At 45.4% G+C, this 71,345-nt stretch overlaps 3 protein-coding genes, 1 non-coding gene and 1 pseudogene across 7 annotated transcripts; all 5 read right to left on the bottom strand.

Moving 5' to 3' along the window:
- Window positions 1-18,094: 18,094 nt before the first annotated feature.
- Window positions 18,095-31,039, bottom strand: LOC124698006 (disease resistance protein RPM1-like). 3 transcript variants are annotated; one of them, XM_047230538.1, is made up of 5 exons: window positions 30,973-31,039; window positions 28,888-28,962; window positions 25,978-28,804; window positions 25,625-25,713; window positions 18,095-18,258 (listed from the first exon to the last, which is right to left on the bottom strand). In XM_047230538.1, the coding sequence occupies exons 3-4, from the start codon at window positions 28,730-28,732 to the stop codon at window positions 25,646-25,648; spliced, it is 2,823 nt and encodes a 940-aa protein (XP_047086494.1). In that variant the 5' UTR covers window positions 28,733-28,804; window positions 28,888-28,962; window positions 30,973-31,039; the 3' UTR covers window positions 18,095-18,258; window positions 25,625-25,645. The 3 variants fall into 3 exon arrangements, with proteins under 3 accessions (XP_047086494.1, XP_047086500.1, XP_047086488.1); XM_047230544.1 differs by having other exon boundaries at window positions 18,095-18,248; window positions 25,646-25,713; XM_047230532.1 differs by lacking the exons at window positions 18,095-18,258; window positions 25,625-25,713 and having other exon boundaries at window positions 25,792-28,804.
- Window positions 31,040-33,006: 1,967 nt separating this feature from the next.
- TRNAE-CUC lies at window positions 33,007-33,079 on the bottom strand. Its single transcript has one exon. It is a non-coding gene; the product is annotated as a tRNA-Glu (tRNA).
- Window positions 33,080-33,388: 309 nt separating this feature from the next.
- On the bottom strand, window positions 33,389-37,619 carry LOC124684198 (annotated as a pseudogene).
- A 5,322-nt stretch (window positions 37,620-42,941) lies between these two features.
- LOC124697993 (serrate RNA effector molecule) lies at window positions 42,942-49,332 on the bottom strand. The gene is made up of 12 exons (XM_047230524.1): window positions 48,938-49,332; window positions 48,750-48,823; window positions 48,202-48,253; window positions 46,001-46,075; window positions 45,834-45,908; window positions 45,688-45,735; window positions 45,416-45,484; window positions 44,536-45,339; window positions 44,393-44,441; window positions 43,777-44,018; window positions 43,499-43,693; window positions 42,942-43,210 (listed from the first exon to the last, which is right to left on the bottom strand). The coding sequence occupies exons 1-12, from the start codon at window positions 49,297-49,299 to the stop codon at window positions 43,150-43,152; spliced, it is 2,106 nt and encodes a 701-aa protein (XP_047086480.1). The 5' UTR covers window positions 49,300-49,332; the 3' UTR covers window positions 42,942-43,149.
- A 1,419-nt stretch (window positions 49,333-50,751) lies between these two features.
- On the bottom strand, window positions 50,752-57,223 carry LOC124697978 (GATA transcription factor 20-like). 2 transcript variants are annotated; one of them, XM_047230509.1, is made up of 7 exons: window positions 56,654-57,223; window positions 56,462-56,545; window positions 56,253-56,365; window positions 54,449-54,577; window positions 53,250-53,355; window positions 52,142-52,213; window positions 50,752-51,239 (listed from the first exon to the last, which is right to left on the bottom strand). In XM_047230509.1, exons 1-7 carry the CDS (start codon window positions 57,206-57,208, stop codon window positions 51,159-51,161), a joined length of 1,140 nt encoding a protein of 379 aa, XP_047086465.1. In that variant the 5' UTR covers window positions 57,209-57,223; the 3' UTR covers window positions 50,752-51,158. The 2 variants fall into 2 exon arrangements, with proteins under 2 accessions (XP_047086465.1, XP_047086470.1); XM_047230514.1 differs by having other exon boundaries at window positions 50,752-51,236.
- Between the last annotated feature and the right edge of the window lie 14,122 nt (window positions 57,224-71,345).

Below are 71,345 nucleotides of genomic sequence, written 5' to 3'. Positions count from 1 at the left end.
CTTCAAAGTTATATAAAAGAACGGTCGAAAAGAGCATATGAACATATTTTAAAATGAAAAGAGACTGCTCGATAGGAAATCAGCATAGTTAGGTATTTTTAGCAAAATAAACTCATCCTGGATCTTTCTCGTAGTTACAATAAATTAGTAAATCAATAAATAGAGATTAATGGAATTTGAAGAATCGAATTGAGTCTATCGGAATGTTAGTGCGGATCGATGACGCATAGAATTTGAAGAATCGAATTTTGATAGTTCCGATGCAATTCCATTGGCTAAGGTTGTGATGGTCGTGCAATTTTGGGGTAGAATTTGGGCATTTTTTGGTTCGTGGTAGTCTTTACTTTCTGCCGTAGCCAATGTTCAAGAAATCGTTAATCTTAACTTATCGGTCGGCCTTAAAATGAAGATTAATCGCTTATCAGCCGATTAATCGATTTTATCGGTCAGCCATTTATCGGTTTATTTTTTTGTAAATCCTAATTTTTGACACTACATTTTCTATAATATGCTATGCATAAAATAATAGTTAAGTATTGCACATAAGTATTACCTTGATTCCTTGCATTTGAATCAATAATACTGGCAATTTGAGCTAATGCGCAATTCTACAAAACCATAGGATGAAAATATTAACTGCCATACCAAATATCATTGAAATTTCTCTGACAATCAGCCGAAATATCGGTCGTGAGAGTGAAAATCGGTAAAATATCGGATCTCATACAGAAAATCGGCCAAAATATCGGTGGAGCGATAAACTGGCCGATATGCCAAAATCTTATCAGTTACCACCCGATTCACGATAAATCGGCATCTCGGATGATTTTTAGAACAGTGGCCGTAGCAACGCATATTAATTTGACCCTGTACCTCACGTTTATTGTTGGGTGTCAAATAAATACGAAGACGAGACGGGACCATATCTTGCCAAAAATAGGAGGAAGTTCAAGTCAGTGTCAAGTACTCCAACCACTTCTTAATCCTAGCTGTAGTTATTCATATAGCCACAAATCTTGAGTTTGCGCTGGCCTGTGTGTATGGGGATCCTCATCATCGCCACACTGGCCTGTGTGTATGAGGATCCTCATCATCGCCACACGAGAATGATACGTGATCAGATATCCACTTTTGTGTATGATAACATAGGGAAACCAGTAATTTGCTCAGGCGATCTCAACAACATCATGTGTGACATGGATACTACCTCTGTTAATGTAAACCACTATAGTATGCGTACTTTTAATGGTTATGGTCTCTTTGATTTTGGTTTTAGTGGTCCTGCTTATACTTGGACGAACAAGCGTTTCTCGTCAACTCCTGTGTTCGAGAGGCTGGATCGGTGTCTTGCTAATGCTGAATGGTGTAATGTGTTTCCCAACACCAATGTTTTTAATCTTCTGATTATTCTTAGTGATCATGCGCCTATTCTTGTTTCAACTGAATCCCAATTTCATAGACCAAAACTCAATTTCAAATTTGAAAATTGGTGGACCATGGAAGAAGACTTTCAAAATGTTGCAAAAACTGCTTGGCGTTCTTCTGATAATAAACCTTTCCATACTAGGACAACTAATCTTGCAGGTACCCTTAAGAAATGGTGCAAAAAGAAAAGGCCAGTACAACAACAGCTAGATACACTTGAAGATCAGATCAATACCATCCAGAAGCAACCAATTCAGGATCAAGACCACTCCTTGGAGGCAAAACTTATTGCTCAATATGAGGAAAACATGATAAAGCTCACGGAGTTTTACAGGCAACGAGCAAAGAAACATTGGGTTGTGCACGGAGACAAAAACACCTCTTATTTTCACACTACCGACCTCAAGCGTCGACGCAGAAACCGCATTGTTTCAATTAAGGATGCACATGGCAACAACCTATTTGACTCAGATGACATTGCTCAGGAATTTGTTCGTTACTTTAAAACAATTTTTCACTCGTCATGTCCTAACAATGGCAGGCCATTTTTTAGCACTTCTTGTCCACGTGATACAGAGGATTTCACCAATTCTATTCCAGACAAGCAGGAGATTTGGGAGATCCTCAAAGCAATGAAGAAACAGGCATCTCTAGGCCCTGATGGGTTCAATGTCGCCTTCTACACCTCAACTTGGAGCTGGATTGGAGATGACGTGACCAACATGGTAAGAAACTTCTACATCACAGGTATCCTCCCTCCTCGCCTCAACGACACAAACATTGCTCTTATTCCAAAAAAGTTGGTATGTCATCTGCCTTCTGACTTTAGACCAATTAGTCTCTATAATGTCATCTATAAAATAATTGCTAAGTTCTTGGCTAATAGATTGAAGGAACAGTTGCCTGATTATATTCATCCTTCTCAGCAAGCCTTCATAGAAGGAAGACGCATTAATAACAATATCATTGTAGCCCAAGAAATTGCTCACTCGTTCTCTCTTCTTGGAATGTGCTTGATTTCATGCTCAAAATTGATTTAGCTAAAGCTTTTGACAAAATTGAGTGGCATTTCATAGCATCGGCTCTTGAACGTAAAGGGCTTCATGCCCATTTCATAAATCTTGTCCATGCTTGCATATCTTCGCCGACTTTCTCAGTTATTATTAATGGATAATCTTTTGCTCGCTTTAAAAGTAGCAGAGGCATTAGACAAGGTTGTCCCTTGTCTCCGTCGCTTTTTGTCTTTGCAGTGAACAAACTTTCTTTGGCACTACAAGATGCACTTCAGGCCAATCACCTATCAGGTATCTCTCTTGGACCGAACTGCCCTCCAATACATTCTTTGATGTTTGCAGATGATTTGCTAGTCTGTGGCAAAGCTAACATGCAGGAAGCATCTACCATATCTCACATTTTAAATCAATTATGCCAACACTCAGGGCAGGTTCCGAACAGGTCAAAATCCGGAATAATGTTTAGTAAAAAGACTGGTTTGCAGGTTAAGCAGGATATCAAGCTAATCTTTCTAGTCCCAGATATTGATACTAACACCATTCATTTGGGACATCCGCTCATTCTTCCTGCAAAAGACAGATCAGTAGCCTACAATTTTGTTTATGACAAATTTAAATCGAAGTTGAGTGCTTATAAAGCCAACAGGCTCTCGCATGCTGCAAGACTACCGCTTATTAAATCTGTCTTTTCGTCTATACTCGTCTACTATATGTCAAATATTCTCTTTTCCAAAGAGTTTCTAACAAAGCTCACAGCTATTATTAGAAACTTTTGGTGGACAGGAGTCAAGGAAGAACCGACTACTAAAAGTCTGTCTAAGAGCATGGGCTGACATTTGCATAGAAAAAAAGATTGGTGGCCTAGGTGTTAGTAACTTGCAGGCTATTAATCAAGGACTAATTCTTTCGGCGGCCTGGAGGTTAGCGCAAGAACCCCACAATCATCTTGCCCTCATCCTCAAATCAAAGTACCACCGCGACACATCCATTTGGAGGGCAAAGCAAAACATACCAAAATCTGCCTTCTGGACAGCAATTTTTAAGGTAAGACCTCTTTTAGTTTCAGCCTCTTTTTACGAAATAGTCGATGGCAGTAGCTCCATTTGGAATTCCCCATGGTTTTCTCAATGGCAAAGTATTTATGACAATTTGATTATCCAAGAACCTCCTTCTGCTTACCCGGATGTTGTTAAGGACCTTTGGGTCCCCAACCAGAAAACTTGGAATGTTCAACTTGTCAATTATTTGTTCACTCCACAAACTGCTAATGCTATTCTGCAAACTCCTATTATTAATGCTCCTGGGCAGGATGTTCTTGTTGGAAACTAACCCCTGTAGGTGATTGTTCTTCGAAAAGTGCCTACAAACAATGCTTCAATAATCTTGTGTTGCCTACAAACCAACGACCAAAAGTTGTGCCTCCACATATTGTTGATCTTCTTAATCAGGTATGGCAAGAAAAACACATGGTGCCAAGGGTCCAAAATTTCGCTTGGAGGCTGCTTCGTTGAGCTCTACCCACTGGTAAGAGAGCAAGTAAATTTTCCAAACACATTGATGAAGAGTGCCCAGATGCGGCAGCGTAGAGGATGAAATGCATATGCTATTCTTCTGCCCTTTCTCAAAAGCTGCCTGGTTCTCATCTCCTTGGTTCATCAGAACGGAGGCCATTGCAGCACATAATCAGTCAGTTGCCCAAATGATTCAGGCTTTACTCTCTTTGGTGCATCCCCATATCAGCCTCACAAGTTTATATACCTTTCTGTGGTGCTTATGGAAAGTAAGAAACGATGCTCTTTTTCGCAGGAAATTATGCAAACCTTCACAGGTATTTCCTGCTGCTAATGCAATTATGCAGGGAGCTAAGCTCGAGAATATGGTGTCCTCTGAAGATCATCGCTCTACCTGCTCTGCAGTACAGCATCTGCCGACACAACAAGACCCATCTTCTGTTGCAGGCACTACCATTTTTTGCGATGCTGCTTGGAAAATCGAAAAGAACATGGAGTCAACACCGGCAGGCATAGGCATCATCATCACAACTGATTGCAATCAACACTACAAGCAGTTGCATGTTTCAGCCCTATCTCCACCAGCATCATCTCCTCTACAAGCTGAAGCTTTTGGCTTGCTTCCGGCGACCATGTTGGCTGAAAGGCTTAGCATACAAGAACCAACTTATTTCACAGATTGCTTGGCCTTGGCATCGGAGGTAGCGGCTACATCCATCTTCAACACCAAATGTCATTGGATCATCAGGCCCCTTCTTGCAGCTATTCAAGAATCATCAGCTTTCCAGAACAACAAAATCGCTCATGTCAATAGGTGCTACAATGTAAAGGCTCACCATCAGGCTCAGCTAGCTCTCAAAATTCAGTCTAGACCTCTAGCTATTAGATGCTTATCTTGAAACTCAGGTCAATGTCCTGGGAAAGATGTTCTCCCGCTGTTAGGTGTGAGTCCCTTTTCACTTCTCTCTGTAAAGTGCTGCTAAATGAATAAAATCCTTTCATGTTCAAAAAAAAAAAAACTGTACGTGATTTGAGCGATGTGTCCAGGATCCTTTCCCAAGCTGTGCTACGTGCACCTGACTAGAAAGAATCGAATCACATAAATGCAAAGATTAGCCAGGACGATATGTTTGCAAAAATAGCGAAATAATTTAGTGCGTCACTTATTAATTTGCACCTGTACCTCCCGTTTTTTGTTGGGTATATATATGTACACAACACCCCAACGAAGATACCTGCCACTGTTTCTCAGAAAACCTACTTTGCTATAGACGAGGATCATACAAGCCCGCATAGTAAATTTCTCCATGGACAAGTATGGGAACCATCTCCATACAGTAGTCATACTCTCTGTGCTTCTTCTCGCCTGCTTCGCTAGCCATGTGCAGTGTAAGTCGTCTCCCGATGAACATATTTGTTCAGTTGACTTGCTTTTCCAACACTAATCTTACATGATCGAGCAGTTAACGCTCAAGCTATGCATGATTTTATTTGTTGAGAAGTGCATTCAGCTTTTCGGAGTGATTGTGTATGCTGTTCGTTTGATTGTTGTATATTACGGGAGCGATGTTTTGGAACATGGGAGCATATGCTCCCTATATTTTAAAATGCATCTTACACATATTTTAAATTTTAAAAAAATTGAAACAAAAAATTCGCACGTACATCTTCATGTGCTACACGCTCACAAAGTCGTTTCATAAAAAATAAACTTATCATGTGACGTGTGTAAAAAAGACAAAATTCAGTGCTGAAAACAATGCTTTTCACAGGATAAGTTTTCTCTTTTTTACATAGACCACAAAAAATATTATTTTTTCGTGAAACTTAACGCATACACATATATTATGGAGATGTACATGTAGAATTTTTTTTCAAAATTTTTCCACACTTCAAAATATATTTTCTTGGTAGAGGGAGCATACGCACCCGGGAGCCGAATTGAATTTCCTGTATATTACTTCTTAGTTTATAAACAAACACTAATATTTATACTAATTAACTTTCTGTTCCACAGCCAAAGACATGGACAGGGCTAAGATCAATTTACCTAGCGGACTGTGTGTCCGTGGTCACGCGTGCGAGGATGACCCGAGTTGCTACTACTGTTGTACAATAGACCAACAGTGCTATGCAACAGTCCAGATTTGCAAGGATAAATGTGCCAAGACTTCTTCGGCAGCAATGACTCGTGCACCATCACCTACTATCTAATGTACCGATGAATAATGTAAATAATAAATGGCACAAAATCCTTTTATTGCTATGGTGTCATATTAAATAAAAGGACCAGGCTACTCGGCGGCGCCGCACGTCCAGTCGTTCCGTGCGGCGGATATTGAACCTGCTAATTACCGTCTGAAAAAGCGCGTATACGAGGCTCATTTGTAAAAAGCTGGGCTAAGTATAGCAAACGTGCACGCCAGAAACATGTTGGCAGGCAGTGGCAGGTTGGATCGGATGCACATGGAGTGAAAGCTTATTGATAGTCAACAAATTTAGTGCAATCCATGCAAACGAAACGAATAAAAGACCGCAAAAGCTGCCAGTGCTTGCATGTCGCGGTGCATGCATATCATCATGTACCATACTGATTCTCAAAACAACTAGAGTACTAGTACACGTTTTAGAATCATTATCAAATTAATTAGGCCTAACTTCCACATTTAAAAGAAGAAGTACCAGATTACTACTACTCTGAAGTGATAATTAGGACTTGAAAGACATGCTCAATTGCACTAACTGCCAGATTAACTAGATATCAATTGCCAGGTTAGTTACGCATAGCTGCCAAGTTGAATTGTTAAATGTTAACTGTGACCATATTAATCGTGTACAAACTGCCAGATTGGCTAAGCATAATTACCCGAGTAATTAAGCCTAATTACCGGAATAATTAGCTCTTGCACGAACACTCTAATGGCCGCCGAATTCCACCTCCATCATTCCGCCGAGATTCATCCCTTTTGACGGCCAGGTTAGGGCATGTACAATGGTGATATCTTAGCAGTGCCACGTAGGATAAATGCTGAGGTGGAGGAAAGAGAAAGATAAAAAAAGACTTTGCCTTCTCTTAGCTAAGAGATGATCTCTTAGCTAAATCTCTCTCACCACAAATTTAGGATATCTCGTTGCTAAAGATAAGACCAAAAAATAACCCATTGTACATCATGTTTTTTGTTATATCTAGATTATGTGGCAGGATTAAGATAAGACACTCTTATCAACCATTGCACATGCCCTTATGCCACATTCGTGCGGCCATGTGCTCCAACCTCGCACGGAGCTGTGGCGGCGACTTGCCTCCACGCGCTCGACGGCGATGGCGTCGTCCAGGCGTCCAGCGCTGCTCCACGCTCGGCGATGGCCTCCAACGCTTCTCCGTGCTTAGCAGCGGTGAAGGCCTCCCGCGCGGCTCCGTGCTCGATGGCGACGACGACCTCCCCTCTGTGTCGTGCGGTGACGTCAGCCTCCCGGTCGCCTCCGTGCTCGGCGGTGACGACGACCTCCCCGTTGCGTCGTGCGGCGACGGTGGCCTCCCGCGCGGCTCCATGTTCGACGGCGACGACGACCTCTCCGCTGCGTCGTTCAGCGACGGCGGCATCCCGGTCGCCTCCGGGGTCGGCGTCGACGACGACCTACCCTCTTCGTCCTGCGGGGCGAAGGCGGCCTCCCGCGCGGCTCTATGCTCGACAGCGACGGCGGCCGCCGGCCTGCTTCCCTCTTGATGCTGCTTCCCGTCGTGGTTCCACCGAGAAGCGATTAGCGATGCGTGGTGGAGAGCAGTTGGGATAAGGTGGGGGAATATGCGATTCCTCCCTATATGAAACGATGCGTTTTTTCCTAATATAACCGCCGCACGGAAAGTCTCAGGATGTCTTCTGTTCAGATTTTCCTTAAGAGGTCATTTGGTATCCATTATTTGAGTCTGAAATCCTGGAATTTATTTTAAAATTTCATAGGTGGGCTGTTTGGTTGCCACAGAATTGGGCCATCATTTTATTTGGGAAATCCAGCAAAATGATGCCATGTGTAATCACAATTCCGAGCTGAAACCTGTCATTCACAATTCCTGTGGCAACCAAACAAATTCAATATTAAATTCTACTGTCATTTACAATTCCTGTGGCAACCAAACAAGTGTCCATTTCTGGAATTACAATGTAAATGAAATGAATACATGTATTCATTTCAAAATGCTACGAATGAAATGAAAACCTGGCTTCCAAACGACTTCTAATAAAAAAATTCATCCTCTGGTGTTTGTATATGTGTGTCCGTCAAATGGCACAAAATCCTTTTGTTACCAGTTGATTTTATTCATATTTGTAGCACATAGAGAATTTCACTAGTTACATAGTATAATATAATTAAGAGTTTGTTGCTTAAAATTTATGGTCAAAGTTCATCTTGAAATACGTGTGCGTCCTATTACATGAAACGGAGGTAGTACATCTCCTGCCTAAAGCTTATGGTAAGTTGGGAAACATGTACCTATCATAGGAGGCTGCGTATAGATTAAGGAAAACGCTCGCTTCCCTCCGGGGGATTGCTTGCTTCCCGTCTTCTGCCTCGACAACGCGACACGTTGATACGTCTCCAACGTATCGATAATTTCTTGTGTTCCATGCCACATTATTGATGTTATCTACATGTTTTATGCATACTTTATGTCATATTCGTGCATTTTCTGGAACTAACCTACTAACAAGATGCCGAAGTGCCAGTTGCTGTTTTCTGCTGTTTTTGGTTTCGTAAATCCTAGTAAAGAAATATTCTCGGAATTGGACGAAATAAAAGCCTAGAGGCCTATTTTCTCACGAAGCTTCCGAAGACCGAAGACGAGACGAAGAGGGGCCACGGGGTGGCCAAACCCTAGGCGGCGCGGCCCCACCCCCGGCCGCGCCGGCCTATGGTGTGGGCCCCCCGTGCCGCCTCTCGACTTGCCCTTCCGCCTACTTAAAGCCTCCGTGACGGAACCCCCGCACCGAGAGCCACGATACGGAAAACCTTACCGAGACGCCGTCGCCGCCGATCCCATCTCGGGGATCCCGGAGATCGCCTCCGGCACCCTCGCCGGAGAGGGGAATCATCTCCCGGAGGACTCTACACCGCCATGGTCGCCTCCGGAGTGATGAGTGAGTAGTCTACCCCTGGACTATGGGTCCATAGCAGTAGCTAGATGGTTGTCTTCTCCCCATTGTGCTATCATTGTCGGATCTTGTGAGCTGCCTATCATGATCAAGATCATCTATCCGTAATTCTATATGTTGCGTTTGTTGGGATCCGATGAATAGAGAATACTTGTTATGTTGATTATCAAAGTTATGCTTATGTGTTGTTTATGATCTTGCATGCTCTCCGTTTCTAGTAGAGGCTCTGGCCAAGTTTTTACTTTTAACTCCAAGAGGGAGTACTTATGCTCGATAGTGGGTTCATGCCCGCATTGACACCCGGGACGAGTGACGTAAAGTTCTAAGGTTGTGTTGTGCCGTTGCCACTAGGGATAAAACATTGATGCTATGTCTAAGGATGTAGTTGTTGATTACATTACGCACCATACTTAATGCAATTGTCTCGTTGCTTTGCAACTTAATACCGGAGGGGGTTCGGATGATAACCTCGAAGGTGGACTTTTTAGGCATAGATGCAGTTGGATGGCGGTCTATGTACTTTGTCGTAATGCCCAATTAAATCTCACTATACTCATCATGATATGTATGTGCATTGTCATGCTCTCTTTATTTGTCAATTTCCCAACAGTAATTTGTTCACCCAACATGTTGTTCGTCTTATGGGAGAGACACCTCTAGTGAACTGTGGACCCCGGTCCAATTCTCTTTACCGAAATACAATCTACCGCAATACTTGTTTTTACTGTTTTCTCTCGCAAACAATCATCTTCCACACAATACGGTTAATCCTTTGTTACAGCAAGCCGGTGAGATTGACAACCTCACTCGTTTCGTTGGGGCAAAGTACTTTGGTTGTGTTGTGCAGGTTCCACGTTGGCGCCGAATCTCCGGTGTTGCGCCGCACTACATCCCGCCGCCATCAACCTTCAACGTGCTTCTTGGCTCCTCCTCGGTTCGATAAACCTTGGTTTCTTTCTCGAGGGAAAACTTGCTGCTATGCGCATCATACCTTCCTCTTGGGGTTGCCCAACGAACGTGTGAAATACACGCCATCAAGCTCTTTTTCCGGCGCCGTTGCCGGGGAGATCAAGACACGCTCGCAAGGGGAGTCTCCACTTCTCAATCTCTTTACTTTGTTTTTGTCTTGCTTTATTTTATTTACTACTTTGTTTGCTGCACTAAATCAAAACACAAAAAAAATTAGTTGCTAGTTTTACTTTATTTACTATCTTGTTTGCTATATTGAAAACACAAAAAAATTAGTTTACTTGCATTTACTTTATCTAGTTTGCTTTATTTACTATTGCTAAAATGGCCAACCCTGAAAATACTAAGTTGTGTGACTTCACTAGCACAAATAATAATGATTTCTTATGCACACCTATTGCTCCACCTCGCTACTACAAGCAGAATTCTTTGAAATTAAACCTCGCTTTATCGAATCTTGTCATGAAAGATCAATTTTCTGGAATTAGTTCTGATGATGCTGCTGCCCATCTTAATAATTTTGTTGAACTACGCGAAATGCAAAAATATAAAGATGTAGATGGTGATATTATTAAACTAAAATTGTTCCCTTTCTCATTAAGAGGAAGAGCTAAAGATTGGCTGCTATCTCTCGCCTAAGAATAGTATTGATTCATGGACTAAATGCAAGGATGCTTTTATTGGTAGATATTATCCCCCGCTAAAATTATATCTTTGAGGAGTAGCATAATGAATTTTAAACAATTAGATACTGAACATGTTGCTCAAGCTTGGGAAAGAATGAAATCTCCGGTTAAAAATTGCCCAACCCATGGATCGACTACTTGGATGATCATCCAAACCTTCTATGCAGGACTAAATTTTTCTTCGCGGAATTTATTGGATTCAGCTGCTGGAGGTACCTTTATGTCCATCACTCTTGGTGAAGCAACAAGGCTTCTTGATAATATGATGATCAACTACTCTGAATGGCACACGGAAAGAGCTCCACAAGGTAAGAAGGTAAATTCCGTTGAAGAATCCTCTTCCTTGAATGATAAGGTTGATGCTATTATGTCTATGCTTGTGAATGATAGGACTAATATTGATCCTAATAATGTTCCGTTAGCTTCATTGGTTGCACAAGAAGAACATGTTGATGTAAACTTCATTAAAAATAATAATTTCAACAACAATGCTTACCGGAACAATTCTAGTAACAACTATAGGCCATATCCTTATAATAATGGCAACGGATATGGTAATTCTTATGGAAATTCTTACAACAATAATAGGAATTCACCCCTGGACTTGAAGCCATGCTTAAAGAATTTATTAGTACACAAACTGCCTTTAACAAATCTGTTGAGGAAAAGCTCAATAAAATTGATATTCTTGTTTCTAGAGTTGATAGTCTTGCCTCCGATGTTGATCTTTTGAAATCAAAAGTTATGCCTAATAGGGATATTGAAAATAAAATTGTTACTACAGCAAATGCCATCCAAGTTAGAATTAATGAGAATATAAGATTAATGGCTGAACTGCGTGCTAGGTGGGATAGAGAAGAAAATGAAAAACTAGCTAAAGAGAAGAATATAGCTAAAGTTTGGACTATTACCACCACTAGTAATGCTAATGCGACACATGTTGCTGCACCTCCTACTCATACTAATAAAAGAATTGGTGTTAGCAATGTCTCCACTTCTAATGCAAAGCGCGAAAAACTGCTCGAAACCGCTAAAACCGCCGAAACCGCTCGTGATAAAGCTGCTGAAATTTTCTCCAACATTGGGGATGATGATCCCATTGCTTTAGATTATAATGGTTTGAATTTTGATGATTGCCACATCTCTGAAGTTATAAAGTTCTTGCAAAAACTTGCTAAAAGTCCTAATGCTAGTGCTATAAATTTGGCTTTCACGCATCATATTACAAATGCTCTCATAAAAGCTAGAGAAGAGAAACTAGAGCGCGAAGCCTCTATTCCTAAAAAGCTAGAAGATGGTTGGGAGCCCATCATTAAGATGAAGGTTAAAGATTTTGATTGTAATGCTTTATGTGATCTTGGTGCAAGTATTTCGTTATGCCGAAGAAAATTTATAATATGCTTGACTTGCCACCGCTGAAAAATTGTTATTTGGATGTTAATCTTGCTGATCATTCTACAAAGAAATCTTTGGGTAAAGTTGATAATGTTCGCATTACCGTTAACAATAATCTTGTTCCCGTTGATTTTGTTGTCTTGGATATTGAATGCAATGCATCTTGTCCCATTATATTGGGAAGACCTTTTCTTCGAACTGTTGGTGCTATTATTGATATGAGGGAAGGTAATATAAAATATCAATTTCCTCTCAAGAAAGGTATGGAACACTTCCCTAGAAAGAGAATAAAGGTACCTTATGATTCTATTATTAGAACAAATTATGATGTTGATGCTTCATCTCTCGATGTTACTTGATATACACTTTCTGCGCCTAGCTGAAAGGCGTTAAAGAAAAGCGCTTATGGGAGACAACCCATGTTTTTACCTACAGTACTTTGTTTTTATTTTGTGTCTTGGAAGTTGTTTACTACTGTAGCAACCTCTCCTTATCTTAGTTTTGAGTTTTGTTGTGCCAAGTTAAGCCGTTGATAGAAAAGTAAGTACTAAATTTGGATTACTGCGCAGTTCCAGATTTCTTTGCTGTCACGAATCTGAGCCCACTGCCCTGCAGGAAGCTCAGAAAATTATGCCAATTTACGTGCATGATCCTCAGATATGTACGCAAATTTCATTCAATTTGAGCATTTTCATTTGAGCAAGTCTGGTGCCATTTTAAAATTCGTCAATACGAACTGTTCTGTTTTGACAGATTCTGCCTTTTATTTCGCATTGCCTCTTTCGCTATGTTGGATGAATTTCTTTGATCCACTAATGTCCAGTAGCATTATGCAATGTCCAGAAGTGTTAAGAATGATTGTGTCACCTCTGAATATGTCAATTTATATTATGCACTAACCCTCTAATGAGTTGTTTCGAGTTTGGTGTGGAGGAAGTTTTCAAGGATCAAGAGAGGAGTATGATGCAACATGATCAAGGAGAGTGAAAGCTCTAAGCTTGGGGATGCACCCGGTGGTTCACCCCTGCATATATCAAGAAGACTCAAGCGTCTAAGCTTGGGGATGCCCAAGGCATCCCCTTCTTCATCAACAAATTATCAGGTTCCTCCCCTGAAACTACATTTTTATTCGGCCACATCTTATGTGCTTTTTCTTGGAGCGTCGGTTTGTTTTTGTTTTTGTTTTGTTTGAATAAAATGGATCCTAGCATTCACTTTATGGGAGAGATACACGCTCCGCTGTAGCATATGGACAAATATGTCCTTGGTTTCTACTCATAGTATTCATGGCGAAGTTTCTCCTTCGTTAAATTGTTATATGGTTGGAATTGGAAAATGATACATGTAGTAATTGCTATAAATGTCTTGGGTAATGTGATACTTGGCAATTGTTGTGCTCATGTTTAAGCTCTTGCATCATATGCTTTGCACCCATTAATGAAGAAATACATAGAGCATGCTAAAATTTGGTTTGCATATTTGGTTTCTCTAAGGTCTAGATAATTTCTAGTATTGAGTTTTGAACAACAAGGAAGATGGTGTAGAGTCTTATAATGTTTACAATATGTCTTTTATGTGAGTTTTGCTGCACCGGTTCATCCTTGTGTTTGTTTCAAATAAGCCTTGCTAGCCTAAACCTTGTATCGAGAGGGAATACTTCTCATGCATCCAAAATACTTGAGCCAACCACTATGCCATTTGTGTCCACCATACCTACCTACTACATGGTATTTCTCCGCCATTCCAAAGTAAATTGCTTGAGTGCTACCTTTAGAATTCCATCATTCACCTTTGCAATATATAGCTCATGGGACAAATAGCTTAAAAACTATTGTGGTATTGAATATGTAATTGTGCACTTTATCTCTTATTAAGTTGCTTGTTGTGCGATAACCATGTTTACTGGGGAACGCCATCAACTCATTGTTGAATTTCATGTGAGTTGCTATGCATGTTCGTCTTGTCTGAAGTAAGGGCGATCTACACCGAGTTGAATGGTTTGAGCATGCATATTGTGAGAGAAGAACATTGGGCCGCTAACTAAAGCCATGATTCATGGTGGAAGTTTCAGTTTTGGACAAATATCCTCAAATCTCTAATGAGAAAAGAATTAATTGTTGTCAAATGCTTAAAGCATTAAAAGAGGAGTCCATTATCTGTTGTCTATGTTGTCCCGGTATGGATGTCTAAGTTGAGAATAATCAAAAGCGAGAAATCCAAATGCGAGCTTTCTCCTTAGACCTTTGTACGAGGCGGCATAGAGGTACCCCTTTGTGAAACTTGGTTAAAGCATATGTATTGCGGTGATAATCCAGGTAGTCCAAGCTAATTAGGACAAGGTGCGAGCACTATTAGTACACTATGCATGAGGCTTGCAACTTATAAGATATAATTTACATGATGCATATGCTTTATTACTACCGTTGACAAAATTGTTTCATTTTTTCAAAATCAAAGCTCTAGCACAAATATAGCAATCGATGCTTTTCCTCTATGAGGACCATTCTTTTACTTTCAATGTTGAGTCAGTTTCACCTATTTCTCTCCACCTCAAGAAGCAAACACTTGTGTGAACTGTGCATTGATTCCTACATACTTGCTTATTGCACTTGTTATATTACTCTATGTTGACAATATCCATGAGATATACATGTTACAAGTTGAAAGCAACCGCTGAAACTTAATCTTCTTTTGTGTTGCTTCAATACCTTTACTTTGAATTATTGCTTTATGAGTTAACTCTTATGCAAGACTTATTGATGCTTGTCTTGAAGTGCTATTCATGAAAAGTCTTTGCTTTATGATTCACTTGTTTACTCATGTCATACACATTGTTTTGATCGCTGCATTCACTTCATATGCTTTACAAATAGTATGATCAAGTTTATGATGGCATGTCACTCCGTAAATTATCTTTGTTATCGTTTTACTCGCTCGGGACGAGCGTAACTAAGCTTGGGGATGCTGATACGTCTCCAACGTATCGATAATTTCTTGTGTTCCATGCCACATTATTGATGTTATCTACATGTTTTATGCACACTTTATGTCATATTCGTGCATTTTCTCGGAACTAACCTACTAACAAGATGCCGAAGTGCCGCTTGTCGTTTTCTCGCTGTTTTTTGTTTCAGAAATCCTAGTAAAGAAATATTCTCGGAATTGGACGAAATAAAAGCCCGTAGGCCTATTTTCTCACGAAGCTTCCGGAAGACCGAAGACGAGACGAAGAGGGGCCACGGGGTGGCCAAACCCTAGGCGGCGCGGCCCCACCCCTCGGCCGCGCCGGCCTATGGTGTGGGCCCCCGTGCCGCCTCTCGACTTGCCCTTCCGCCTACTTAAAGCCTCCGTGACGAAACCCCCAGCACCGAGAGCCACGATACGGAAAACCTTACCGAGACGCCGTCGCCGCCGATCCCATCTCGGGGGATCCCGGAGATCGCCTCCGGCACCTCGCCGAGAGGGGAATCATCTCCCGGAGGACTCTACACCGCCATGGTCGCCTCCGGAGTGATGAGTGAGTAGTCTACCCCTGGACTATGGGTCCATAGCAGTAGCTAGATGGTTGTCTTCTCCCCATTGTGCTATCATTGTCGGATCTTGTGAGCTGCCTATCATGATCAAGATCATCTATCCGTAATTCTATATGTTGCGTTTGTTGGGATCCGATGAATAGAGAATACTTGTTATGTTGATTATCAAAGTTATGCTTATGTGTTGTTTATGATCTTGCATGCTCTCCGTTTCTAGTAGAGGCTCGGCCAAGTTTTTACTTTTAACTCCAAGAGGGAGTACTTATGCTCGATAGTGGGTTCATGCCCGCATTGACACCGGGACAAGTGATGTAAAGTTCTAAGGTTGTGTTGTGCTGTTGCCACTAGGGATAAAACATTGATGCTATGTCTAAGGATGTAGTTGTTGATTACATTACGCACCATACTTAATGCAATTGTCCGTTGCTTTGCAACTTAATACCGGAGGGGGTTCGGATGATAACCTCGAAGGTGGACTTTTTAGGCATAGATGCAGTTGGATGGCGGTCTATGTACTTTGTCGTAATGCCCAATTAAATCTCACTATACTCATCATGATATGTATGTGCATTGTCATGCTCTCTTTATTTGTCAATTGCCCAACTCGTAATTTGTTCACCCAACATGTTGTTCGTCTTATGGGAGAGACACCTCTAGTGAACCGTGGACCCCGGTCCAATTCTCTTTACCGAAATACAATCTACCGCAATACTTGTTTTTACTGTTTTCTCTCGCAAACAATCATCTTCCACACAATACGGTTAATCCTTTGTTACAGCAAGCCGGTGAGATTGACAACCTCATCTGTTTCGTTGGGGCAAAGTACTTTGGTTGTGTTGTGCAGGTTCCACGTTGGCGCCGGAATCTCCGGTGTTGCGCCGCACTACATCCCGCCGCCATCAACCTTCAACGTGCTTCTTGGCTCCTCCTGGTTCGATAAACCTTGGTTTCTTTCTGAGGGAAAACTTGCTGCTGTGCGCATCATACCTTCCTCTTGGGGTTGCCCAACGAACGTGTGAAATACACGCCATCACACGTGTCCCGCCTGCTGTGGAGATAGCGAGTGGTGGGAGGCACTTGCCTTATCTCTTTTTGGTTCTCATCCACTCTTCGCCCTAGACCTCCCGATGCGCTATCGATGTCCCGTCACCCCCAAGGTGGGAAGCCGCCTCTGCATGCCTCCGTAGGTTCCTAACGCCGGTCCGTCTAGAGCACCGCCTCCGGACCCCGTCCAGAGCACCACCACCACCCCCGACGAGAGCACCTTCTCCACCCCTTCCCCCTCCTCTTGTTCCTCCCTTTAGCAGCTCGCGTCCCCGCGACCCCTCCAGCTCACGTGCCGCCACGTGCCCCTAGAGTCTCACCGCCGCGCACCACTGGAGCCCCGCCGCCGCGCCCTGGAGCTCCAACCCCCGAGCTCCCATCACCGTGTCATGGTGATCCCGCTGGCACCGACGGATGCCTCCCATTGCCGTTGCCAGGCGTGGTCCTCGCTGCCGCCCAGCATGTGCCCACCTCCAACGTACCACGTGAGCTCCCGTCGCCGCCCTGTTTGATCGCCAAGCCCCAGACACCGTCGCGTCCATGATATGATGGCGACCTCCATCTCTTTTTTCTGCAACACTACATATGACAAGCGGCGGTGCTACTATAGGCTGGTGAAGGTACTATATTGATTGACTATGTTGCTACCATTGGTGATGGAGGAACTGCACATACAAGACTGCAAATGGTGGTCTGGAATGCTACAGTGTTCCATGTTGTTACCAGCGGGATTGCGTTTTTCAGGATTTTTATGCTGCTTATGACGTTTTGCTACATATTTAATTTTTTTTGCTACAATTGTTCTATGATTTTTCTACAATAGTATAATATTGTTGCTCCGATGTTCCGGTGAACTTCTCCAGTGAAGTCGGATTTGCTACATTAGCAACTTTTTTTGCAACTTTTTTTCTCCGGTGATGTTTTCAACTAGGTCATCTTTTGCTAAAATAGCACATTAATTTTTGCTATGATGTCTCCGGCGAGGTCTCCGGTGAATCTCCGGGTGTTTTGTGGGTGAACCATCTTTTTGCTACAGTTGGTTGGTTTTTGCTACACTGATGCTTTTATGGAAATCCCGATGATAACTTGCCACAGCACCTGCAGGCCTAACAAAGCTAGCTGCCTGTAGCCCTGAATAGTTCTTTCTTTTGCTTTCTTTCAGTTTTTCGTAGCCTTGCTACAACTCTGTATGCTCCCGCCTTCTCAGCGGTTTTCTCTAATATATAATGATGCACGCCTAGGCGTGTGTTCAAGAAAAAAAATGCTTTTGTGGAAATAAAAGTGGGATTTTAGTTACGAATAAATTTTGCTACAAACGAAATATTGTTTGCTACTTTGGTATATTATTATGGAGCAAAAGCCGGATTTGATAGCTCAAAGAGGACACGTGTCGCGCTCAGGACCCGGGATCAAAATTTTGATCCCCGGGACGCCCAACACTTTCCATAGATTAATCATTATATTACAGGGAGTTATGTACAACACAACTTGCACTCCAACTTTATGTACAAATGGAGGCGGGTAGGATCCTAACTAACCGGTGGCGGAGATGAGTGAGAGAGAGCCACCTTCCCCCACCTCCGCGCCTCGGTCGATCCAGGCCGGGGCGGCCACCCAACACCACGCCGTCTCTGCGTCTGCGCTGCGCGCCACCCCGGCGGCAGGCTACGGCGCCTCTCACCCTGCAGGGCTAGACCTCTGCTTCGGCTCCATCACTCCGGAGCTCGCCTCTGCGTCCGCCAGGCGTGGTCAAGTCCGGGAGACCCGGGCCGCAGAGCTGGCGTCTGCTCCGTCTTCAAGGGCGCCTGCTGCGCCGGCAGCCCCCATTCCTCCTCCCTGCAAGCCTACGGCGGTAGATCTGACGGGCCTCGATCCAATCGAGGTGCTGCCGCCTCCGCCTGCGCTCAAGGCAGGGGACAGACCGGTCCGTGCCGGTGACGCCGCGCGGACCGAGATTTCCTGCAGCGGCAAGGTTTCCCTGGCTCCCCCTCGGCTGCGCTCCATCATCGTTGCCCCTTTGAAGAATCCGGCGGATTCAAGTCCGGAGATCCTTGATGATTCCAACGGAAATTGGCAAGAGGTGCGGCCCAAGTTCTGGTGGCGTAAAGTTCCCCATTCCTCTTCGGGAGGACGCCGGAGGGAGCCTTCAAGAAGAACCGTGCCATCCACAGTTCTCACACGCTTCAAAGGGCTGTGCTTCCGCTGCCTGTCCCCGCTCCACTTCGTTCACAGCTGCTCGGAAAAGGTTCGCTGCATCGAGTGCAAGAGACAAGGGCACATCGGCCGCAACTGCACCGCCAAGGGCTTCAAGGCCACGACAGGACCGCCACCGCCTCCGCCCCTTCCGCGGCTTGCTGGCCCGCTGCAGGCAAACGCCGCGGCTTGGCCGGCGCTCCGTGGTGCTGCTGCGCCTGCCATGGCACGGGCGTCCTCGCCTGGGCATCCGTCCAATAGGCCGGACGAGGTCTTCAGCCTCTCCATCAGCACGCCGGCCATGGAGAGGGCGGCGACCGAGATGAGGCGTACACACCTCGCCATCCTCATCTCCGACCCGAGACTCAACATCAGCACCAGGTCAATCGCCAAGGCCATACAAGACGAGCTCAACTTCGACTGGGGAGACATCCATGTCTCCGCCTCCTTCCCCGACGACTTCTTGGTCAAGTTCACGCACCCGTGGCAGCGCGACATGGCTTTGGAGAAGGGATCCATCCCTCTGCGCAGAGGCGCGATGGCGCTCACCACATGGTCGCCGACGGCGCGTGGCCGGCCGCAGACTTGGCGCTACTACTGCCGCGTTGCCATTGAGAGCCTGCCTCTCAACGCCTGGACGGACGAGGACACGGTCAAAGCCATCCTCGATGGCGGCTGCGAGCTGGATAGGATCGAGCAGCGCTCGGTGCTGCAAGATAACACGGCCGCGCTCTTCGCCTGGGTCTGGTCCCTGGACCCCGACCTCATCCCCTGCGTCAAGGCGCACTCCATCCTCGACAGGCCTGCCGTGGGACGCGCGGATTTACCTGAAGGAACTCCGGCGGAGGAAGGGCGGGATGGACCGCTCTACCGTGTCCTCATCCACCTGGACACGATCATCGACTACAGCCCGATTGACGAAAGCCGCCGCAAACGCGGCTATGCGTGGCCAAGCAAGACGCGGCGCGAATGGGAGTTCGGCACCAAGGACAACGCCCTGGGCTCGAGGAGGCGGCCTGGCCGCGATCGTCTGGGGCCATCCAACCACCGCCGCGACGACGATCGTGACGACCGGCGGGACGACCGTGATGGACGCCGCGGAGAACGCCGCAGCAGTCGTCATGGTGGTGACCGTGGCGGCGACGGCAACAGCTCGAGGTGGAGCGCCGACGATCAGCATTCGCGGCGTGGCGCTGACCGTCACGACAGACATGCATCGCGATCTCCCGACTACCGCCGTCGTGGCGGTTCATCCCGTCACCGCTCTCGGAGTCCGTCGCTGATGCAAGCCGCGATGACAGCTGCCGGTGACGCCGGCAAGGGGCTGGCGACCGAGCCTCATGGGCCGCGCCCGCTGATCCTCCCACCCGTGCTGGCGCGCACGCCTCGTGGTCGCAGAAGCCCTTCACGCACGCCGGAGGGAAGCAACGCCATGGGCTCCACTCCATCGCCACCACCAGGGCCTGACCGCCATATGTGCTTGTCAAGCCCTATGCAAGCTTCCCCACCACCCAGCCTGGAAGAAGGACACTACATGATCTGCTCCCCGAACACGGAGCACTTCGACAGAAGCGCCAACGGCCTGCTTGCGCCGCCCTCGCCACAGATTCCTTGGGCCGCTCTGACCGAAGCTCAGCAACCGTTCGTCGAGGCAAACGCCTATGCCGACAGCTGGTCTGCCAACATTGTGGAGATCAATCAGCCTGCCTTGGTGCCTGCTGCTTCTCTTGGCCTGATGGACATGGCCGGTTGGACCGGGCTGCCGATGGAGAGCTCCGGCGAGCATGACCCGTCAATGCAAGCCTTACAGAGCTGGTGCGGCACTTGGCAAGATGAGCCCAGCCCTGGCGTCCTCGCCAACACCGATCGCCTCTTTGGCCCAAGCTGTGAAGAACCTGGACAGAGCCTTTTGGATCAGAGGTGTGGAACACCCATCAAGGAGAAGACGGTCTATGAGATCAATGAATTCTGCGCTTTGCTCGAGCCAGTATCCGCAGGTTGGCAGCTCCAAGATATCTTCGCCACACCACAGCAGCACACCCAGCAGCAGTTTGGCAGCCTTGCTCCACAGCAGCCTCCTTCCTCGCCTGAGCTATCTTCTGACATCGACGACGACAAGCTCTTTGAAGTGACTCTCAAATCAAATGCATTAAGGGCACTGAGGCAGGCGGAGCTGTGCGGACCCGCACCTGCTGAAGATGATCGTAGCGGCGCTGAGTTGGCGGACAACGGAATGCATGGACCGGCCACGATGGAGGAGGTCACCTCACGAGTTGCCGAGATGCATGTTGACCCAAAGACGGGGATAATGAGCAAGCTCATGGGAATGTTCTCTCCCTCCCTGCTCGGGTTCCCCACAAACAGCGCAAGAAAGAAGAAGTCAGATGCCAAGAAGAGCTTCCAGATGCCAACATCTTCCCGTCGCAGCGAGCGTACAGCTACCAAGACCTCAACCATGATGACCACTAGGAGAGCCCAGATTGCAGCCTGCAAGCAACTTGGCCTGATCCAGTGCGACGATGACTTCACTGATGAAGTTTTGGGCCAGTACCTTGCCCTCTACCGCCAGCCTCTCTCGACCGCCGACCTGCACGGCCTGGCCACTCTTGCTGAAGTTGCGGATAGGCCCAACTTCGTTCTGCCAGAGCGGGACATGGTTGAGCTGCTGAAGGAGTCGCCGTATGCGACTTGAGACCGAGCCAGGTCTAGTTTGCATGTCGACCATCTGCAAATGAGTTACAACACCACAATGCTGTGTGTCTGCTGTTGTTTCCGCTATCCCGTTACCTGCTGCATCTCCATAGGGCTGAGATGGTCCGTCTTCGCCTTTACCTGTAGCCGGCGAAGCCGCCATCCCAAGCATAGTTTGTTTGTTAACTTTGTAACGCTGCGCTGTACCAGCCTCGCACCTACCTGTAATCGGCGACGCCGGCAGCTCTTCCTTGATGCTTGTGGGCCAGTGTTGGCCGCCGTGTATCTGTTCAAATGCTGTCGCTTAAGTCTTTATGTTAACACAAATTAAGCTTCTAAACTGGAACGTGAGGGGTCTAAACGACCGTGCGCGACGTTCCGTTGTGCGAGACCTCGCTGTATCTTCAGGCTGTTCCATTTTGTGTATTCAAGAGTCAAAGTTGGCTCCAATTAGGGACTCCGAGATATCTGAAATCGCCGGGCAAGCGCTTAATGGATACACACAACTGCCTGCTGATGGAACGCGCGGCGGCATCCTGCTCTTTTGGAATGAGGATATTTTCAGCGTGCAAGTAGTGCGTATTGCCAACTTCTCCATCACGGCCAAATTCACGGAGCATAACACAAGCTCGTCCTGGACTCTCACGACAGTCTATGGACCGGCTGATGACGAACGCAAGCTGGCCTTCCTTCAGGAGCTTGTTGACCTTCATGCCCTCATTGCTGGACCATGGATGGTCATAGGTGATTTCAACCTAATTTTGCATGATCAAGACAAAAATAAGAGAAGGGTAAACAGAACCTGGATGCGACGATTCAGGAGTGCAGTAGATTCCAGTTGCCTCAGGGAGATCAAGTTGATCGGCAGACGGTACACTTGGAGCAACGAACAGACCGACCCGACTTTGGTGCGCCTAGACCGTGCCTTCTGTAATGACGATTGGGATGAGCTCTTCCAATCCGCTAAACTTTTACCCCAGGCTTCATCCATGTCCGATCACTGCCCTCTTCTGCTAGTCCAAGATGTTACAACCAGAATACGGCCAAGATTTCGCTTCGAAAGTTTCTGGCCATTACTTGAAGGTTACAGCACAGTGGTGGAGCAATCTTGGAATGGCCCGTGTAGACTCACAAACCATTTCGCAATTCTTGATCTTAAGTTAAAAAGACTGGCAAAAGACCTTAAGACTTGGGCAAAGAATTATGTGGGGGACATTAGAAAGCAAATGCTGATAGGACAAGAAATCATGCTCAGGCTAGATACAGCACAAGAGACAAGAAGTCTGACGGTGGAAGAGCACAAGCTCAGATCCATGCTGAAGACAAGGGCAGTAGGTCTCGCTGTCATCAACAGAATCAAAGCCAAGCAAAGGGCTAGAGTCAAGTGGCTACAACTGGGTGATGCCAACACTAAGTTCTTCCACTCTAGAGCGTCTCACCGAAAAAATAAGAATAGAATCCAGTCTCTTCAATCCGAGTCAGGCATTGCCACAACTCCAAGCGAGCTTGAAGAAACAACCTTCCATCATCTCAACACCATTATGGGTACAGCCGTCCAATGCACTGAACGATTTGACTGGGGTCGCTTAAACCTCCCAACACCGGACCTGTCCGCTCTCGATGCTCCTTTCACCTTAGAAGAACTGAAAAGTGCAGTCTTTGATACACCAACGGACAAGGCGCCGGGCCCGGATGGATTTTCTGGAGGATTTTTCAGAACCTCATGGAACGTTGTCAAGGAAGATCTCCTTCGTGCCTTAAACAAGTTCCACAGCCTCAACGACCCGTCCTTTGACAAGCTTAACACGGCATTCTTCATACTGTTACCTAAAGCCGACCAGCCTTCCCAGATGAAGCACTACCGACCTATCAGTCTGATTCACTCATTTGGAAAGCTCGTCTCCAAAATTCTGGCTCTACGACTAAAACCTCACCTTGATGAGCTCATCTCGCCCTGCCAAAGTGCTTTCATCAGCGGAAGGAACATCCAGGATAATTTCTTATATGTGCAGAATGTGGCCAAACACTTCCACAAGACTGGAACACCGACCTTGCTACTAAAGCTTGATATTGCAAAAGCCTTTGATACCGTTTCTTGGGCTTACATCATTGACATGATGGAAGCAAGAGGGTTCCCTTTAAGATGGAGGAACTGGATTTCTCTCCTCTTTCGTTCTGCCTCATCGAGAGTGCTGGTCAATGGTTTGCCTGGCAGGGATATTCACCACCAACGTGGGCTCAGACAAGGCGACTCTTTGTCACCTTTTCTTTTTGACCTTGCGCTTGAGCCCCTTCACCGCCTCTTACAAATCGCCACTGAAGCCGGGGTCATCTCCAAACTCAAAGGAAAGCAATGTACCTTCCGAGCATCCTTCTATGCCGATGATGTTGCACTTTTCATCAAGCCTACACAGCATGACATGTTTGGATTGGGGGAGATCCTGTCCACTTTTGGGCGTGCAACTGGTCTAATCACGAACTTCACCAAGAGCTCGATAACACCAATTTGTTGCCAACACATCAATGTTCAAGAGTTGGCCAATTCCGCTGGAATTCCCCTTTCCAACTTTCCATGCATGTATCTGGGTCTGCCCCTTTCCATCAAGAAACTAACCAAGGCAGACTGGCAAACGCTTCTGGATAAGATGGATCGACATCTCGCCACGTGGAAAGCACGACTCATGAGTAAAGCAGGAAGACTGGAAATGCTTAACTCAGTCCTAACATCTCTGGCGGTTTATATGATGAGCATAAATGAGATGCCAGCTTGGGTTAAGAAAGAGTTCGACAAACGTCGGCGAGCTTGGCTATGGGCTGGGGAGGCCTCTTGTAACGGAGGAAAAAGTAGAGTGAATTGGAAGACGGTCTGTCGTCCAAAGAACCTTGGTGGCCTTGGCGTCCACTGCATTGAATCTTTTGGAAGGGCTCTGCGTCTCAGATGGATGTGGCAAAGATGGAAAAAACCTAACAAACCCTGGTCGCACACAGCAATACCATCGACTGCTAAAGACCGTGCACTTTTTGACGCAGCGACCAAAATTACCATTGGCAATGGCCAAACGGCGAATTTTTGGAATGACAAATGGCTCTATGATTTGTCTCCAAAAGAGATCGCGCCTGAACTGTTCAAAATCTCTGTTCGGAAAAACCGTTCAGTCAAAGAGGCACTGACGAACAAGAAATGGATGAGAGACCTTCGCTTCTCCCTAGACATCAGTCACTCCGACGAGCTTCTGCGCCTTGAAATCCTACTCAATGGCGTACAACTCAATGACACGCCGGATGACATTACTTGGACCTTCGGCGAGAAGAACTACTACACATCCAAATCTGCATACCTACTGCAGTTCATAGGTGCCGTCAATACGGATTACAGGAAAATCATTTGGAGAGGATGGGCACCTGCTCGATGCAAGTTTTTCTTATGGACCCTAATGCTGGATAAGGTTCTAACGGCTGATAAACTCCTGTTGCACCGCATGGAGAATGAATACTTCTGTCCTCTCTGCCGTAGGAGCCTTGAAACAACTAGCCACCTTTTCATCGAATGCCCTTTCAGTATGAAGCTGTGGTCTTCCGTTGCTAGCCATCTTAATCAAGATGCTTTGAGGCCGGAGAACTGGCAGTTTGCGCACCACAACTTTCAAAGTTGGTACAGGAGCCTCGTCGGACAACAAACTAAGGAGCGGCGCAAAACAATCCTCACACTGGCTAACCTTGTTTGTTGGGAGATATGGAAAGAGCGCAACCGACGCATCTTCGAGAAGAAAGAGAGAACGGCTACTGCGATGATCGCAAATACCGTAGAGGAGATTCAGGTTTGGAGATTAGCTGGGGCACCAATACCTCTAGTTGCCCAAGTAGGAGGGACACCTTTCGATCCCGGTTAATTTCCTTTTTTTACTCTAAAAAGTTCCCCGCTTTTGGGGGACCTCAAACTCTGTAAATCTTCTCCTCTAATGCAATGAACACAGCAGCTCTCCTGCTGTTATTCAAAAAAAAAAAAGGATCCTAACTAATGTACAAGATATCTTAAGAAAGCTCCCACCAGCCTGTGCCATACTTCTTTGCAAGATGTGGAAGAAGAACCAACTTGTTAACTACAAAGGTGAATACAAGTTAACCATTTACAATTGGTAAACATAAAAAGATATCGGCCACGAGTCAGGAAAGATCCGGAAAAGGTAGAGGTGTTATGGTGTTTGCTTATTGACCAAAGAAGGATTTAACCGCAACCAAGTTTTTGCATCATGTCGGATAGCTGTTTTAACTTGAGATTTCATAACGTTTATAATTTGTAAAAAAAAGAACTGATGACGACCAGTTTGCACAATGTATTGACACACTGTACACATGGAGATTACCTGCTTCAGAATTGGAGGATTCGAAACTCTGGATGTTAGGTATATGCTGAACTATATGACTATCAGCTCCTTGTAGCCTATCAATGAACTCCTTTGGCATATCTGTTAGAAGCATTTTCTGTAGTGTCTTAATGTGCTTAATGCCTCGAGGCACTGCATTTAGATCCATTAGGCCAACCATCTCCAAAGTATGTAAAACCTTCATTGTGCATTCCTCTATCTCAATCAAATTCAGATGTTCCATGCCACCTAATTCAAGAGAACTGAGCTTGGGAAACCATCCTGCACGAAATTTTAATTGTTCCCCATCATAAGTCTTGTAAAGTTTGAGATCAACTAGATTCAGCATGTGTGCAAAGGAGCTAATGGGATCTTTCTTTAGAAAACAGAAGTCAAGTTTCAAAGTAGCGAGCTTCTCAAAACTTGCGAACATTTGTGGGAGCACTCCGTCATACAACCTCCCTCGCAACCAGAAAAACTTCAGATTCGGTAAGGACTTCAGCATTACCAGGTTAAGAACCTCATCCTTGCTGTTAGCAAAAATTACCAACCTACCGAGGCTAGGCATCTTGGCCAAGGAGCCCCATAATTCCACAATGTAGTTTTGACGCATTTTCATTATAGCCAAACTTCTCATCAGTGTCAAGTTCCCGAGCTGTGTAATCATGTCTTTATTGGCTGAGACACATTGTAAGGTTTGCAGATTCTTCAGACAACAAATATTTCCAAGCAATTTTGCAGCAGAAAAACAGTCAAATATCCTTTCTCCAACATCATGCAGCATGTATACATACAGATGCCTCAGTTTAGTCAGGAGTGTTATTTCCCATGGCAGCTGCTCCACGTAGCTGAACCTGAGGTCCAAAACTTGTAGGTTCCTAAGTTTCCCAAACGATGCTGGTATATGATTAACCTTTGTGTGAGCTAAATCCAAATAGTGCAAATTAAGTAAGTCTGAGACAACACCTGGCACTTGGTGAATGTTAGCAAACCTTAGACAGAGGACCCGGATAAGTCTAAAATTTGATGAAATTTCATGTATCCAAGATGATGGTACTTGTGTGTCAAACAAAATAAAAGAACGGATTTGTGATGCTGCAGCAACTTTTAACGACCGAGCATCCTTCTGAACAAACAGTCGGCGAGCTTCAGAGGTAACCTGGTTTATACCAGATGCGCCATATACAACAGCAAACTTCTCTCTGTTTGCAACAGTCAGACATGCATCGCGCACAAGGTCATGCATCTGAAATTCTCTAGCTCTTCCATGAACATTCCTTTCTGCAACTTCGAGAAGAGAACGCCGTGTGAGCTCGTTTAGGTAACACTCAGCAACTTCCTCCATTGTTGTCCCAGCACCTCTTTCCTCAACAAGACCTTCTGTGACCCAAAGCCTGCAGATCCATCTTCTCCTGATCTTGTAGTCTTCAGGGAAAAGGCTGCAGTATAGAAAGCAATTCTTTAAATACCCTGGGAGATCATTCAAGCTAAGATTCAGAATACTCATAATCCAACTAAGCTCTGGACTGTTAGCTAATTGCCAGCTAAGTTGGTTGTGGAGAGAGCTCCACTCTTGCTCCTCTAATTCTCGGCACGATAACAGGCTCCCAATTGCGACGAGAGCCAGTGGAAGTCCTTGGCACTTTTTCACAATTTTCTCTGCCCAAGGCCTCAGATTTACTGGACATATTTTGTCATCTAATCTACGGAATGCCTTTTGACAGAATAGGTGCCATGCTTCAGTATAAGGGAGAATTTTAAGCTCCACAACAAATCCATCATTTGCTACGGAAGCAACATCTTTTTTGCGGGTTGTCAGTAGAACTCTACTTCCACGATTGTTTCTTACAAGTGCAGAATTAAAAAATAACCAGTCATTTGTATCCCATACATCATCCAGGACAATCAAATATTTCTTGTCCCGTAGGTAGCTCTGAACTTCCTCAATTAGTCCTACATGATTCATTGCCTCGATACCACTAGCCATGTGGGACCTTTGGTCTATCAGCTGCTTCATGATTTGCCTCATCAGGCCCTCAACTTGATAATTCTTAGATAGAGTCACCCACGCATAACAGTCAAACACTCTACTAATTTGTTGGTTTTTGTAGAAACGGCTTGCTATGGTGGTTTTGCCTAGACCTCCCATACCAAGAATTGACATGATTGATCGGTCTTGTTGCTCTGAGAGTAGCCATTGTTTCAATCTTTCAATTTCGCTGGCATTGCCCACTAACTCAGCATCATCAGATAGATAAGCAGAATCTGATAGAGAGAGTTGTCTGGCATTCTGCAGTGTGCTACTCTTGCCTGGTTCTCCTATGGATATAGCATAACGATTCTTCATTGTGGATATTCGCTGAATTCGAGTTTGTACTTCATCAATCTGGTTTGATAGGCTCTGCCATGCTGCAAAGCTCTTGGCCTGATGGAATTTCCTCTTGAAGAAGTTGTTTATGACCGCAGCTTGAGAAGTGAGGAAACTATATTCGTCAATTATGTCTTCTACCTGATGGGCAACATTTGTAACTTGGCCCAGCCAGGCCTCAAATGTCTTGTCACCAACATTATGTGTGTTAACCTGACCGATAAATGCCTGCAGAATCACTAACTCGCTCTCGGTCCGTTTCATGCGATACTCGAAATCTGTCCGAACCGATGCTACCTCCACTAGCTCTGTGCCCAGCTCCTCCAACGCTGCTTCTCCGAGGAACAGAGCTACTTTTCTGAGAACAAGATATAGTGTGTCTGCCATTCGTCCTCCCCCAAAATGTTAGCACGGTAGAATGGTGCTACATCATTGGTCAAGCCTCATGTAAATGCATCTCTGCAATCATTTGGAGTGCATTGCAATGACAGAATCAGTCATGACATCGTATGGGTGCAGAGTTAAGTATTACAGGTCCCTACCTGTTCCTGGAATTGCTCGAATGACAATCATGTGTAGGATGGATGAATTGCTCGTGGATTTATCTTCTCAGCAACCTGTTTTTCCAGAGTAACAATAGATGAGCACAGAACATGATTGTGTCTCACACTAACAATGGGCTTATTTTTAAAAATAATAATGATAAATCTTATATTCCAGAAATAATACGTGTTCTTGGAAATTTTTAGAAATAATGCGACCTCGGCTTGGCCGAAGCTGACTGGGACTTTATCAGCCTGGCTGAGACCAACTAGTAGTAGTCGGCCTGGCCAAAACCGACAAGTTACTTTTTTTGGCCAGCACCACGGGACTAATCGGCTTTGGCCAAGCCGACTAGTACTAGTTGGTTTCGGCCAGGCCAATAAGTCCCAGTCGGCTTCGTCAGTAAAAGAGATTGTTTAAAATTTAATAGCCTAACAATAGTGGGTAAAGGGCAGTCAGGAGGGCGGCGGCTGAAACCCATCTAGGGTTCTTCCCCTTTCGCTGGCGATGCCGTCGGTTTGTTCCATCTCCAGCGGCCTTGGGGCCTTGGAGGTGTGGTGGACCAAGGCCTCTCGTCGGAGGGAAAGTTCATGTTCTTTGTTCTTGTTTTTCGGTGTCTTCTTCGGGATGGTGAGGCGGCGGCTACATCCAACAATCAGAATAACGTCCTCCCTGTCCTATCCTCGCTCCGGTGGTGCGCTTAGCGGCGACGAAGGACGCTCGGAGTCGTGTGCCCAGCGGATCTCTTGGGATTCGGTCGGTTTTTTTTTTTTGAGTGTTGATTCGGTCGGTTTTCGTGTTCGTTGGTATGGTTTTAGGTCAGTTTCTTCCGATCTACTGTTGTCATCATTGGCGATGGTTTTTGCTCTAGTCCGCTGGTCCTTTGGGGCCTTAGCACGATGACTTCCCGTCTGTCTACTACAACCAGCTCTACTACGATAAGTTTTGCCCAGCTCCGGTGATGGATGGGCGAGTACGGCGGCGAGCCTTTGGCTCGTGCTAGTGTCTGTAGTCGTCACTAGGTATACCTATTTGTATTTTTTATTACTATTGGGGCTATTTGTAGTGCTATTGATGGTTATTAATAGATCATCAGAATTTTCGCAAAAACGGGTAAGATAGTACGTATGTACTGCAACGTGTCTTGTGAGACATTACAGAAGTGTCGGCGCCGACGCGCTGGCGCATGCAGGTGTTGGCATTCCTACTTGTAGGGCGTCAAGGCGACCCATCCCCACTCCCCTATGAGTACCGGGGGAAACCCTAGGACCAGTTCGCTGGTCCAGGCAGCAGCGGCGTGTTGGCGCCGCCTACCATTTTGAAGGTGTTGCCTTGATACTCAACGACCTGTGGTGCATGTAGCATGCTGGGACAACTTCGGAGGGCACGTCGGTTGGGGATCTACATGTCGTCTTTCCGCTTTGGTCTTCCTTTGTATTGCTTTACTTTCCTGTTGGGTATGTATGTTCCGCTTTGGTCTTCCTTTGTATTGATTTACTTTCCTGTTGGGTGTGTTTGCGTTGTTGATTCAGCATGTACGGTATGGTTGCTTTATTTATAAAGCGGGACGAAACCTACTTGGAGGAAGCATTATAGAAGAGTGAAGCATGTCAACACGCAGCTCCTTAGGGATGGCATAGTGAAGCATGTCAAGAGAGAGCTGCAAGGTAACGCATGAATTAGCGCATTATGCTTGATTAGTACATCACGATGTGGCTTTTACTAACGTTTCTCCGTGTATCTCAGCTGTGTTGGGTAAGGATTGTAAGAACTATTCATGTGTTGATTAATTGATGCTCTCTCTTGAAAACTAAAGATACCACCACTACATGTCGCCGATTCTGGCGCGGAGACAGAGCTGTTTTAGACGAACTCTCAATGATATGACAAGTAAAATTTAGAGCAGGCATAATTAAATGGTCATGTCAGCTGTTTTGACTGACCCCGCTTAGACCGAGTTTCGCATCAACCAGCGCGTTAGATCCACCCAAATCATGATGAGCAAAGTTGCTACGGCAAACGATTTCCTGTCCTCGCCGAGACATCCGAAAGGAAGAGGAAAAAGGGAAAAAATGGAGATTTACCACCGGGGAGAAACGAGGGACGGAGGGAGGAGGGGTCGAGATTTCGCCGCCTCTCGCGCGCGCTGGAAAGCGTCGTGCTTGCTCCGGCTGGGCAAGCTCGGAGAAAGCGGGGACTATTGTCTTGTCTTGTTTGCTTTACTGAATCTCGCGTCAAGGCCGGTGGAGCGGCGCACTCGGCCGGCCAAGAAAATACTACACCTCGGCTTCATAATATAAAACCGTCGTTAGCAAACTAACTGTTTTTTTTATTATAATGGATCCAGCGGTTTAAGCAATTACATCTAATTTCTACATAACTAAAATGCACACAGCCGTTTAAGAATCTCAAACAACCGAATGTAAACTAGCAAACTAACTGCTAAAATAGAGTAATAAGAAAATTAAGAGTTTACAAGTTTTGTCTAACAAAGGCGTTTCGGAATAGACTCATGGGACGTCTTTGTTTAGCAGCGGCTTTTGCGATATCATGGAGTTCATAATATAATTTAGAGTGAACCAAAGCATAGCCCGGTGGCTAGGCAATGCTGATACTACCCGGTTCATCCGAGTTTGGGACTTTATTCTCGTAGCCCGGTGGGTACGCACCAAATTCTCTATTAAAAAATCATGGGGTTTCTCCTCGAGTCTCGAACTAAGACTCCCTCTCCCTTGCTCTTCGGTACACACGGAGCAAAAACTCCCTCTCTCTTCTCCTCCGTACCACACTTCTGTTCTAGAACTAACCAACCCTACTCAGGGGCGTACCCAGGAGGGTGGGCCGTGGCCCACCCTGAATTTTTTGGAAACGTTTTATATTTAGTGATCAAATTTTTATCACACATAAGCAGTAAAAAATAGAAATTAGAGGTGTGTGCCGCCCTAAGATATTTTTGTGCGTCCGCCACTGACCCTACTAAGCTATGGACCACCTTTTTATACTACAAGGGGTTACCACAAGGAATAGTTGCATGTGAGACACTTATCCTAATAGGCGGCAACCGCCGGGCGGGACGGCAAGTTGGCTAAGCCATCGTCAAGAACGTGCGCCGCTCCACCGGCCTTGACGCAACGTCTTTAAGCCGTCTTGTTACCCTGCTTCCGCGCATAGGGCGACAGTGAGCATTGTTCCTGACGGGCAATAAATACGTCTACGACCCTTCCAGGGAGATGACGCGAGGTTTCGTCCATGCGCTCCTGGGGATGGACACGTCTCCAATCCTCGGGAGCGCGCCGCACGAGGAGAACATGCCCTTCTTGGGAAGCACCTCTCCGGGCCAGCTCGTCGTTGACGGGATCCTGTGGAGTTGCCGCGGGTAGGCACTCCGCCAAGGGTCCCCAGGCCACCCATCGGGGACGAAACGCGCGGCTCCCGGAGCCATCCCCTCGGGCGAGCTCCTCGAAGATCTCTTATGGCTTGCATCAAAGATATCTTCGAGAAGCTCCACTTCCACTGCCACTGCATGATAACCTTAGTGGCTAGACGGGCTAGTAATTTTTAGGTGTGGCATTTACACTATACTTGTAAATTATAACATCGAAAACACATAGGAGTGAACCGGAATTCGAGAGGTCTTCCCCAATCTCGCACATATACTGTTGGCGGAGGGAAGGCATAGCATATTGTACTTTCTGCAGCCGGTACTTGTAAATAGTGATATAGCATATTTTTGGTTGAGGGAAACATCGTGTAACTTAAACATAGCATATTCACAAGATCTTGCAAACAGATTTTCTTGGTTTGGTTTTCTTCGCCAATCCTTTTGGACATTGTTTTTGACTTCTCATGGACGGGACAGAAATAGCCTACATACTCATCGCAAAAAAAAAAAAAAAAAAAAAAAAAGAAATAGCCTACATACTCGAGACCGAAAAACGTTGATGGTGCTCTTGGATGAAGGTTTCAGAGCGAACTAGATGTTCAAACGCGGAAGTTTTGAACCACGAAACAAATGGAACTGTACGGAAAAAAGAAACGTGACCAGGCTTAAAAGCCACGGAAAGTTTTTGGAATTAAACCAAAAACCCTGGGGAACCTCAAGAAAACCAAATAAAAAATTCCGTCGCCGGGACTTGAACCCGGGTCTCTCGGGTGAGAGCCGAGTATCCTAACCACCTAGACTACGACGGATTTCTGATATATTCTTCTTAATACTGTTTACATATTTATGCCTTCACAATAAGCAAAACCCAAATTCCTAACACCAGAACTAGAATTTTTTTCCCGGTACAAATCTACAATGTACAGTGAAACTGTGAAAACACACAATCTGAAATTACAAAACACATGTTTCAGGTCTATGAGAGAGGCGTATAGGCATTGCAGTCTGCCACGGTGGCTATTACATTTCTACAGGGTTCAACTTTTGCTAAAATATAGAATCTTCAGTTAAACACATGCTTCCTCCTCCATGCAGATGGTTCAGTTGATCTTTATCGACAGCAGTCTTATGTTTCATATTTATGTACAGCTGGTCAAGTGATTGCTCTACACAAGAACTTCAACATACATCTCCTGCCTAAAGCTCCCACCACTCTGTGCCACAAAAGCCATACTTCTTTGCAAGATTTGGCAGAGGAACCAACTTGTTTACTGCAATGTCAGTAAAAAATTGAACATTCACGATGTGGTTTATAAATAGGAAGATATCGGTAGTAAAAAAGAGACTACGAAAATAGTAGTGTATGGTGTTAGCTCATTTGATCGAACTTAAAAGAGAAAATTGCAAGGACCAGCAACTCTTGGGGAGGATGTTGCACAAACAAGTGACTTACAATTTTCGTTGCGCAAACCAGTGATTCTTGGAGAGAATATTGCAGAGAGCTCTAATGACCACTAAACATGCATGACATCCGACTATTGAGATTCACTTTGTCCTCTCTCCATCCATCCGGTCAAGCGATGACGTCGCCAGAGTCGGAGCGGCTGCCCCTGCCCCGAGCGGTGTTGCTATCTAGCCATCTCCGTTGGGACTGCTCTTGCCTTTGTCGTCATTGCCGAACGACGCAGTCCCCACGTTTGCCGCCATGGGAGGCCCCCAGCCACTCCCGGTGAAGGTGGAGCTCGACACGGACTCCATGGATGACACGAACCCGATCATCGGGCCAAGAATTCAGGTCCGAACCCGGCCCGAAGCCCGAAAATCCTGGCCCGGGCCAAGTTTGCACGTCGGGCCGGGCTCAGGCCAGAATTCTTGGTGCGGCAGCCGGGCCAGGTCGGGCCTACAAAATACACATTTTACCGAAGATCAGGTCGGGCTGCTCGGGCTGGGCCGGGTTTTTTTGGGCTTCAGACCGGGCTAGGGCCTGAATTCTTGGCCCTACGGTCGGGCCGAGACAGGCTCAGGCCTAGACTTTTAGCTTCGGGCTTTTTTTACCCGGCCCAACCCGAAAAATGCCTAGGTATACTCCTGGCGGATTTATCTTTCTATTTTTCTTTTTTTAGTTCTAAAACTGTCCTGTGTGGACCCATATATATATATGCAAATCATGTTTAATTTTAATCCAGATCTTTTTTACGATTTTAATATATATATATGCACATCTCCTGCCTAAAGCTCCCACCACTCTGTACCACAAAAGCCATACTTCTTTGCAAGATTTGGCAGAGAAACCAACTTGTTTACTGCAATGTCAGTAAAATTGAACATTCACGATGTGGTTTATAAATAGGAAGATATCGGTAGTAAAAAGGAGACTACAAAAATAGTAGTGTAGGTGTTAGCTCATTGATCGAACTTAAAACTTACCATCCATTGCAGGTAGTTTTTTGCATTATGTTGAATAGTATTTTCTTACAAGATGTTTTAACTTGAGGTATCCTAACATGTACTCCCTCTGTTCCATAATTCTTGTTGTGGTTTTAAGTTAAATTTGAACTACAATCATGAAAAGAATATGTTGAGTTATTGCTAATCTGTACATATGGAATTACCTGATTGAGAATTCGAGTAAAAACTCTGGACGTTAGATATATGCTCAACTATGTCGCTGTCATCTCCTTGTAGCCTATCCATGAACTCCTTTGACATATCTGTTAGAAGCATCTTCTGCAGTGTCTTAATGTGCTTGATGCCTTGAGGCACTGCCTTAAGACTCCTTAGACCAACCATTTCCAAAGTATGTAGCACCTTCATTGCGCCTTCCTCTATCTCAATCCTGTTCAGATGTTCCATGTCAACTAATTCAAGAGAACTGAGCTTGGGAAACCATCCTGAGCGAAACGTTAAATGTTCCCCATCATATGTCCTGTAAAGATTCAGATCAACTAGACCAAGCATATGTGCAAAAGAGCTAATAGGATCTTTCTTCAGACAACAACAGTCAATTTTCAATGTAGTGAGCTTGCCGAAACTTGCAAACATCTGTGGGAGCACTTTCTCATACAACCTTCCTCTCAACCAGAAAAAGTTCAGATTTGGCATACATCATCCTTGCTGCTAGCAAAAATAACCAACCTACTGAGGCTAGGCATCTTGCCCAAGGAGTCCCATAATTCCGCAATATAATCTTGATGCATTTTTATTACGGACAAACTTCTCATCATTGTCAAGCTCCCGAGCTGCGTAAGGAGGTTTTTATTGGCTGCAACAGACTGTAAGCTTTGCAGATTCTTTAGACGACAAATGTTGCCAGGGATATTTGTAGCAGAAAAGCAGTCAAATATCCTTTCTTGAACATCATGGAGCATGTATACATACAGATGCCTCAGTTTAGTAAGTAGTGTTATTTCCCATGGCAGCTGCTCCACGTAGCAGAACCTGAGGTCTAAAACTTGTAGGTTCCTAAGTTTCCCGAACGATGCTGGTATATGTTTAACCTTTGTGTGAGCTAAATCCAAATAGTGCAAATTAAGTAACTCTGAGACAACACCCGGCACTTGATGAATGTCGGCAAACCTTAGACACAGGACCCGGATCAGTCGGAAATTTGACGAAATGTCATTTATCCAAGAGGATGCTACTTGTCTTTCAAACAAAATGAAAGACCGGATCCGCGAAGCTGAAGCAACCTTTAGTGACCGAGCATCCTTCTGGATGCATAAGCGTCGGGCTTCAGATGTAACCTGGATTATACCAGAATTATCGTATACAGCTGCAAACTTCTCTCTTTTTGCAACAGTCAAACATGCATCACGCACAAGGTCATGCATTTGGAATGATCTAGCCCTTCCATATACATTTCTTTCCGCAACTTTAAGAAGAGAACGCTGAGTAAGCTCCTTTAGGTAACACTCAGCAACTTCCTCCATTGTTGTCGCAGCTCCTCTTTCTTCAACAAGGCCTTCCGATATCCAAATCCTGGAGATCCATATTCTTTGGATCATGTAGTCTTCAGGAAAAAGGCTGCAGTATAGGAAGCAATTCTTTAAATAACTTGGGAGATCATTCAAGCTAAGATTTAGAGCACTCGTCAGCCAACTGAGCTCTGGATTATTAGATAATTGCCAGCTAAGTTGGTTGTGGAAAGAGCTCCACTCTTGCTCCTCTAATTCTCGGTACGATAACAGGCTCCCAATTGCAACGATAGCCAGTGGCAGTCCTTGGCATTTTTTCACAATTTTCTCTGCCCATGGCCTCAAATTCACCGGGCATACTTTGTCTTCTAATCTACGGAATGCCTTTTGACAGAATAGATTCCATGCTTCAGTATAAAGAAGGAATTCAAGCTCCACAACAAATCCATCGTCTGCTAAAGAAGCAACATCCTTTTTGCGAGTTGTCACTAGCACTCTACTTCCACGATTATTTCTTACAAATGCACAGTTCAAGAATAGCCAGTCATTTTTATCCCATACATCATCCAGCACAATCAGATACTTCTTGTCACGTAGGTAACTCTGAAGTTCCTCAATTAGTATCACCTGACTCATAGTCTCGATACCACCAGCCATGTAATCACTTTGGTCTATCAGCTGCTTCATGATTTGCCTCAGAAGGTTTTCAACTTGGCAATTCTGAGATAGAGTAACCCATGCAAAGCAATCAAACATTCTACTGATTCGTTTATTTTTGTAGATACTGCTTGCTATGGTTGTTTTGCCTAAACCTCCCATACCAAGTATTGACATTATCGATCGGTGTTGTCCCTCTGAGAGTAACCATTGTGTCAACCTCCCAATTTCGTTGGCATTGCCCACTATTTCAGTATCATCAGACAGATAAGCAGAATCTGATAGAGAGAGCTGCCTGGTACATTGCAACGTGCTATTCCTGCCTGGTACTCCTATGGAAATGCCATAACGATCTTTCATTGCGGATAGCCGCTGAATTCGAGTTTCTACTTGATCAATCTGGCTTGACAGGCTCTGCCATTCTGCAAAGCTCTTTGCCTGATGGAATTTCCGCTTGAAAAAGTTATTTATAACGTCAGCTTGCGAAGTTAGGAAACTATACTCGTCAATGATGTCTTCTACCTGATGGGCAACATTTGTAACTTGGTCCAACCAGGCTTCAAATGTCTTGTTACCAACATTCAGTGCGCTAACCTGGCCAATAAATGCCTGCAGAATCGTGAACTCGCTTTCAATTTGTTTCATGCCATGCTCGAAATCTGTGACAGACGATGCTTCCTCCACCACCCCTGTGCTCAGCTTCTCTAATGCCCCTTCTCCGAGGGAGAGAGCAACTTTTCTGAGAACAAGAAGTAGGGCGTCTGCCATGAATGCTCCCCTCAGAATGTTGCACTGCAGACTAGCGCTACATCACTGTGGACAAGCTTCATGTCAATACACCTCTGCGATCCTGGATAAATTGAAATGACAGATTTAGTAAATTACACCATTTGGCGGTGGAGATAAGTATCATGGATCACCGCAACAGGCCAGTCCGTTACCTGTTCCTAAAATTCCTTATGTGAAACCACCATGTGTAGGACTGTAGGATGGATGTTGTGTATTTATCTTCTCAGCAACCTATTTCAGCAGTAACAATAGATGAGGACAAAACATGATCTTGTCCAAACAACATCTCAAATCGCGGTTTCCTCAGCAAAACTATCGAAAGCTATCGTGGGAGGCATTTCTTATCACGTTTTAATGCTGAAATTGACACAATATATGCATGAGACATAAGCGAAACCGCAATAAATTCAGTTGAAAGGCTACTTGAAACGTGTTGAATATTTGAAATAATCATGCATATTCAGTTGGGCCGATGTACCGAGTCGTTGGTTCCACCAATAGAAGGCCCTTGAAATAACAATTTATGCAAGAAAAATGCTAGCATTCATTTTTGCACATTTCCTTATTGGCAGTGGCGAATACATCAAGACCTCTACAGGAACCCAAGATAGAGGAAACAATAGAGTTAAGATTGTTGTTCTATGCATATTGGCTGGTCGGTATAGTCCAAACAGACCAAACCGCTGCCCGGTTGAAATCTTTATAGGAGTATAAATGACTTGGATAGAAAAGGATAATGATATGTCAAAATGATTGAAACCAGAAAACATTTTTGTTTGTACTGGGTCCTGAAAAAGAGAAGAGCAACCTATCTTTGTAGATTTTATGGTAACCCAAGATTAAAATAGATGTATTTAGTCCTTTTCCATATATTTGTAGAGGTGTGCTTCGGTGTCCCCCCTACACCCCATCCACCACTAAAATTAAAAAGGCAAGTTAACCCACGAAGGGGTATCGGGAGATTCTGGCTGTTTACAAGTGGCCAAAGTTTGAAGAGGGCATCCTACAACGGCTTCACCCAAGAAGGGACATACCGCCCATATCTCTATATGCCGACGACGTCGTCCTATTCTGTCATCCCACGGCCAGCGACCTCGACGCCGTCCAGGAAATCCTACACCTCTTTGGTCGCGCCTCCGGCCTCAACGTCAACTTCTCCAAGAGCTCTGCAAGTCTTCTTCGCTGCAGCCAAGAGCTGGCCACGCCGCTGCTCACACAGCTTGGCTGCCCTGTCGTGGACCTTCCGATCACCTACCTTGGCATCCCGCTAACTCTACGAAGGCCCACTGTAGCGCAGCTCCAGCCCGTCATTGACAAAATCGCCGGGCGCCTTCCAACCTGGAAAGCCGGCCTCATGAGCAAACCCGGGCGGCTGGCAATGGTGAAATCTGTCCTATGCGCCATCCCCATCCACCAATTACTTGCATTCGCCCCACCAAAGAAAGCCCTTCAGATGGTCGAGAAGATCAAACGTGGGTTCCTCTGGGCTGGTCGCGCCGCCGCCAACGGAGGACACTGCCACGTTAACTGGAAGCGTGTCTGCCGCCCCCTCTCCCTCGGCGGCCTTGGTGTCCAGGACATCGAGCGCGCCGGCCTCGCGCTCAGACTGCGTTGGCTTTGGCTCTCCCGCACCGACGACAGTCGGGCATGGAGTGGCCTTGACATGCAGTTCTCTGCTGACGAGCATGCGCTCTTTTTCGCCTCGACCACCATGCGTGTCGGTAATGGCCAACGGGCACTTTTTTGGGAGGACAGGTGGATCCAGGGCAGGGCCATCAAAGAGCTCATGCCGCAACTATACAATTGTGTCTCAAAAAGACGCCGCAAGACCAGATCAGTCGCAGACGGTCTTCTCGGCAATGCCTGGGCACGAGACATTCAGGGGCTGCTTGGAGTCCATGAGATTGGACAGTACCTCATGCTTTGGCGCATGATCCAAGACACCGCGCTCAACGACCAACCTGACCAGCTGGTCTGGAAGTGGACGGACTCCGGCATCTACACGGCCAACTCATGCTACCTAGCCACCTTCCACGGATCGACGACTTGCTGCTCCTGGAAATTGGTTTGGAAGACATGGGCACCACCCAAAGTCAAATTCTTCCATTGGCTGGCAAGCATGGACAGATGTTGGACTGCGGAGCGCCTAGCCCGTCATGGCCTCCCTCACCACCAACGTTGCCTCCTCTACGATCAGGCGACGGAGTCGATGCACCACCGATGCTCGGAGTGCCCCTTCACCCGACAGACGTGGCATGAGGTCCTGGCCTGGCTGCGGATGACGGCGAGACCACCTGACGGCGAGCCCAGCCTCATAGACTGGTGGCACCACGCCGGACAGGACACGCCAGCGCCCTCCGCAAAGGGCTTGCATCCGCCACTCTCCCGATCCCATGGATGATTTGGAAACACAGAAACTCTTGCGTCTTCGACGGAGCTCAACCTTCCCTGCAACTCTTGCTGCAAAACATCAAGGATGAGCTTAGGGCTTGGGCTAGGGCAGGGGCTCAGGGCCTACGGGTCGTGCTGCCACAAACCTGGGATGTACACTGATGTTCATGTGTTTGTACCATACTCTGCCTCCTAGGAGGATGTAAATAACTTCTACCTTTTCAATGAAATGAAACGTAAAGGTCCTTTGCGTTTTCTCGAAAAAAAAGTTTGAAGAGGGGGACACTCTTTTTAATTTCCAGACTGACAAGCTGTTCAGGGCTTCAGCTAACGAGTACATAACGAAGCTATCGCTAGGTATAAGCTATCACTATCTATTTAGAGTTTTAGACCAATGGACTGAACACCAACAGCAGCACTAGGTGTGGCACTACCAGTCGCCTACTGGATGTTGGAGTTTGGCAGTGGATTAAACGAGCTCTCCATGGTCAACTCAGCTGCTTCGGCTGACCCGGCGGAGACCACGTTCAGATTTTCCGACGAAATAGATCTAACCAAAATAAAACTAAACTAAACTAAACTAAACAAGCAAGGTGTACTTCCAACTTCCAAGAAGGGCGGGCCGAGATTGCGCAGAGATGAGAGTAGATAAGAAGATTTACCGCCCGGTCGGAACAGCGGAGCCGGAGCAGGGTGAGGACGAGCCTTTTTCGCCGGCGAAGATCACGCGCCGCTGAGAAGAGCAGGAGGGCTATTTCGACTGCGTCGTTGGCGCGGCATTGACACCAACGACGTCTGAAACTCCGAGCCATCCGCCCCTGCGCCGGCCGTGTTTGTTTGTTGGCTGCCACTCGGCTCCGAAGATACCGCAAAAGCGCCGAGACCACAAAATAACCGTCGCTGCAGTTTTGGCCTAAAAAAACGTCCATTTTACTCCCTCTGATCCATATTTTAGATGTCTAGAACTCTAGATACATCTATATTAGCATCAAGTAATATGAATCGATTTCGCAAAAAAAAGTAATATGAATCGAAGTACATAATGATGCAAGGGATTAATTATTGGTTTGCCACTACAGCTCGTCATGTACTCAATTTCGCAACTAGGGCAGAATGGTGCTCAGTTTTTCCACCGCTTCAGACGCAGCTGCTATGGCGAGGCCAAACGGCCAAGTTTCGGACGTTTCCGTCTCGTGCCGTTAGTGAAAGTGGGCCCGGATCTTACAGGTAGGACCGCGCAATGAGCCGAGCCACCCTTGCTCCGGCCACACACCATTCCGCTGCCCCGCCACCACCCGCGGCCCTGCCGGCACCACCTGCGCCGCTACGCGGCTATCCCTCGTGGACACCTGCTCCACCGTCGCCGCTAGCTGCTCCAATGGCACCTGCTCTGCCCCCACCGTCTTGCGACGCCAGTGGTGAGTCGCTCGTTCCACCACTGCGCCCGCCACCTGCTCGAAGAAATGGCAAGCGGCGACGACCTTGGCCCCCACCGTCTTCTAGCTGATCTAAGCTGCTTAATGGAGTTGCTAGGTGATGTTAAAAATAAAAATCTTCAGTAATAATATGTATATACTTGTCTCTGATTCCCACCAGTCACTGCTTCACTATGTACCTGAACAACTGTCACTTCTTGTTCAATATATTTTATAAAACAGAACGGTCTCTGGCCTTCTCGTTGTAAAAGAGAAGGTGTTACTGCGAGAAGCTTGTTTGGCCATTGCAGAAAATTAACAAAATTCCTTGTCAGTTCATCATATTCATGATGCTGCTGGTGGTGTTTCTTTTTAGAGGACAAGATCATCTTTTCTCTTTTAGTCATGGACCTTCGGTTCAATAACAAGCCAACTTAGTTACAGTTACTTAAACAATTAAATGGTGCTTTTGCTGCTCTTACTAAGTTGAAGAAGCATATATGTGAACAATGTGAAGTTCAAGGCTAGCTGCATTTTTGGCGATAGGCCACACATGTGTGTATCGAAAAGTGGCCTAATCAGAAGGGTGTCACACATAACACCACTATTCAGCTTACTTAAACAAAAGATAAATAGGGCAGACGACAACACTCAGAAGCCTATGAGCTGCATGCTGTCCAAACCTGGACACCCTGAACCATCCATCCCTGCGCCTGGAAGATGACACTATTTTTTCAATGTTTACTATTTCTTTCGATTCATATTACTTGCCACTAGTATGGATGTATTTAGAACTAAAATATGTTTAAATACATCTATATTAGTAGCAACTAATATGGATTAGAGGGAGTTGTTCAAAATGTTCGCTAGTTTAACTATCGGTCTCATTGTTACATTATTTTTCCAGCAGTAGAACCTGGCTGTCAGGCTATGACAACGCGTCATGTTGTCGATCAGATAGCCCTGGCTTCATTTTGCTGGCTACAGATCATACTGATTTGGAAGTGAATTAACAAGATCATAGGAAAGTCAGTGAGACATGAGTTCTCTTCTCGACAAACCAAAAGATGCCTATTCACAACAACAGAATATTTATTGTTTACATATATTCACGTGACTTGTAGAACCCACATTTATTGCCACAAACAACAGACATAATAATAAACTACGGCTAGAGCCTACAATTATATGGTATTTGTTGAAAGCAAACAACCCTTCAACTTGCTGGCTGTAGTCCAAACCAGACAAGAACCAGACTAACTGGTATCAGAAATGTATAGACGTTAAAGTGAAGATAACACCACAAACACAAATTTCGGAGGTAGTTATACCAAAGTACAACACACAAGTGAATTTATTTGGTTTCAGTGTGGGGTAGTAAGATTGTTGCAATAAAGAATACAACATCCCATTAAACACCACAACATCCCGTTAAACACCATCTCCCAAAAAACAGAAGTTCAATACTTTGTTACTGCATAGCGACTACGGCAGACAATGCAACAGGACACGAGCAAATTTTAAGTTCCTGCCATTCAAGTTACAAACTCATAACACACCACAGGTGTCCGAGAAAAATAGCACATCTTCCTCCTATGCCTCTTTGTAAAAGAATACATCCTCGATCTAACGGGGAGGTCAAAAACCTCAAAACGTGTGGAGATGCTTGAGCAGGCATTGGCAAGATTGCCTGTGTGGCAGACAAGACACAGCCTATAAACTTCTGTAGTCAAGAACAGTAACTTCCTCGTCAGGGGCATCGAGGTCATTGTAGCTGCAACAAACCCAGTACCAGAAATGAGTTACAGTCAACGGCAAGATAAAATGAAGTAGCATGGCAAATTCAAGAATCAACTTGGAGTACTTGCCTCCACAACAACAGAATAGAAATATGACCACAAGCCCCACAAGTAAGCAGACACAAACTGAATGCTAAATATAAGTTGATACATTAAAGGAAGTATAGTGACACGACAATTATTTGCCCATAACAGTTCCATATTTAGAGCAAATAGAAATAATAAGACAATTAAATTTAGCATCATCATGAATAGTTGCTAACCTTCGCAAACGACGAGGGTCGTGATGGAAAGATGGAGGCATGGCTATAATTGGTGCTGGGCCCCCACCCATCATCGGTGCAAGCACTCCTGAGTTGCCATGAGGCATGCCGTTTTGTTCAAATTGAGGAGGTCCTTGCTCTCTCAGCATATGCATGGCTATTTCTGGAGGCGCCGGAACAAATGGTCCCAATGGGCTGAGAAGAAAAACACCCACACCATTTATCAACCCACAAAGCTTCCTACAAGAAAATATTGAAACCAAAGGCTTTTCACATACCCAGCACCAGGAACAGGCATCAATATTGGTGGAGCGGGGAACTCAGCTGCAAAAGGAGCATTGGAGCCTCGTCCACGGAAGCCATCAAACATCTGATCATCAGGTCCATCACGGCTTGGAGAACGATCACCTCGACCATGTCTGCCTCCATCTCTATCTGCCCTATCATATTCTCTCCGACTGCCACGGTCATATCTCATACGACTATCCATATCATTGCCAGGTCTCCGTCTTGATCTGTCCTGCAAATCAGAAGTCGGACGATTTTATCAAGGATGACAAATTGGTAAATTTCAGTAGATGTTGATGCCAATGCAGTTTCTTTCTGCGTTCAACATGAACACTAACTAGCAACAGAAATGCAGAGTACAGCTTATATAGGTTCGACAGAAATAGGGCTTTTTAATGCAGACTAATGTGAACGAGAGATTCATGACAGAGTATACGAATAACTATATCAACCATGACTGCAGAAACCACAATAATAATAATAATAATAAATTATTTGAAGTTATAACGATTATGAACAACACACATGATAAGTAAACAGAGCACTTGCACAGTAATGCAATTTATATTTCTATTTGAACATGCAAATGGAGTGTGTGGTTCTTACTGGTGCAGATTGCTGCATAACTGGTGTTCCACCTGGGGCATTAGGGTCACTGTTCATAAGGAAACAAGTAGATAAGTATTGCCTCCTCAAAAAGTTTGGCGGTAGTATTCTACAACTTCAAACAGTAGATCATGTGCACATACTTCATGTAATTTTGGGAGTAAAGTTCCTCTCGGAGTTTTGATGTAACTTCCAACACCAGCTCTGGATGCTTGAGCCTCAAATGCTTGTAAACAAACTCCGGAGCATGGAAAAGTTTTGTACAGCCCTTGGCTCCACAGCCGTATTTCCATCCATACTTTTCATCTCTTATTTTCCTGACATGCGGTTCTAGAACTTCAGCAGCTGCTGCATCAATTTTGTCCTTGGCCGTTAATATAACCATGGGATCTTGACCATTCGACCTTTCCTGCCAGAAAGTATCCAGCTTCTTCTCCCAATCAGCAGCACTGACATTAGTTGTAGTAGTAGTCTTATTATCTGCTCTCATGTGACGAAGCCCTTTTGCCTCATTCGTCTCAGACATGCCATAGTAATCAACTCCATGAATACGCCATAAATAGGTAAGAAGAGTGTCAAGGAGCTCAACGCCCTCAAGGCCCTTGACAGTAGTTAAGCCTCGGACTATAATAATAGGACCCATAGATCCGATATGAGACTTGTCTATATCTGACTTCTCATGATCACCACTTGACAGAATATTCCCCTGAATACCCTTCTCTGAGTCCAGCTTACGCACAAGGTTTAGAGTTTGTTCTATGTCAGCTTGAACTCGTCGAGGTTCAGAGCTAACTGGATGAGCCTTGGGAGCAGCAGAAAGAGGATCTGTTTCTTTTGAGGAACCTCTGGCATGCTTTCTTCTTTTGTCACCATCTCCATCATCTTCAGAGTACCCATCGCTGCCATTTCCTGATTTACTTGCGGCAGATGCAGTTATTCCAGGGCCACTGTTCAGCAGGTATCAAGATATAAACAAGAAGTCCGAAAGAGGATTATAACACAAACTGCAAGAACATAACTCACAGGTCCAGATTTCCATTTTGCAAATCAAGAAAGAAGTCCTTCGCGACTACCTTGCAGCGCTCATTTCTCCTGTGTAAACAAAACCAAATTACACCAATATTAAGAAACCTAAACTAAGCGATGCAACAGTCATTACAAACAAATTGTACAAAAATCCAGTTGAAATAATAATCTATAGAGAGTTTGGTCAGCCAAAACAATTTTTTTTTTTTTTGGGTATGACAGGGGCAAAAGACCAACACAGACATGTTTCACATATTATGCAACTCCACCTTTCAATAACAGATAATAAGTTGGTTGGATGGTACTTGTCCTTCAACCTGCAAGTAAAAACAAAGAAAGGACAGTTAAGCAATTGGGCTATCTGTATTCCTGCTGTGCACAGTTAGGAACTGGAATCAAATTATTCTGCGCATACCAGTCCTCATTCTTGTGGAGATCAAAATACGCACGTTTCTGGGTCGTGATGTACTCTGTCTTGTATTCTTGGTACCTTGTTAATAGCGCAAAATAGTAAGTCAGAACTACGAACAGCAGCATCGATAACATTGAGAAGTGTTCATTACTAATGATACAACTGATTACCGTCTCTCAGCTTCAGCTGGTGATATATCATCTTCAAGAACTTGCATGAATTGTTTGTACGTCATTAACCCTTCCCTAAAATATCGACAAGCATATAAGATCACAGAATGTTCCATTAGAAACACACGAACTTAAGCTTCAATCTTCTACTGTATTTGAGACGTTAGAATGGATAGGTCATGAAACTTCAGGAGAAAATATGCCTATCAATATTAAGAAACAATCCACATAAAAATGTGATATATGAATACTACTAAATTCAATCTCCAATAGGGGTCATAGTTTGTTCCATTGCAAGGAAAAGAGTAGCTTAAACATCTCATATGTCTTTTTCCAGGGGTTCTTGCTGGAAAAGTTCACAACAAAAGGCATTTTTTTATGCGCAAAATGATATTTAGCATGTGGCTTGGCATGCATCAGCTTGCATGCAAGGCTCCGTGTGTGTTTTTAGCTCCTTATAAAAACTGGTGCTCACTCAAATGCATTATTCAGGTTGGTCAACACATATCTTGATCAGCTATAAACTGTCTACAAAGACCAAAAAAAAGGCACCCTGAAGAAGAGTTATGATGATGAATTGTAAACAATATAATGTACGGAGTATTATACAACATCAATCTGTTTCAATCCATGATCCTCCCGAAAATACACATCTCTGGCAAACATATCAAACAAGATTTTCCCAACAGAATTACTAGATAGAGCTTTAGCAAACAAGAAATAATCCAGGACAAATAATGAATCTGACATAAAGAAAAAGGGAATGGGTTAATGAGTTAATGAGTAGATCATACTTATGCAAGTATTTTATTTACATACAACAAAAGTCCAACTACCTGTTGCAACTATTTTTTTGTGACACAATATTTTGCAATTTCCTTATATGGCAATTTAACAGCTACAGGGGGCTATTCCAATGGCACAGAATAATTTGGTTGATCCTACTTTAAGAATCAGTCCCAACAACCAAATCCATGAAATTACCCTCAGGTTTGCTTGATCGCTACTCCAATGGCACAGAATAATACTTTCAAAAAAATATTAAACTGATAAGAACGTCCATGTAGACATATAAAGTAGACTTGAACATTTAAATGTTATATAATATCAATCTATTCCAAATTATAAGCCATTTTAGCAAACTAAATTAGTTTTCCGAAACGGCTAACAATATGGAACGGAGGTAGTAGCATTTAAAAATATTCTGTAGCACAAAAGGTTATTTTAAAGGAAGGGGTGCAAATGCACCTGGGTAGAAAAATATGCTTTAACTAAACCACTCCGAACAAAAGAGAACACCCATTCATGCCCCTCTTCCCAACAAGTGCTATTCAATAACAAAACCAATTACATTGATTGAGGAGAATGGTGAACGATGAATACAGAGTAAGAGAGAACAACAATCATCACCTTAGGTTTGCTCTTTGTAATGTGAACAGTGGCTATCCAATAGCATAAGAATATAAACCGTATGTCAAGAACATCTATGCAAATATGCAGGAAAAATATAATAATAGTTCACAGTATCATATATTCAAAGTGTTTCTGATGGAGCTGTTCATATAGAATTTGTGCTTAATGTACCTTGCACAACAAAAGTGACTCTACCATGCAAACAATAAAATAACAATAAAACTTGACATATTCCTATAAGGAAGTATATTTCTTAAATTGGGAAATAATAATAACTTAAAAAGAATTAGATTGAAGTCAATGTCCAACTTCCTGTTGTTAACAGATAGAGAATATTCTCATCAGATTCTCCCTTTGACTGTTATCCAAAACATGTAAGAATCCTGTATTGGAGAGCATAGTTGGTATAGAACTGGGAGGAGGTGGCGCCTTGTGGTAGCAGCACTGACTGTAGAAAAAAGCACAAGGCTTGCTGGTGGCAATCCAAAAACTACAAAGTGTGTTTCAAGCAGGTAAGGTATATCATGCTGATAACCTGCAACTCTATTCCATCTCCAGACTCGCACTCTTCTCGAGGATTACTTTGCTTTCGAACATCAAATAGGGAGAATTTCTGAGAAGATTCTCTATCTGTTAACGATGCCCTAAAGCATCTTACAGTAGAAGGCATAATTTACAGTTCCCCGGAGTGTTGGTAATTGGTTCCGATACAACCAAAATGTCTAGAACTTGAAGGAGTAGCCATAGTAAGCAAATGAAACGTGTAAATCTGTCAGTAATTATATTACCTTTGGATCCCAGTACCATTATTTGATGCCCCAAATCCTGAATCAGGCCAATCTGGATATCATAAGCGAGTCATCAGACGTTTTCCATTGAAATGGACAGAAGTTTTACAGAAGCCGTGAATCTAAAGTAGCAGTCCTACATACTTGGTCCACATGCAATCTACTGACGATATGAACACAAGTTCAAAATCTTTGGATATGGCCAGGTAGTCAAAATTCTAACTGGAACTAGGAGAGCCCCTAGATTCATCAACAAGCTAACAGTACTTAGTGCTGACACCAAAGGCTCCAGACTTGAAATTATGGCATGCATACAGTAGCAAGTGCTACTGTGTTTTAACTAGCACACCACACTCATGTATCCTACCACATCCTTTGTTTTGCAGATTAAGTAGGGTTGAATTTTTCTGAAGAGGGAGACTCCTTAGCTAACTCCGCCTATGCCTTTCAGGAATAGCCGGTCCCAAGCCCGGGTAAAGCAGGAGGGTTGTGAAGCCATTCCTATTGATATGAAACCGAATAAATGTTGTTGCAGGGAAACTTCTTACCTGACAGACGGTTCTGATGCCTGCCATGGTACCGGTCATCGCCGTACCCGCCTCTGCTTCCACCGCGGTCGTACCTGCACCACGCAGAACTCAAGACGCATGAATCCTAGAGGCAACTCCGGGAAGAAGCTACCCAGACATCCAGTACATCAGCAAACGAGCCGAGTCTCCGGGGGTGGTATCCGTACCGTGGAGGGGGGCTCCCGCGGCCTCCGCGGCGGTCGTACCCGTCGTCCCGCCGCGAGCGCTTGAACGGCGGCGACGGGGACCTCCGGGACGGCGAGTCGCGGCGGCGGCGCGGGGGCGGGCTGGCGCTGCCGCGGCGGTGGCCGTCGCGGTCGCGGTCGCGGTAGCGCTCGGGGCGGGAGAGGCCGAGGGGCGGCGGCGGCGGGAGGGAGGGCCGCGGGGGCGAGCGGCTCCGCTTGCGGGTCGGCGGGGGCCCGCCGGGCGGCGGCGGCGGCGGGACGGGCAGCGGCAGCGCGCGGCCCTCGGGGCTGTCGGGCGGGGGCGGCGGCGGGCGGCGCGCGCTGGGGTCTATGACGTCCGCCATTGGAGGGGCTTGGCGGGGTTAGGGTTTCCAAAGTCTGAGCGGAGCGGCTGGGATGGTGTCGACGGAGGGGCCGAGATTTGATAAGCCGCGGCGCACGAGAGGGGAAACGGGTCGGGCTGGCTAACGCTAACGGGTCGGGCTGGCTAACACACAACATGAACGAAACAAGACATGCAACATCCAGAACAACACCAACAATAACGAAGGAACCCGTTTGCAACTTAGAATGAGTCGTTCACGGTAGAGTTTTCAAAATCGTTGCAGCATGTGGAACAAGTGTGCGCCACAAACATCGTAAAAGCTTGCGGCAGGTCAAAGTAGCGTGTGCAAGATCAAACACGCACAAAATTTGATCCCTTGTTATGAACAAATGGAGGCACGACCTTGTCGTCCGGTCTAGTCGAAACCTCGCGAGAGCAGGATAGGGTGACCTTGGACCCACCCATGCTAGGGAACCATCTTCTTGGAGCATCCAGCGACGCGTGGGGAGCGCCCTTTTCATCTATAACTTGAGCTCTACCAACCGGGGCAATGAGATCGGCAACCTTCATCAAGGCGGTATGGAAACACCAACAAAGATAAGGGACATCATGGAAGGAGTATGCACATAGGGGGTGAAGGTTGGTCAGGAAGCGTCGAAGACGAAGGAGGCCAATTGAATAGAAGAACTAGCGTTAAAATTTGGAGGTTGGAGAAAGGAGAAGGGCAACAGAGCCAACGGAGAGAGCCGAGCAAGCCTATGAGAAGCTTACGAGCGACACGTTAGAGAAAGCGACCGATGATTCCAGAGAGACAGGTAGAGCCGTAGCGATGTGAGTATCAGAATCTGAATGTTGCAAGTAGACTCGCGCCCGCAGCCCTCACACTTTTCATCATCACCCACAAGGCCACAAGAAGTGTAGTTCTGGGCCTTTTAGGTGAAAAAGAGGTGTGGTCTTCGACCTCTCACACAATTGCTATGAGAGATGGCAATGATATTTGTGTGCAATCTCCCAAATCTTTGCAGCTACAATATCGATTCCGGAGTTGTGACCACCAAGTCGGTTGGTGGTGCGTGCGGGCGTGCCATTGAACAGATGAAATATTTGTATCAACCACTTTTTTCATCTTAGTCAATACATCGATAGATCGATCGAATTCTGCCTCCGGATTTCCTGAAGAAATGCTTATCCGAGAATCTAAAATTCAGAAACAACTGGCAGCTTAAATGGAACGTGCATCGCTGCAATGCAGATCTCACCATTTATTTTCCGCTCAAGTGACATGTCTTGCAAATCAACTGACAATTTGCCCCAGTTTTAGCAATAAATCTAGCATCATTCAGAGAAAAGAACTTTGTGTCGCATTTCAAATCAACATGTAACTGCATTAATTATGTCGAAGTCTCTAAGAAAAACATCAGACTGGAAGCACTGATATGTCTCCAAGGAAGACACGATCATGTACAAGATCTTCAACCTTGCAGACATTTTGAACTCAGCACACAATTCATTTAGCGGTGATAGATCAGTGACTACGAAGAACGGAACAGGTTGCTGCATTGGGTTAAAACATCTACTTTGACATCTACAAATAACAACAGGGCACAAAGCATTCACATACAACACTGGAGACAGGGGCTCCGTCGTTATCAGCCTCACGGCTCAAACAAGAAATAAAACTGTTATGGCCACAACAAGGGCCGTAAGCATGATCCCATCAGATAAAGTAGCAGCTCTTCAACCCTACATGATGCTCAAGCAACACCTACCTAGCAGTTCCTCGCTCAAGTTATAGTACAAGCAGTTCGCCTACACAGAAAGTTCACTCAAGGATGATAATCCTTCGTCCACCTTTAACAAACAGCACTTTACTCATGTCTAAGACTGGTGACCATTTTCTGCCGGTGCTGAAGGGTTCTCTTGCTCAGCATAAGGTACAACAGCAGCATTTCCATTCTGCTGAGAGAAGTAAATACGAGCTTCAACCATCAGTTCATTCAAAAATAGTAGCTCATACTAAAAGTATTACAGAAATTGGAAAACTGAGTAGTCATAACAGGATGACAAAGATACTTCTAGCATAATATTTTATACTTAATGTCTGAAATGGGGATAACTGACTTTCTTACATCCATAAAGAGAACCCATGGTTAATAAAATAACTGATTCCATGACGAGCAAAATACCAACAAAATTCAAAATAGGTACTCCCTCCGATCCATATTAATTGACTCTAGTATAGATGTATTTAGACACACTTTAGTTGTAGATACATCCATATTAATGGCAAGTAATATAATCAGAGGGAGTACAACTTTTAAAGCCATCCAACTGTAGTTTATGAGTTCAGCCACGCACTGAAAGGAGTCTTGACTAGTTAAACATTAACATAAAGGGATGTCATTATTTCTGATATTCCAATTCGGAATGAAATATCTAGAGCCCGGGACACGGAACCATAATTTGATCTATGTCATTTTATGTACTTAAAGATATTAAATGATTGGAACAACATAAATTTATAAAAAATTACTCAACGTTTAAATCAGCTACTGGTTAGCTTTTTTTGCCCAAACCATGCAGGAGGAACGCATGTATAGCATTACAAAGACGTCGGTACAACCACAGAAATGGTACGCAGCAACTCAAAACAATACAACAGCGACCTATGAACAGAAACTACTACAAATAAGTCCTTTATCAGAAAATAAGATATTGATTCAGCTCATTTTTGGACAAGACCGAATCAGCACTTACAGCTTACAGGATAAAATATAATAATCGTAGCATAAGGAAAGTTTCAATGAAACATATGCCTCCTGAAATAGGTCAGATGTGTAGCCAATAAACAAGAGACTTACACCATCATTTGGAGCTGATACCACAACTTGAAGATGTGTGGTAGAAGATTTTGCTAGGTCCCTCAACATGCCCTTCAGAAAATATAGGTAGAAGGTTAATATGCCATCTGCTATAGTGGCATTTATCTTAATATACTTAATCAAAATCTCCCATGACGAGTACGACTGGGCTTTAGCCCAGTGGCGGACTCATGTAAGGCAAATAAAACATATGTGACTATTTCACAGAGTGAGCAAACAGCCATCTCAGTCTCTTCTTCGAACCAAACCATGGGACTCCTCCCTCATAAGTCTCTTTAAAAATTATTTAATAGATTATATGAAACAAACTATTAATAAAACTTAAATTCTCTTTTGTGAGACAAGTTGTTGGAATCCCATAAATTACATGAAAGAGGAACAAAGTAATACAGAATTTATGGACCGCAGATATTATTTGAAGTAATATTGACAGGTTAATTACTTCATATGTATTATATAAAGTGATGAGAACAAAGAGCTCATAGTAAACCACGAAATACATTAAAATGGTCAGCACAAATATAATAGTATTTGTCATTTATCAAGCTATTAATTTCATTACATTGATTGAATCGTTTCTTCCACTACAAATTCCCGTCAGAACAAAAAAAAAACTCAGTGAACCAACTAGTTAAGCATTCCAAAACTCTATAGTTCACCAACATAAAGCAAACAAATAAGAGTGATTAACTGATAGTGGAGTAAGCCATTTCAATACAAAGGACCCTAGCATAAAGGGAAAAACAAACTTCTCATAGTTAATACAAGTTACAATTGTGGCTAATTCCATCACATAGCATGATCTAAAAGTTACTCTGTCTATTTCACAATATTTGTCCCGCGCCCTATGAAAGTAGGAAGCAAAAAAAATGAGTGGTATTTTATAGAACTGGATCAATCTTGCTTCTATCAGATAGAATCTATTTTCTGACAGCAAGTATGGTATGATTCCATCCGACCATCCCTACAATTCTGTGTCCCCTAGGTACCCACATACATATACTATGAAATGTAGATAGTAAATTATATGCTTCTGTCCTCAGCTAAATCCAGATATGCAACGGTACTAGTAAGCAATTACAAGTACCTTATTTGCCCACATGAGGCCGCAAGCATTGCATAATGTTCTTGGTCCATCAGGTCCACGACGCATCATAGGTGTACTCTTTGCATTAGTACCACAGTGATGGCATCTGAAAGAATTTGAAGATAGCATAAGTACGATTCACAAATAAAAATGTGTATGCTTAAAGAAGTAAAAAAGGGTAGGACCTACAAGAATACCAATACCATATGGAAAAGAAGCATCTGCCCATGTACGCTATGTATCAGATAATACCTTCAGTTCATATCACACTTTTACTTGCACAACTAAAAAAGTAACCAAATTTGTGTATTTCAGGTCAGACAAGTTAGGAAATACAAAAGATCTATATATTATGGTGTGTAACAGACAGGCGCATCAATAATTTGCTAGTATTATGTTTCTATGTGACACCTACCTCCACAGCACGGATACGGGGCAGAGATGGTGTGTCCGTGTCGGATACTGTATCCGATACGGATTCGGCTCTGATACCGTATCCCTACAGTTTTGGACGTATCGGTAAATAAATGAATTTAAAAAAATTGGTGATAATTCGGATACCTATTCCGATACGTTTTGGACACGGATTTGACCCAGCCAAATGAAAAACCCTACCCCCTCGGTCACACTCTCCTCGTCACATACCACCTTTCTGCCACATTGGCATTCGGCAAGGAGCCAGGAAGCAGCATCACGCCTCTTTGACGGCAAGAAGCGGGCAAGAAGCAGCTCATCGTCTCCTTCCTCTGTTCCTCCTCGCCAGCAGCCGTAGCAGCCTAGCAGGCAGCAGTCTCCTTCCTCCTCTGATCCTCTCATGCATCGTACTCTCCCTCTCCCTCTCTTTACTTTTGGAGTCCTGTTACTCTAGAGTGCAAGTATGTTTATTGAAACTATCATGGTATCAAACATCTGCTACATATCTTTATTTTCTGATTTCAAAAAGCTATTAAAACGTATCCTCGTATCGGCGCTATTTCAAAATGTCGTATTTCCGTATCCGTATCGGCTCGATACGGATACACGTATCTGTATCGGTGCCGTGTAGCCACCTACAATAGCATACTAGAACACTTTACTCCAAGCATGGCAATGATACTCAAAGTGTAGCTAATAACTTCCACAGAAAGCATCTTTTTAAGAACCCAAAAATAGTGCCAGAAAATTCAAACACAATAAAAAAATGCATAAAGTCTACTTACTCGGCAGCAGACGGAGGCCGACCTTCCAGTGATGCCCAATTTGGGGAGCCATCTGCAGTTGCCGATTCTGACATTGCTTCATCAGGTCTTGGTTTTGAAGATGTAAATTGACCTCTCTTGCGCTGCATCCTATAAATGCAGGGGGAATAGCATTAATTGTGTTCATGCGTTTTCAGTGCAGAAGTTAGTAGACAACAAGCACCAACAAGTAAAGTGAAACCTTATTTAAATCCAAGGTTGCCACTTGCCAAAATAGAGAAACTAGGGAGTATTATTTTTTTTGTCAGCGGTATCATACCACATAATCATGGAACAATATAATTTTGTTTTCAGTAAAATTTGCTTTATATATTACATATTATCTAACAAAATTTCATAGGAGAACATAGTAATAAGCTAGAATTAAATTATTACTAACATTATGCTAGGGATTAAGCCGAAATATGTACACAAGTTCAGGATATTTCACTTTGGCTCATATGTGCAGATGCACCAATTGCATAAAAGTCATATTTCAAAATGTTCAAAGATTCTGACAAGATTATCTGTGTGTATATCTAGACATTCTATGTTCGCACATAAAATTTCGCAAAGAAATGACATTTTCTGTAGCCTGTGTAAAAAGACATTTTTGTGGTTCAAAATAGATTATCATGAAACATTTTTTTTGCATCTTTTACATAGAAACGCAAAATGCCTTTTCACCGCCAAATTTTGCGAGCGAACATAGAATGTCCGGATGTAGACCCAGGATTTTTTTCAGAATTTTTTGACATTTTGAAGTAGATTTAAAATATAATTTTCCTAATAGGTGCATCTAGACCTATTGAGCAAAAAACCATGTCCCACAAGTTCTCCAAAATTTAATCCTAATTCAGAGCACCGAAATGAATGTTTTAAAAGAATGCAACATCCAAAAAAATTGAGGGAATGCAACGTCCACATTAATTCATTAGGTATCCTTTTTTGCGAATTTAGAAATTAACGAGATGGTGAATGTGTCCTATAATGAATACAACCTGACTATGGCATGCAAGAATGTACCCTAGTGGGCTTGAGGATAAATCCCCTCACAAAGCACGGCCAGCCCTTGAAATTTTGTTACCAGAGATAGTGGTATGGCACATGATACGGCTGTCGAAAACCTAGAAATGTTACTCCTGGTATAATAATATGGCAACAATACTATGGATTGTGATACATGATTGCGCAAATAATTTGGATTTGCTAAGAATGTAGAATCGCACAATACTAGGATCTGTGTCGCGATCCTGAAAACTATGTCTAAATCAAGAAGTGGCAAACTAGTATTACAACTAACAAGAATCCAAACATAATCATGTATTTGAAACAGTGCAGATCAACAAAGCGACCATTGTCACCTAACAACTGGAGAAGATTAATCAATCTTCATGGTAAAAAGGGTTTGTTAAGGAAGATGCTTTAGATGTGCCATACAACAATAACAACAACTTCACTTTATCACTTTCACTTGGGCCCATGCCAAGTCAGTGGGGGGGGACCCTGTCCGGCTCCTCCCCCCAAAACAAATTCTGGAGGCCTCGTTGGATAAGACCAAACCACCTTAGTCAGTGTTGGACTAGCTTCTCGTCGACGGGTGAACTATCACATCTTTGCTTTTATGCATATTTCCCAAAATAAAGTTATGACGCAACATATGTGCACAAGGAGTGTAGCGTATTCAAATGCATTCGGTGAGTACTAACACAACAAGCTTGTTACCATTTCACACACGATGAGTGCAAAATTTCCAAACAATGTTAAACAGCTAGCACCAACCAACCTTAGTGCAACCTCCTTGCGAACGGAATACCGGATCTTCTTATCGAAGTTGCGCTCTTTCCGCTTCTCCCTGAACCTCAGCAGCGACGCCACCCGGTGCGGATAGTTCAACCTCTGAAGCAGACACCGACGAGTGTGAATCATCCAGCAGGTAACCTTACCAAACACGGTTTACGGACAGTAAAAGCGACGAGAGTCGCTTGTCTCAACCTTACTGTATGGCGTTGACGACGACGCTCCGCCGATGCCCGGGTTAAGTTCCCTCCCTCCGAGCAGCAGAAGCACCGCTTGCACCTGCAGAGGCAGCCAGAGACGTTACACACCTTGCAATATCACTCCAGGCAACTGAATCACTCGTAAAACGAGCTGAATGAGTAACTTGTAATACTGCTGGAGAGGGACCTTATCAGGGGAGACGGAGTCGAAGACGTAGACCTCGCCCTGGAAGGACAGGGTGAGCTGGTTCGTAGAGGCGGGATGCACGGGCGCAGGGGCCATCCCCGCGTGCGGGTCCAACGGAACGCCCGCAGCCGCAGCCGCAGCAGCAGCAGCAGCCGCGGCGTCGGCGTCCATCGGTTGGGCCTCGCCGTGATGCTGATGCTGATGTTCGGCGTCGTCCTCCTCCTCCTCCATCTCCATCTCCTCCTCCTCTTCCTCCTCCTCCTCATCCTCTTCCTCCAGCTCATCCTCCGTCAAATCCACCCCCGGCTCGGGCTCCTCCTCCTCGTACGCGCTCATCGCCTGCGCCTGCGCCTCGGCCGCCACCATCGCGAGGTGGTCGACGCCGTCCGCGGGCGCCATGGCCTCCGCCTCCGCCGCCACCATGGCCTCCGCCTCGGCCGCGACCATGGCGAGGTGGTCGACGCCGTCGGCGGGCGGCGCCGGGTCCTCGGCCGGCTGCGGGGGCCGCTCGGGGCCCCGGCGCGGCTGGTAGGGCTTGCCGTCGTGCTGTGCCATGGCAAGGGGAGGGGATCGGACGACGGGGATGGTGGTGCGTGTGGTAACCCTAGGATCGAGATCTGCTTTTGGTTTGGAGGGTGGAAATGGGCAGCAACCCAGACAGAGGTAGAGTGATGGCCAGTGGTTCTGGGCGGATCTCAGCCGTCCGGCGACTCGCTGAAATGTGTCGCGCCCCTCCCATTCCGTCGACTCTCCTACCCGTTACTTCCCAAATTTTTCACAGCGCCAAAATTTCACTGAGCATTAGTATTTTTTTGAACAGGAACAGGGCCTAGAAGACCCCAGAGATTTCATTCATTCCACACCTAGTGGGTACAAATTACAAAAAGATCCTTTTACATCACTCGCACAGAGAAACCAGGAATTTGGAGAAAGACCCTTTAAAATAACAAAAAGCACCCTCGAACAAAAGAGAAAAACGCAATCGGGTCCCTGGGCGCCGCCGCCACCAACCGCCGGCGATCTCAAGACGTTTCCGTCGAGATGCGGTGCCGATATGCCCAGCAGCACGCTTCCGGCGAAGCTTTGCATCCGCCGACCACTTCTCCTCCTCCAGGGATGAACCACTTGTCGGTGAAGAAGCGTTGAGCTCCGGCGAACAAAGCAGAGAAGGGCCTCCATCTTGGAGGTAGAAGACGGGCCGCCATGCCGGCCAAAGATCAATGCATCGCAGAGGAACGCCGCGTGTTCCGCTCTAAGGAGCTCAGATCGAGCAGCTCCATAGCACCCCGTAGGCGAGCATCGATGGGCATGGATTATCAGTGGCCCTACGCACCTTCTCTTCTCACCACCACAGCAAGGCAGAGGGGGTTGCAGATGAACAAAATCCAACCACAGGCCACACCGATGGAGAGGACAGGATCCCCCTCCCAGATCCAAAGACAGCACACCCCACTTCTGCTCCTCTCGCCACCGCGGCCAGCCAGGAGAGAAGAAGGAGCATACCTTGCAACGTCGATTTGGCTCTCCCCCTTGCCACCACGGCCAGAATGGAGAGCTCCATCTTCTCTGCCATCAAGGGAGGAAGAAGAGCCTGTAGCCACCATATTATTGATGGAGACGCCGTCACCCCCGCAGCACCTTCCTCCAACCACCGGAGCAGAGGAAGAGCGAGCAGCAGCCCTAGGCTGGCCAGGATCCGGCGGCAGAGACCCCGACCATCGCCTCCACTAACTACTGGCATAACGCCAAGATCACTAGGGTAAAACTAGACAAGGAGGGAACCTAGTGACAAAGGATCAATTTGTCAATGCCTACAGATTGTAGACTAGGGTTTTGCTAGAAGTAGAGGGCAAGTAGATCTCGAAGGTTTTAGGCGAAAAGTACTCGGCGATTATGAAAACTAGGGTTATGTTGACAGTAGATTCGATCCTTTCTTTGTCCCTCGACTCCCCCTTATATAGGAGGTGGAGCCGAGGGTTTCGTATTGTACAAGTTACGCAGTTCGGGACGGTTTCTAACTCGTCCCGCCGGCTTACAAATAATACTTCCTATTACAACTCTAGCTTTCCTTAATACATCTTGGGCTCCCGAATCTTCTTATTCTTCTGATAGTGGGCCTTCGATAAACCCCGGGTACCATCTTTGGCAGGCCCATTTGGGGTGCCTATGTCGAGTAGCCCCGAGATTTTGCTTGAATCGTAGAGTCGTGGAAAATCTCTCCCGTTTATTTTTGTTCGAGAGTCGTTATTTATACTCCACATAAAATTTTATGTTGTACAGGGATAATGGTAGTTGGGGCTAGTTCATCCGACGGATCGTGTACTAGTTAACCGCTCTAGTGGCAATCCGCAAAAACCTACTTCAAAATCACGTCCCCGGACATGATCTCGGGATACCGGTGTAAACTTCGACGAGTGCCGCTTAAGGTCTTACCATTCCGTCGAGTCCCGGCCAAATTTATCGGGTACCTAACGCGTCCGTTAGGATTTTTCTTCGTATCCGTTGATACGGATAAAAGTAGCAGAGCGCAGTCTTTGGCGATGCCACGCCCAGCAGAACGGATCCGGGGTCTTACCTTCGCAAATTTGCGGCATTCAGAAATTGATCGCAACTTTGGCGTTCGAGAATATATTGTCGAGTGCTTTTCGCCTTTGGAATAGCACATTTTATTGAGTCATATTTGATGACTTTATTTTGTCCTCCCGATGGGAGTATATGTAGAGTTATTTGTGTAACTCGAAATATACTCACTCTCTTTTTTTTTTTTTTTTTTTATTTTTTTATGTCTGATCAAATTCATCGGGCACGCGAACAGCGTTCCCGATGGGAGTAGCCCCCGAGGCTACAGCCAAGAACTTGTGCTTGGGTGTAGGCTCCACAGATTAGCATCCTTTGCCGCTATATTTATGATCCTTCTCGATATTTTTATATTTATCGGGTGCGCGACCAGCGCTCCCGATGGGAGTAGCCCCCGAGGCTATGAACAAATTCTTGGATTTGGTCATAGGCTCTCGCCATTTCTATATTGTCATACTCGAAATTTTCCATTTTTCCAAAGTAGCCCCCGAGCATTTGAGCAAAAACTTGTATTTGATCAAAGGCTCCAAGAGTATTCGAATATTTTACCCCTGTCGCCATTCTCTTGTTATTTTTCTTGTCGACATATTTTCCCTTGTCAAATTCTCTTCATCTCTGTCAATAATTGTGATATTGTTTCTGCCTTGTGGGTCCACTGTTCCCACCACGTTGACACGTCGTGCAAGTGGGGGACACACGTCCTCCGCTTTTCCTGGCGCACGTTCTGTAACCTCGTCAATGTTGAAATACTAATTTGCCCTTGTTGCCACGTGGTAATCATCTCCTGCATTCTTTCTTCATCCAACGGTTCCGTCGCTTCACCGCACCTCTATATAAGATCTTCTTCTTCTTCCTCGAGCACTCTCGCTCGCGCCGTTCTCTGCTCTCCTCCGCAAAATCTCCCCTTGCGCTCCACTCGTCGCCAAAGCTCTTCTCTTCGCAGCTGCTCGCCATTGCCATTGTTGATGCCACCGCGTCGCTTAACCAGGCACAGCACTCCTGATTCTTCCATGGCCGCCGCGGATCTAGGAACTGCGGAGTGGGAGAGGTCCAAGATCACAAACCAAGACCTGAACCTCCTGAAGAAACTGGGAATCACCGCGAAACCCAAAGCGGTTTGCTTCCCCGACGAAGAAAGCTACCCAGCCCCTCCAATGGGGTACCGGGTAAGTTTTGTCGACCATCTCATCCGTGGTTTATCCACCCCCATCCATCCTTTCCTCCGTGGATTACTCTATGTCTACGGTCTCCAGCCTTCACCACCTCACGCCAAACTCAATCCTCCACATTTCTATTTTCATCACGCTTTGTGAAGCCTTCCTTGGCGTCTCACCCAATTGGGCGCTTTGGAAGCGCATTTTCTTCTGTCGCCGCAATGGCTCTCCCAATGTCGCCTATAATATAGGCGGCGTTGTTATTTCTATTCGTTCCACTGCTGATTACTTCGACGTCAAGCTCCCTGACTCCGTTCAAGGTTGGCGCAAGAGGTGGCTATACATTCGGGAAGAAAACGATGGCTGCCTCGAGGATAATATTCCTCCTTTTGATGGTGCCGAGAAAATTCTTCGTCGCCGTTCCTGGGATGCAGAGGCTACCGAGGAAGAAAGGACTTCGACTGAATCCTTGATGGCTCGCATCCATGAGTTGCAAAATACTCGCGGCAAAGAATTGTCAGGTATCCAGATTATAGTGTATTTCCTTAAGAGTAGAGTTCAGCCTCTTCAAGCTCGCAAATTCCCTCTCTGGAAATATACTGGCAACGAAGACGTGGATCGGCTGTCGGTGGATTTGGAAGTCAAGGACCTGGAGAGGCTTGTCCGAAAAATCACCTCCCTCAGCAAAAAAGATGCCATCCCTTCTTCTTGTCGCGTAAAATCATACAGCGCCACCCATGCGCTTCCTAAGGTAAACATTGTCGCGCAATTTTTTACTGCCTTGCTTTTTTGTATTGTTTGCTTCGTTCTGATATCCTTCCCTCTTTTTGGACAGAATCATCCAAATCTTGTTTCACTTCCTCCTCTTCCTGAAGGTGGGGAAGTCGAAGAAAGGACCGTTATCTCTAATGATAACCAAGAGGCCTCTCTTTTGTGGATGAACCCGCAGATTCTCGAAAATCTGCGGGATCTGCTCGAAAAGATGCTGCCTCTGAAGACACTACGTCGGCCCAATCTCCTCCTCCTGCTGATTCTCCAAAGAACAAAAGGAAGAGGGGTGATGTCGAAGATTCCGGGACTTCTAAACCCGAAGAAACTGCTCCTTTACCGCAAAAGGCAGTTTATGACCCATATCTGGCGAGTATCATTAGTTCGTAAGTTCCCTCTTTTATTTTCCTATTCGAAGAATTTTTGCTTGCCTTGCTTTTTATACTGCCACCCTTTTGTAATAGTGATGACGAGGAGGAAACGCCAGCTTTGGATGTGGCTGCTCGAACGAGTATGTCACATACCCTAGTCATTTCAGAGCCACGAGTTGAAGGAGAGGAATCTTCGCCTCCTCAACAAAACATCGGCGCTTCTACTCCTCCTTCGAGCCCCCGAGCCCCTTCACCGAAAAGGGCAAGGACGGAGATTGTCTCGGAGCCTACTCTCCAATTGAGTAACTCTTCGAACCTTCTCATGGAAGATGTAAGTTCTTTACTTTTTTGTCAGTGTCTATGTTTTCTCTGTTTGCTTCTGTGCATCACCATATTTTTCTCATACCCCCATTTTCTCTTTGTCTTCTCTTTTTGGTTAATAGCCTTTGATCAAGGATCTTCTTCGCATCGGTGCCCAATTTGTTGGGTACCGTGAATATGCGAATAAAGCTGAAGGTAATGCTATGCTCCTTCTGTTTGCCTCTGTTCTTTTGTTCCTTCTTTGTTGTCGAGATTTGTAACTATATTTATCTTCCATTGTAGAAAAACTGGCGGAAGCCAATGATCGTGCCAATACACTTGCTCAGCAATTAGAGCAAAGTGAAAAGGCTCGCAAAAAGGCTGAGTCAGATGCTATTGATGCGCGAGCAGAGGCTGATAAAGCCAAGGCTGACGCTGCTGGTGTCGAAGACCTTAGAAAGAGGCTTCACACCGCTGAAACTTCCCTGAGCGATCACATAGCCGCCCAGTCTGCTCGCGAGGAGGCGATCCGTAAGCGTTTAACGACGCAGAGTCGCCGCTTCGTAGGTAAGTACTGCTCATTATTCTTTTGTGTTTTCTTCTCTGCACTCGTTTGTTGCTCAATTTTTCCTTTCTTGACAGCTAGGACAGCTCAAGAGTTTCAACTTGATGAACCCGCCAATGATTCTCTTCTTGACGCCCTTTCACTCCTTGAAGTTCATGGATCAGAGGCACGCGAAGGCATTGATCAAGCTAAAGCGGGGTTGTCGCGGCTTTTCCCTTATTTCTTCCCCAAGAAAGAGGAACCCGCAACTTTCCTTGACCTCGCCAAGTGCTTCAATCCATCAGAAGATCTTGGGCTAAGGGTGCGTCATGAAAATATGAAGGTTGCCGTGGAAAATACTGTCGCCTTGGTTGCTCACAGCCAGCAGTCTATCGATTGGTCGAAAGTTGGCGACACTGATCAGATAGAACAGTCAAGGTGGAGGTCTTTGATCAAGGCAGCTAAGCCCAACACGAAGAAAATCCTGGCTTATATCGGGATCAAGCCATCTTCGACTCCTAGCTCATCAAAGCCGGAGGTCTAGTTGAATGCCTCTGCTTTTTCTTTTTTAGCATTCCTCTTTCTTTTGGCTTTGTCGCCGTAGTGTTATTGGCGAGAACTATTTCAGTATCCCTCTAGAAGGTCCTTCTTTTTGTAATAGACATGTATATACTATGGAGATGAATGAAAATCTATCTTTGCTCAGTGATTGATGTCGAAATATTTCTTTTTCCAGTTAATTTTTGACAATTATACGCCAGCTCCTGGTTCTTCCAATATTTTGCCTTCTCCCCCAAGGAAAATTCCTGCTGATGCTCCGACTGCCGAGGATTCCTTGCCGCAAGAATTAGACGAACTTCGACACCAACTTCAGTTCGTGAAGAAGCAATCGCTTGTGCTGATGGAGAAGGCTCGTAAATCATCTGAAGCCGAGGAAATTGCACTCCAACAAGTACAAACTGCCATTACTGAAAAGGACTCGTCGTTGTTCGAAGCTGACGCGGCTGCATCTCGAGAGAATTCTATGCTGCAGCTGCTAACAGATGCTAGCTTGGATATGGCGGGTAAGTTTCATTGTCTTTATCTCGCTTCTTCGTTTCCTTTGCTGCTTGCCTCCTCATTGCCCACTGAATTGTTTTATGAAACCATAGGTGCTTTTTTGGATCCTATAACTGAAGATGAACGTGTCGAGGCTCGCTCCAAAGTTCTCCTTCGGCTTGCACATGAACATGGATCAACTTTTTTGGGGTACACCTGAGCGGACCCGCCAAATCGTGAGATTTCAAGATCGTGCACTTCAGGTTCGCGAATATCTTGATTTCTGTACAAGGACTTTGTCTATGGTGTATGGTACCATGTTTCCTCGCAATAAGATGCCAGAAACCCTTCCTGCATTGATGGACAAATTTCGAGATGCTCCTCGCATCCACGGCTTTGTACGAGCCCAACTAGCTGCTGGTGCAAGGTTTGCGATGATCATGATAAAGATTTGCTACCCGAAGTTAGATGTAGGGCAAATTGTCCCAAAGTGCCTGGAGAAGATGTCGAAGAGGAAGAGGAACTTCGGCAAGTATGATGACATAGTTACTCCTGTTGCTGAAGACATGATGGATGAACTTCTTCGGATGGACTCCGAATTCTTCGTGAAGGGTAGCTATGCTGAGCATAGTACTCGCACTGTAAATAATGAGCGCTTAACCATAGATAATATATTGGGAAATCCTTGATACTTATTCCGAACTTTGTATCCTGTATAGATGAGCTATATTGTAAAGTCATTGTATTTTATTTTTATCGCCAAGCCCCCGGGCGTTTTGATTGCAGTGTCTTTTGTTTATTATCATGCGAGGTTGTCCCAAGGCAAGATAATATACACTGTATACTATTTTTGTGGGTGTAAGCCCCCGAGTCTTTTGTTGATCACTATTTTGTCTGTATCTCTTTTTATTTTGGCGAGGTATGTTTACCAAGGCAACATGCTTCTTTTGCGTTTGTCGACACTGTGTTTATATATATATTGTATCATGTAGGGGAAAACCCCTGATCTTGTCGAGAAGAAGATATATAATTCCACTATCTTTATTATATTGCAGCACCACGAGCCCGCCTCATTAAAAACCTTTCCCGGCCCCACTCGGTGCCCCGAAAAAGGAAAAGAGTGCGTCTGAAAACTCGTGGGCATTTCAGTACATTGATGCTTTACAAAGGAAGACTATATTTTCGACACCTAGGCGTAGAAACGCCTGAGCTGTGCCACATTCCAGGGATTTGGCTCGTCAGTCCCTGTCTTCTTGTCTTTGATTCTGTATGCTCCTCCTTCGATTACTTCTGTGACGATGTAAGGTCCAAGCCATGGTGATTCGAGTTTTTCGTGACTTTTCTGGTTGAGCCGCAGAACTAAGTCACCAACTTGAAAAGACCTTGGCCGCAATCGTCGACTGTGATAGTTTTTCAGGTCCTGCTGATATTTGGCGACTCTTGACAGGACTTCGTCTCGAGCTTCATCGAGTGCATCGACATCATCTTCCAAAGCTTTTCTTGATGTTTCTTCGTTATATTCTGTGACTCTTGGAGAATCGTGCTCTATTTCTATTGGCAGAACTGCTTCGGCGCCATGAACCAGAAAGAACGGTGTTTCCTGTGTCGCCGTATTTGGTGTTGTTCGGATACTCCACAACACGCTTTGTAACTCCTCCGGCCAGGTATGTCGAGCTTTTTCCAATGGTCCTAGCAGGCGTTTCTTGATGCCATTGCAGATGATGCCATTGGCCTTTTCGACTTGTCCATTGGTCTGAGGATGCGCGACAGACGCAAAACTCAATTTGATGCCTACTTCTGCGCAGTATGCTTTGAACTCCTTGGACGTGAAATTGCTGCCGTTGTCTGTCACAATACTGTGAGGAACTCCAAATCTGAATACGATGCTTTTCACGAACTTAATCGCTGACGCGCCGTCCGGTGAATTTATCGGCTTTGCTTCGATCCATTTTGTAAACTTGTCGACTGACAACAAGCATATACTCATAACCTCCTGGCGAAGCTTTGTGTAGTTTTCCCACCATGTCAAGACCCCATTGAGCAAAAGGCCAAGATAGTGGGATTGGCATAAGTTCTGCGGCAGGAGAGTGAGGTCTTGCCGCAAATCTTTGACACGCGTCGCAAGTGCGCACTATTTCCTTTGCGTCTTCGATTGCTGTGAGCCAATAGAATCCTGCTCTGAAAACCTTTGCTGCGATGGCTCTGCTGCTCGCGTGGTGTCCGCATATCCCTTCATGCACGTCCTTTAGGATGATCCTTCCTTCTTCGGGTGTAACACACCGTTGTAGCACACCCGAAATACTGCGTTTGTACAGTTCCCCTTTTACCACAGTAAAAGCTTTTGATCGCCTAATTATTCTCCTTGCTTCGACTGGATCATCGGGTAATGTTTTCCGGAGGATATAGGATATGTAAGCCTGCATCCAAGGGACTTGCACCATCATGACTAGCTCTTGCTCTTCTTCTTCTTCTTCTGCTGTGTCCTTAGTGACAGTCGAGGTTTTCTCTTTCTTCTCCTTTTTTGTTTTTGCTGGCTTGGTTGATCTTTCGCTTATTTCTTCCCAAAACACACCTGGAGGGATTGCGAGGCATTGTGACCCGATGTTTGCGAGAACGTCGGCTTCATCGTTGCTCATCCTGCTGATGTGGTTTACCTCACAACCATCGAATAGCTTCTCCAGCTCATTGTACACCTCCTTGTATGCTATCATACTCTCGTTGATCGCGTCGCATTGGTTCATTACTTGCTGTGCTACCAACCGTGAGTCGCCGAAAATTTTCAGTCGGGTTGCACCGCAGCTTTCGCCATCTTCATCCCGTGTATGAGAGCTTCATATTCTGCTTCATTGTTAGATGCGTTTGGGAACGTCATCCGCAGAACATACTTCAACTTGTCGCCTTCGAGTGAAACTAATATCACGCCTGCTCCGGCACCTTCCAATCTCTTGGACCCGTCGAAGTTCATGGTCCAGGTTCTCGATAAATCTGGGGGTCCTGTGTTTTGTAGCTCCATCCACTCTGCAATGAAATCTGGTAAGACCTGCGATTTTATTGCTTTTTCTTTTTTCGTACGTGATGTCCCGAGGGGAAAGTTCTATTCCCCAAAGGGAGACACGACCCGTAGCTTCTGGATTGTTCAGTATATTTGATAAGGGAGCTTCATTGACCACTATTATCGGGTGAGCCGAAAAATAGTGCCGCAATTTTCTTGCTGTCGTGAATACTCCATATGCTAGCTTTTGATATTGCGGGTACCGCTGTTTTGACGGCGACAGTACTTCGCTGATGAAATATACTGGCCTTTGAACTCCATGAAGCTTGCCTTCTTCTTCCCTTTCGACCACTAAAGCCGTGCTGACCACCTGAGGTGTGGCTGCAATGTACAAGAGGAGAGGTTCTTTCTCCTTTGGCGCCACCAATACCGGTGGTGTCGAGATTGCTCGCTTGAGATTTTCGAAGGCTCTGTCTGCTTCCTCGTTCCATTGAAATTTTTCCCCTTGCTTGATCAACGCGTAAAACGGCAGCGCCTTTTCTCCTAGCCTGGCGACGAATCCGCTAAAGCTGCGACTCGCCCCGTTAGCCGTTGTATTTCTTTCAACTTTGTTGGCTTTCTCATCGTAACGATGGCCTGTATTTTTTCGGGATTAGCTTCAATCCCCCTTGCTGATACTAAAAACCCGAGAAGTTCTCCTGCGGGTACTCCAAAAGAGCACTTTGTTGGGTTCAGCTTGAGGCAGAACTTGTCGAGGTTGTCGAAGGTTTCTTTTAGATCTTCGATCAACGTTGACCCTTTCTTTGATGTTATTACGACATCGTCGATATAGACTTGTACATTTTTCCCAATCTGTGTTGCTAGGCATTTCTGCATCATCCGCTGATATGTTGCTCCCGCGTTTTTCAGACCAAAGGGCATTGTTTTGTAGCAAAACACGCCGTAAGGTGTGATGAACGCTGTCTTGGCTTCATCTTCTTCTTTTAATCTGATCTGGTTATAACCAGAATATGCGTCCAGGAAGGAAAGACGTTCGCATCCTGCCGTGGAGTCGATGATTTGATCGATCCTCGGGAGGGAAAGTGATCCTTGGGACAATGTTTATTGAGACACGTAAAGTCGACGCACATGCGAAGGACTATTGTGTGTTTTTTCGGCACCATCCTTGGGTTGGCTACCCAAGTGGCTTCGGTAGATATTTCTCTGATAAATCCAGCATCTTTGAGTCGATCTATTTCAGATAACATGGCTTTGCGGCTAGGCTCCGAGAAACGCCGCAAAGGTTGCTTTACTGGTCTTGCGAGAGGGTCCAAATTGAGGTGGTGCTCGGCAAGTTCCCTGGGTACTCCTGGCATGTCAGCTGGACACCATGCGAAGATTCTCCAGTGCTCACGGAGGAACTCGACGAGCGCGCTTTCCTATGCGACATCCATGTTTGCGGCAATGGACGTCGTTTTCTTTGGGTCTGTCGGGTGGATTTGTACCTCTTTTGAATCTTTATTTATATTGAAAGTTGGCTCCTTAGATCTTCCTACCTCTGGTAGCACATCATAATCAGTGAGCCTAGGTGCCGCATATTCTGCTTGCATCCCGAAAGTTTCGACGGTCGATGGAAATCTTTGTCGCACTTATCGGCCGGTGCAAAGCTTCCTTTGATTGTGATAGGTCCCTTAGGCCCGGGCAACCTCCACAACGAGATATGTATAATGCGGCACCGCCATGAACTCTGGCGTACGCTGGTCGTCCCAACAAAGCGTGATATTGCGACGGGAAATCCACAACTTCGAACTCCGGGTTCTCTATTACGTAGTTTTCTCGGGTTCCAAACTGAACGTCGAGGTTGATCTTGCCCAATGGGTAACTTGGCTTCTCTGGTGTGATCCCATGAAAGCGTGTGTCAGTTGGTTTCAAGTTTGCCAGGGATATGTTCATCTTCCTCAATGTGTCTGCATACATGAGGTTTAGACTGCTGCCGCCATCTATGAAAACTCGCGACACGTCGAACCCAGCAATTACTGCGGGTAGAATAAGTGCTGATTGTCCTGGTCGAGGAACTTGCTGCGGATGATCCGCGATTGTGAAGCCTATGTCTTGCCCTGACCAATTTAGATACTCGATTGTTGGTGTAGGCATCTTCTCCGCCATAAACACTTGTCGAGATATGACCTTCTGCGCCACTGTTGGACGGCCTAGCTTTCTGAATCATCAAAACTGCGCCATTGGAATTGGGATCGACATATGGGGGTGGTTGTGGTGCTGCCGCTATTCTAAGCTGGTGTCGATTTTCTTCGGTTATTGCGGGAGGAGGTGGAAGGTGAATCTCGCTCCTTGGTTCCCGAGGATTTCTGTTATTTGCCTGGGCATTTGCGATTCCTGCGGCTCGCAGCATTGCCTGAAAATTGCGGCAGTCTTTCCGGAGATGTCTCGACTGTCTCTTTCCATTGTTGTCGAGGTAAAAGTGCATTTGACACGGACCGTTCATCATCTCTTCGGGAGACACGTAAGGTCTCTGAATTCTTGGTCCACTATTTTGTCTGTTGCCGCGAAAATCACCTCTATTGTCGCCTTGTTGCTCGTTGCTCCTTTGATAATCATCTCGACTATTTCCACCAGGGTTTCCTCGAAAACCAGCTGATATGTGGCCGGGAGCATCGTTGTTGTAGAACTGGCGAGAAAATCGCCTTCTATTTTGATAATTTCGACTACGATCCTCTTCTGGCGACCTGTGTCGTTTGTTGTATATTGCGTCTTCTCCGTCTGCCCACTTGTTAGCGATTTCCATCAACGCTGAGATTGTCTTGGGATTAGTTCTCCCCAAGTCCTCGACGAAGTCTGCTCGTCGGATTCCTGCCACGAACGCATCTATTGCCCTCTCGTCAGATATGTCTTCTGCCGAGTTCTTGATAATGTTCCACCGCTGTATATATTTTCTCATCGACTCGTCATGTTTTTGTCGACACGCTCGTAATTCTTCCAACGACGCGGGTTTTTTGCAGGTGGATCGGAAGTTCTTCACGAAGATGTCCTCAAAGGTTTCCCAGCTGTCGATGGAGTTCAAAGGGAGTTTCTTTATCCAAGATCTTGCGGCACCACTCAGGTGAACTTGGATACTTTGCATAGCTGTTGCTCTGGTTCCTCCTACCAGTTTCACCATCTCGAGATAATCCACGAGCCAATCCTCGGGATCTTGCAGGCCGTCGAACTTCTTGAAATTCTCGGGTAACTTGAACCCTTTTGGGACTCGAGTTTTTCGCACTCTTCTCGTAAAGCACGGGAGCCCACACATATCTTCGTCGGCAAGCTGCGGCGAGTGCCGACGGTCCCTCCTTTCTTGTCGCGCTCTGTCCACCCTTACTTGGACTGCTGTGTCTCTTGCTCCACTTGCTCTTGGTGGGTCTTGAACTGTTGCGGTATGTCGTGGACTATTTTGTCTGGGATTTTCTTCGGGAGGCGTTGTTGCAAACGCTGTTCCCATAACCCCTACTCCAGCCATTGCCATATTGAACAATGGTTCTCTCGGGTCCCCAGGAGGTGGTCTGGACGCTAAGATGTATGCTTGTGTTGCCATGTAACCTGCCTCTGGCGTTTTCGGGATGATATTTCCTCTTTCGTCAATCGACATAAAGGACATGTCGAGATTTTGGATTATGTTTCCTCTTTCTGATTCAGGTATGTTTTGCAGTCGAGACATTGCTCTCCTCCGAGCTTCTCTGTGACTATCTCCTGTATTTCCTGAAAGGCGACTTAAATCTGCCGGCGTACGCTGATGCGAAGGCTGCTTCTTTTCTCCTATTCAAGGATGCTGTCTGTTTTTCCAACTCTCTGCTTACTCGAGCAAGTCTATATTGATATGCTTGAAGTTCTTGTGCAGTAGCGGTGTTGGTCATGGGTTCTGAACCATCCATGGCTTTCGCGGCCCTATCCCACGCACTTTGCGGGAGCTGTACTCTTGCGCGAGTTGTGGTTCCAGGATATTTGGTGCCTAGACCATGTCTGAGATCAGCGGGATCGACGTATGGATTTCCCAATTCGTCGAAAGCCTCTGATGTTGGCGGGTCTGATGTGCCTGCCCCTTCTACCACATAGATCTGATGATATTTTGTGTATTGATTTTTGTCGGGACTGGTGACACCATCATATAGAGTGGTGAAGACCTTTCCGATGGCAGCGGACTTGTCGATGAAGTTGAAGTCTGTCGACGCCGTCGTAGTCGTCTGCTTATAAAGGAGTCCGCGAGATGACTCGAAGGATGTGTTGCTTGAAGATCTTGGCGAGCTTTCCGCTTGCCTTGTTGTCGACGAAATATGTCGACGAAAACTCCTCGTCAGTCGACGAAAAGTTGGAGTCGACCGCTGAAAATTCCGACGAGATCGGAACTTCGAGACGGTAGGATCCTTCCTTGTTGACGCCAAATCGGAATTCTCCGAACGTCATGACGATGGGCTCCTCCAGATAGGCACATGCATCCATACGGGAGGGCGGGTGAGGAATAAAATTGAATAGATCAGTTTTTCCCTTGTTACCTCGATCCATCGCGTTGCTTGCTGTTGATGATGTCGAAGATCTTGAACGTGCCATCGAGATCAGATCCTTGCAGCCTCTAATTCCCACAGACGGCGCCAATTGACAAAGGATCAATTTGTCAATGCCTACAGATTGTAGACTAGGGTTTTGCTAGAAGTAGAGGGCAAGTAGATCTCGAAGGTTTTAGGCGAAAAGTACTCGGCGATTATGAAAACTAGGGTTATGTTGACAGTAGATTCGATCCTTTCTTTGTCCCTCGACTCCCCCTTATATAGGAGGTGGAGCCGAGGGTTTCGTATTGTACAAGTTACAGAGTTCGGGACGGTTTCTAACTCGTCCCGCCAGTTTACAAATAATACTTCCTATTACAACTCTAGCTTTCCTTAATACATCTTGGGCTCCCGAATCTTCTTATTCTTCGGAT

The sequence above is a fragment of the Lolium rigidum genome, chromosome 1 (assembly GCF_022539505.1).
Source record: "Lolium rigidum isolate FL_2022 chromosome 1, APGP_CSIRO_Lrig_0.1, whole genome shotgun sequence".
In the NCBI taxonomy this organism is placed as follows: Eukaryota; Viridiplantae; Streptophyta; class Magnoliopsida; order Poales; family Poaceae; genus Lolium; species Lolium rigidum.
This window is presented reverse-complemented; position numbering and strand designations above follow the sequence as displayed.

Coding starts and splice junctions, on each gene's coding strand:
- LOC124698006 (XM_047230532.1), bottom strand. CDS start 28,732: ATGGCAGACACACTATATCTTGTTCTCAGAAAAGTAGCTCTGTTCCTC.
- LOC124697978 (XM_047230509.1), bottom strand. CDS start 57,208: ATGGCACAGCACGACGGCAAGCCCTACCAGCCGCGCCGGGGCCCCGAG. Junction 56,366..56,461: donor CGTCAACGCCATACAGTAAG/GTTGAGACAAGC, acceptor TGTCTGCTTCAG/AGGTTGAACTATCCGCACCG. Junction 51,240..52,141: donor TATCAGCTCCAAATGATGGT/GTAAGTCTCTTG, acceptor TACTTCTCTCAG/CAGAATGGAAATGCTGCTGT.
- LOC124697993 (XM_047230524.1), bottom strand. CDS start 49,299: ATGGCGGACGTCATAGACCCCAGCGCGCGCCGCCCGCCGCCGCCCCCG. Junction 45,736..45,833: donor CTCCACAAGAATGAGGACTG/GTATGCGCAGAA, acceptor TTTTACTTGCAG/GTTGAAGGACAAGTACCATC. Junction 44,019..44,392: donor TTATGCAGCAATCTGCACCA/GTAAGAACCACA, acceptor TCTGATTTGCAG/GACAGATCAAGACGGAGACC.